Genomic DNA, 61,880 nt, shown 5'->3' with positions numbered 1-61,880 from the left:
ACCTGTAGTGTGATTTATGACCTCCAAGCATCACTTAGAGCTCACAAACCTCGGAGCAGTTGAGCTGCAAAAGCTTGTCCCTTTCCCAAATGACAGCAAAAATGGAAGAGCAGTTGTCCAGATCCCTCCTGCTTCTTCAGCTTCTCTGCAGCAACTGTCTCTTAGGTCTTGCTAATTTTCCAATGTTTCACTATTAAAAACACTTTTAGTTACAAATATACCAGCACCCTTTTCTACCAACACAAGTCGGAGCAACATTCATGTGTCTAGAACCACTCTCTCCTTGTAACTGTGCCGTTTGTTTCTTGAATTCACCTCTATTGGTGTTAGCAGATAGAAAGTTGGTTCCCAAAACCTTCTATAAAACAGTGCTGGTACTTTGAGCCCAAGACATGAGGAAATTGATAGGACATCAGCACTTGCTCAGCACTAGCCAAGAGGTGGGGTGGGGATTGTGGGAGGGTTTGCTGGTATCATCATCTCATGGTGACAAATGGCTATCAGGTGAATAGATCCTTTGGGAAAAGAATGAGAGTTTCCTCTGAAAAAAGAACAAAGCAATCCAGCCCAGCTGGATCGGACCAGTCTCCTCCCCTGGTTGAGTAGTTTGTTTCCAACAAGGGGAATAGTCAGGTGCTTCCAGGAAGACCCCATACAGAATGTGAGCCCAGGGGTCCTGTCCGGCTGTGTTTCTCCTAGCAACTGATCTTTACAGGTCCACTGACTCGGCACATAGAGGCTCTGTTTAGCCATTCATGGCTATTAGCTATTGACAGACCATCCTTCGTGAATTTGCGTCAGGCCTCTTAGAAGAGGCAATGCCATGACAGCGCTGTGTTTGGGCCTTAGCTTTATGGTAAAGGTGTCTGAGGCCGACAACATGGCCCTATAGGTACAGGTGGCTATTGTTCCACCTGCACTTCCATCAGCGCAAGCCCATCTGGCTGTGGTGGACCTTCAGGTCCTCTTGGGATGGTCCTCAAGAACTGTGTTCTCCTTACATGGTGCAGGGTCTGTGCATAGTATAAGTGTTGCCTTACAAAATAGGCAGTTGGAGTCTGGAGTGGCTTGCTTGGAGAGTAGGGATAGGGCCATCTAAGTCTCTGGGGTAGGAGTGGACTGAAAGAATATGATGAGGGTCTTGCTTGTTTTTTTAAAATGTAGGGAAACGTCAGCTGGGCTTTCCCCTGTGTGTTCAATTTAGGAGTGTTTGGGGTGATGTGGAAAGAGTAGGAGCTAAGACACTTAAAAGGGTGGTGTTGCCTTCAGAATTTATTTTTCTTTGTGTTTGTCTCCTGTGAATTTATATCAATCTGTGTTAGCCTTTGGAATTGGAAAATCGTATGTTTTCTATTAGTGGGACATGGCTGCCCATCTCAGGTCCCTGGGATACACAAGTAGAAGATAACTTGACTTTTTAGATAACCACCCTCTCCAGAAATGAGTATCCCTAACCCTAGATCTACAGAAGGTAGCTGAAGTTGTACTCTGCACCAGCACTCTGATGTTCAGATAATGACCACATACTCAGTTGCTGCTTATTAGCTCCTTTATTGTTTTATATATATATTTGTTGTCACTTGATTTCTGGGAGCCCCAGGCAACTGGAAGAAAAGTAATTTGGTACAATGTAAATAAATATATAAATAGCCACCTCCACAGGGATGTTTGCACTGAAGCACCACTCTAGATCAGGGGATAAAGAGTGCTCTGAAATTTAGACAGAATGTCCTTGAAGTGCTTTGTTTTTTAAACGATACTTATCATGGTGATCTTTATTGAGTCTTCTGGGTACTATCACTTTTCAGATAAATAATGAATCTTCTAATGCAAATTCCATGTTGCTGAGAACTTTTTAGAAATGCAGGATGTCCTGTGTTAAAATGCCCATATTATTTATCACACTTTATCACAATTATTGGGTGACAAGTGACTCTCTAACTCCCCCTAGTGGATAGAATTTGAAATCCCTGAAGAGAGATCACAGTATTTAATTTGGAGGTGGGAAATGAAGTTAAAGTAGGCAGCCTTTTCAAAATGGGATGCTTTTATAGCTGTCAGGGGCTGCTCTGCCTTTTCCTGCAATGCTGAGGGTGGAGCCTCCCATAGGAAACGGGGGCTTAAATGTTTCAAATGAATGAGTTAATATATCTATAATTGACAGGTGTGTGTCTGCTGTTGGTTCCTCCTGATGACCTTTCAGGACGGCATTTCGCAATATATGTCAGCTCCCTGCTCACACCAACTGGCTGGTTGAAGCTGCCAGGCACAGGGTGACAGTTTTGGGAGGCGAATGTTTTAAAATGGCACCCAAAAGCTTAATCTGGCCTGGTGCAGTGGGTGCATCTCACAACCAGTTTGTGCAGCTTTTCAAGTAGTCGCCCTGCGCCAAGTGGTGGTGTGGATCATCCTCTCTGGCAGCCTGGATTCTCCTTGACCTCCCCTTGCAGTGTGGCATCTGCCAGTCTATCATCCGATGAGCCTTGGGGTGTTCTGGTCAGCCAAGGGTGCCTTTCTGCTGCAACTTCTCTCTGCTCTGGGAAGAGGAGAAGCTCATCACAGTCTGAAGCAAAGCAAAAGCTGCAGAGAAAAATATTTGCCTGGGACTGGTATAACAGGCCCCCCATGTATGTTTTACATTTGATGTCATGTAGTGAATTCTCTTGTTTGTCCTTTGAAGAACACACACATTTGCATGGGTCCAAGAGCTCAAAAGGTCTACCCTTGGTGCTTTGATCAGATGCCATGCATAATTTGTTGAAACTGGACATTTTAATGCACAATGCTATGTTTTTGCATACACCTTGCTCACAATCTATGTAAGATTTTTTGTTAGCATTGGATTCTTCATGGTAGCATTCTTTATTGCCCTGGGATGGATCTAAACACAAGAACACAACACTGTAAATTGGTCAGAAATTATTCCAATGAGAAAAAATTCCAATGAGAAAGCCCGTTTTAAACAATTTCTGCTCTCTGGTGCCATCTAATGTTGCATGTTTAAAACGCATTCAAATTGTGTTACTGTGACAAGTGTAGCTGAGTCCCTAGTCATTTTTTTCTCTTTTCTTTTTGCCTCAATAGTACCCTCTGCTCACCAAAAGCAAATGGCAAAACAGAATTATATTCCTCATTGCCACTCCCAAATTTCCCAACAGTCATGCACTAGATGTTTGCAAAAACTCAAAGCACAAGCAAAGAGGATTTGGGGAGAGGTGGGGAAGGTGTTGTGCTTGCTGTTTTATATACCAAATTACATTTGTCTGTAAAAAGGTTGCAGTGCACCCTGACCCTTAAGAGAAAGGGTGGAGTGGAAATATAATTGAAATCCTCCTAACAGATGTATTACCACGCCTCCCAGGCCCAGCCATGCCTGTATAATCCTGACTCCCTCGCTACACACACTCCCTCTCTCTTCCACCACAGTGCCCCAAGGTCATCTCTGCTTGGAGTGCTTTCAATTCCTTGAATTCTGATCCTCCTCTTGTCAATGCTGGGCTGCTTCCAATATGAGGTCACTGTCCACCTCTTCTTATTAATTAGTGCACTGGGACTCAGAAGCAGAGCTTTGGTGTAGATCACTAAAATTAATCCAAGTATATTCTACACATTTCAAGGCAGGAAAAACTAACATCTGGACAATTTGAGCCCCTCTCTGCTGTTCTTTCCTCCCTAACCTGCACCCTGCCAGTCACACTCCAGTTTATAATGTGATATAAAGTCATCTCATCCCTTCCGTGGTCTCTTTGAAAGGGTGGTGGCTCTGTGTTTATGGCAAAGTTCGTTTATTCAAAAAGACAAAAATGCCCTGTGCCTGAAGACAGGCCTGCTGCCAAAATTTCATCTGAACTGAAATTCGTCGTCACCAACAACTTTTATTCTATGGTCACAGACCTGGTAATACTAAACTTTGAATTGAAGGGTTTCTCATGGGACCAAACATATGAGGAATTTTGAGGGAAGCCAAGATATTTCAATAAGAGTAATGCAGTTTCTCAGACAGGGTTTTGTGCCTCTTAAGGTTGTCATTGGATTTGGCCCAAGCAAATGTGGAGATCTTCTCAGGAACCAAAGGAAATGTATTAGGCATGATTATTTTGGGGGGGGGGTGGATGGGTTTGCACACCATCTAGAACCTTCTACATCCATTTGCCTTGAACCAGCAAGGGTGGCCATAGCACAGAGGTTGCATGCAGATGGCCTTGCTGGTTTGAGAGCTGCTTAGGCACACAGCATCTGGGCTGACCTTAATGATGCTAAGCCAGGATAACTAAATAATACACCAATAATTGACTTTTGTTTTGTGTATGTTGTAATGCTCTTTTGTTGCTATGGCCGATGGCCAACATAAATAAAGTTCATTCATTCCCCAAGGCAGTGCACCTTCTGAATCCTACCTTCAAGGGAGGGAGAGGAGGAGCTGGTGCCTCAGGACCTGTTCCTGGAGGCAACACACTCGTCGCCATGGGAAACAGGAGGCTAAAACAGAGATGGGAATACTATAACTCACCCCATTTTCAATTCTTTATTTATACGGCTATTACCCCATAAAGTATGTACGAACATAAAAGCACAGAAGCATAAAAACCAATATATCTAACAACAGAAGGTGAACACCACGATGCAAGGGTGGGTCATTGAGCGGTGACAAATAACAGCTTGGGGCCCGGAAAGATCCAAGGGGCGGTTCACAGAAAAGGAAAACTGGAGACGAGATCCGTCATGCACTCTCATCATAACTGTCCGATTAGTTTTGGTGGTGTTGTTGTTTTTTGGTGGTTTTTGTGTGTGAGATAACCGCATTCAGGAATCTCGCCACCTGCAGAGTTACAGAAGGATCTGTATCCTGCAGAAGCAGTGCGGCATGTGACTCAGCAGGCCTGCCAACCAAGCGCAGTAAAGCAGGACCCAGGAATTTAGTCCTGGCTATGCTATGTAGGGGACAGTTGAACATTATATGTGGAAGATATTCAACTGTTTTCCCGTCACACTCGCATAGCGGAGACACCAAACCCTTGGAAAATCTGTGGCCCAGCAGGTTCGATGGAAAAACATTGAACCTTGCACGAGTAAATGCAAGTCGGTGTGGTACAGATGAAAGAGATGACATGTATGATGGAAGGCCAAGAGGTGGGGTTATTCCGTGATACCTGGGAGAGCAGACACCCCCACCCCTGGAGAGGTTGTGTTCAGATAACTCACCCCAACCAGCATTGCTGGCAGGGGATTTGTAGCGCACTGGGTACCTCATTCATTGCACTTAAAATCAGAAGAAAATGATGAACATTTTTTCATTTCCTCACTATCTCTGCAGTAATGGCCAAAGTGAAATAAGCTCTATTTGTCATATCATGGGAGAAAACAATTTATACTGGGCATTTATACTGGGCTGCAGTTTGATGGGGCAGAGGACTGCTCTCCTTCCCTTTGCATGAAAGGAACAAAATATCCCCAACACTTGACCAATTCAGGAAGATAGGAAGTTGAGGCAAGCAGACCAGTTCTCTTCTGACTCCAGCACTAGATAATGTTCACAGCCTGGCCCTGAGCACCCAGCAGTGTGGGATAAATACTGCAGCATGTGCTGTAATAAATGGTTGTGATAGAGAATCCCTTTCTTCACATAACATCACTGTTCTTCCTGAAAAACTGAGATTATTGTTAGGTCTCCATGGAGGTATCAGTTCAAAGCCCCTCAAAATGACTACTTGGTTAGAATACTAAATGTGTTCCCATTGCAACTCCTTTTCTTCTTTTGATAGAAATACAATAAAAATGCAGAAGAAATTTGGAAATGGAAAGGCTTAGAATCAAACCCTCTTAATTTGAACAATTCCTGAGCAATTGGGAACCAAGTTTCCACCTTCATCCCTCTGAATTTCACTTCAACTCGCAATGGGTTTGTGCCGCCACCCCTCTGAGCTGCTGTTTCCCCTTTGCTCCTGCTCCTCCTCATCTCACACTTTCACAAACTTCCTTGGCCATGTTCAGGCCTTCAGAAAAACGTACACAGCGCTAACTGTGTAGTGCAAGATGGGGACTTCAGGCCTGGAGGCCAAATGTGGACCTCCTGTCGTCTCAACTTGGCTCTTTGGATTCTCCTAGGACCACACCCCTCCCCAGCCACGCTCTGTGTCCTCCTTGAGCGCTTAAGCCTGGCTAGAATAGGCCCTTGAACTAGGACAATGCCTCTTGCTTGCTTGCTTGGAGATACATTTTCTGTGGTCAGAATGTGGCCCAGTGTGCACAGAGAAGAGCTCCTTCAGGTTCATCCTGTCTACAACAATATTGAGAAACCTTCTTCCAGCTGAGGAAACCTGGTTGTGGGGAGGATTCTGTGCGTATTCTTCAGACGATTGTGCTCAGTGTATGGGAAGTGGGCGAAAGAAGGGATGTGAGCAGCCCACAGAGAGGTGGTAGGGAAGGGCCTGTATTCCTCATGTACACAGTGTCTGTCCTCCTCACATGTTTTTTTTGAAGGCCTGAATTGAGGCTGTTGTGGTTGTTAACCCCTGAAAAGTGAAGCTCCCAACCTCAGGGAAGGAACTCTACACATTCACAGTTGCACAAACCCCGACTCCATGCAGACATTAGGGATAGTGAAGCATTTCAATGAAGATCCCATTTAAAGCTGAAGCAATCAATTTTGCAGTTTCTGAAACAATATGAGAACTGAAACAATATGAGAACATATACAGACAAAACTGTATATGAAAATATGTTTCGTATGACACATTTGCACTAAAATGCTGGAGAATTTTCATAGGGATGTTTTTTTAAAAAACAACAAAACATAAATTGCTGCAGAAATGTGGAGAACTGAATTTAAGATTGGAAAAGTGAGAAAATAAGATAAGTGAAATCGACAGACCCTGCCATTCTTAGCAGACATTCAGTTGAACATCCCATGCCCAGCCATGGTGATTTTGAATACACAGTTTAACTCTCCTGATAGGGCTAATAAATCCCGCTTAACACAATTTGGTAAAGATTTAAATACAATTAATTTTGCTTCTTAAATGCCCAAAGTAGACAATTTGCATTCTGAGGGTTCATACTAAAACAAACTTCCCCTCTTTTGCTGTGAACTTGAGAACTGATGCTTAGTGTTCACGACACCATTTAATATGAGTCGGCTCTTTCCAGAAATTGCACTTGGGTGGCCCCTGAGTTACAAGCTTACAAACATCTCTGAGCAATTGCCAGCCCCCCCCCTCCAGCTCCCTTCTCTGTCAGCAGCATTCCCCAGCTGTTCCAAAGGGACTCAAGCTGGCTGGGAGACCGAAATATATTGCTTGAAAGAGAAAAGGCTTGGACTTGGACAGGAACTTTTCCTAGAACAGACTTTTGTTATATTCAAATTATATTGCAATTCTTCTTTCATTTAGCCTTGCAACAACCCTGGACCCTTTTAGGTGTGCATATTATGTTTGGGGATTGCCATCTGTCGCAGATGCTTTAGCTGAGATTCCTGCATTGCAGGGGGTTGGACTAGATGACCCTTGGGGGTCCCTTCCAGCTCCAAGATTCTTTGATTCTAACTGGGCCAGAGAGAATGGGTTGCTTGTCCAAAGCCACCCAAAAGGCCATGACTGGTACAGGAGACTTAGCAATGCCCAGTGTTCTTTATTACACTGCTTCTAAAAATAGTGCTGTGAGTTTGGTGGGTGATGCCTGAGTCCATTGTAATTATTGGGGTCCTGTATCTAATGGAGGATTCAATTGTTGAAGTATCCAGGCCAGCTTATTGGTGAGTTAATGGGCCTAAGCCTGCTCCTTAGTATAACATAACAAAGGAAGTGGCTTTGTGCCAGACACCAAATAAGTAGGCCTCCCTCACCTGGCTGGTAATAAATATTATTATTATTATTATTATTATTATTATTATTATTATTAGTCATGGAATCATAGAATTGTGGGGTTGGAAGGGATCCTGAGGGTCATCTAATCCAAGCCCCTGCAATGCAGGAATATGCAGCAGCCCCAAGCCTACAACTTTGGCGCTATCAACACCATGCTCTAACCAACTGAGCTATCCCTGAGACAGTTCAGGGCTGGGCAAGAAGCAGGCAGAAGCCAGAGAGCCACGCTTGATTTCTGCTTGAACCCAAGACTGTGACTATGGGAGAACTAATACCTTCTGGGCTGTAAATGCCTGAGCCTCCATGGTAGACTCAGGTTGTATATGTATACATAAAAAAATCCTAAAGACGCCACAGTCACCATTGTCCCTCATCCCAAGGAAACCAAACCCTGGTTTGCATCTGGAACCCCTGGTCTTGCCACACTAAAAGATTGGGGTGCTGTTGGCAAACTAGGAGTAATTGTGAGCAAGGAAATTCTTGCCACCTTAATCCTGATCTTTGCATCTGGAAGACATAGGATGAGACAGTGCCGAAGACTTCTTTCCTTTGGAGCCACCTAGTTTCACAATGCCAGACCCTCCAAGTGTCCCTCTTTTCCAGGGAAAGTCGCAGATTTACAGAAGCCGCCCCAGTGTCTGATTTCATCCTGGAATGTCTCTGTTTTCCTTAGGACATCCCTAAGGAATGAACAATTTCGTTGGAGAAATGTTGGAGGGTATGGAGTTATGCAACCCCCGAGCCAAGGAGGTAAGTAACTATACAACTTTAAGAAGACATCTGAAGGCAGCCGTGAATAGGGAAGTTTTTTTTAATGTTTAATGTTTTATTATGTTTTTATACATGTTGGAAGCTACCCAGAGTGGCCGGTGCAACACAGTGAGATGGGCGGAGTCTTCGTCGTCATCTTCTTCTTCTTCTAATAGGATGTCTCTATTTTCACTGGATAAATGTTGGGGGGCATAGAAGTCTGAGATCAGAACAGTATTAGCCCGTTTTCTGAAGCACTCCATGTAATAAGTAACCCAGTACCACAAACCCAGCTCCACATGTCAGAGATTGGCAGGCCTGTTGCTTCAACCTCAGTAAACTTTTAGCTTTCTTTTAACGTTTAGAATTTAAACTATTTGAGCTCATTCTCTTTCTCTCTGTACAGTGTGCCAGAATATAAGATGCAATCCTATTACCTGAGAGGAGGCCACATTGAACTAAATGGGACTTACTTTTGAGTAGACATTATTGTGCCATTAATTAAAATAGCACAACAACATTCCTTTGCTTGTATCAAATGCTACACACAAAGGAGTCCTCTCATACAATGGGACTTCCTCTCCGTCTCCTCTCCCCACAGTCAAAATCTGCTCCATCCCTTTGAAACAGATTTTGAGGTGACTATGAGAAGAGGTCAGGGAATCTCTGCTGTGCAAATAGAAGTCCGCTGCACTAGAAGGTGAGCTGCACTGGATATAACTCCCAATTTCTGAAAACCTACTCATTTAAGTAAAGTTGAGGCCATATTTAACAAGGAATAAGCCACAAGGGGGATTGCATGTTGCTAAAATATTGCATTCCCAACCTTTCTCCAAAACTATTTTTTCATGGATCATCACAAAAGTGTTTGTTTTGTTACTTCTGATTGGCTGGGGTGGCACAAATGACCTGGACAGGAAGCACAGCTTGAGGCTAAATGGTCTTTACCTTCCTTATCAGCATCCATAAGCAGCCAGTTCTGGATGGCTACATAACACAGTTGATGTCATTACATCCAAGATTCCCAATTGACTGGGATCACTTGCTGAGGATTAAAACACAGACAAAATGGCCACTGAAGCCGCAGGAGGGGCAGGCAGTGGCTGCAAACAGTAATGAGCAACACTGGAAAAGGTAGGTTTAAGGAAACAAACTACTTTCAAGTGGCTAACCTAACCTGGGACGTGGAATTGCTTAGTTTTGTCTGTTTTGTGCTCTTAGTATACCTGTTAAAAGTGTTATACAAAAAGTCCCAAATACCGTATTTTTTGCTCTATAGGACTCACTTTTTCCCTCCTAAAAAGTAAGGGGAAATGTGTGTGCGTCTTATGGAGCGAATGCAGGCTGCGCAGCTATCCCAGAAGCCAGAACAGCAAGAGGGATTGCTGCTTTCACTGCGCAGTGATCCCTCTTGCTGTTCTGGCTTCTGAGATTCAGAATATTTTTTTTTCTTGTTTTCCTCCTCCAAAAACTAGGTGCGTCTTGTGGTCTGGTGCGTCTTATAGAGTGAAAAATACGGTAAATAAAGAGTACACATAATTTGGTAAAGCATACTGATTCCTTTTAAAACTGGGTATGTTTTCTGTCTATCTTTTTGTTATGATTGTGAAACTCACAAATAAATCAAATGTCTTGCTATTAACTGCATCACTTTCTTTTAATTTTTTGAGCTGGAGAAGCATTATACACAAACCAGGTCCGTTGCAGTCTTTTGTTTAAAGATTTCTCAATAAATAAAACAAACAATAAACAATAAGGAAGAGGCCGGTTAAAGCAAAACAATAAGGAAGGTGGTGCTGGATGCAAAAAGGGAAAAAAGGTTAATTCCAGGCTTCCTTGATGAAAAAGAAATGTGCAGAATTTAGAAAGTTTGCTTTTCTAAAGGGCCTTGGTCCAGTTTTTGACATTACTTTATACAACATGATTTTAATTAAACTATTCACACAAAAATACAGAGATAATTTGAAATCCAAATCAATGGATTCCTCATTAATGTGTTCCTGATTTTTTTTTAAAAAAATGTAAAACACACATGGTCTCTCTCTCTCTCTCTCTCTCTCTCTCTCTCTCTCTCTCTCTCTCACACACACACACACACACACACACACACACAAGCTCCAGCAAGTAAACACAAAGTTGAATAGCCTCTTTGTGTTTTAGTTTTGTCTCTTGGGGAGAGACGTTGCCACATTTCAAACCCATTAGCTTTGGTGCTGCGTTTCGGGTCTCTCTAAATGCTCTGCAGGAGCTCAAGGGGAGGCGAAATCAAGTGGTTCCTTTAGACCAGTTCTCTTGAGGTTGTTAAGGTTTCACAAGCTACAAACGTGGATGCATTTCAGCTCCACTCCAGTCTCCAGAAGTGGACAGTCTAGGGAAAAAGAAAGAAAAATATATTACTGTTGGATGCATCCCAGTGTTGTGTTCTCTGGTTCCTCGTTTCTTTCCTAAGGTTCAACACTAGGACACGTTTGTGCCTAGAAAAGGAGGAAGGGAAATGCTGTTAGAGTTGTATTAACACACGTGTCACGGAGAAGACATGCGACTAGCAGCACCGCTTCCCTCCCAACAGCATCAGTCACACAAAAAAGAAATATGGAGACGAGCCAGAAAGGGACACCATTTAAGGGGAGCAGAGTATTTCAATGAAATGTTCACTTCTGAAAATTAGGAAGTATAAGAAAGTACAGTGGTACCTCGGATTACAGACGCTTCGGGTTACAGACTCCGCTAACCAGGAAGTGGTTGCTCCAGGTTAAGAACTTTGCCCTAGGATAAGAACGGAAATCGCACGGCAGCGGCAGCAGGAGCCCCATTAGCGAAAGCACCTCAGGTTAAGAACTGTTTCAGGTTAAGAACGGACCTCTGGAACGAATTAAGTTCCTAATCCTAGGTACCACTGTATCTACACCTACTGATCTTTTTTTAAAATAAAAAATAAAAATCAAAGTTAAGGAACTCTGGGAGGCTGAGCAAATTACCTGCTTAACCCTCTTCCCCCCACTGGGAGTCTGTACTGGACTTGACTCTTTTTATTCTACGTTTTTATATTATTATTATTTTAAACAAAGTAATAATAACACAGGTAGAGATAAAAATAAAAATGTGCACCCCGCCCTGAGACCACTATCCATCGTAACTATCCAATCTCTCAAAATTTCAACACCTCTTGCGATGGTTTAACCCTTCTCTGTTTTAACAGTACAAATTCTACAAATATCTTCCACATTTCCTCAAAACCATTCCTCCTCTCCAAATTCCCCATCTTACCTTAATTTATCATTAAATAACCAATGGTATTTGAACTCTTATTCTTTCCATAAACTAGAGGAGATTATATCCACAGACAAACCCCAATTAAGGGATTGGTGCCACTGGACAGAATCACTACGTGATCAGCAATTGATCAAACGCTTTAAATGCTCTCCTTGGTTCCCGCCTTCTAAAAACGGTCCATTTTAGAGCCAGTTACCTGTCAAATCTGCAGGCAGACCAAGATTTGCTTCTACTGAGCTGCGTTTTCAAGCTATTCCCTCCTCCGTCCTAGACAGATGATATAACAGGGCACCCCTTTTGCTTCTATTTATTTTGACTCAGATTTGTCATGGTAATTGGCTAGTACAATAAAATTATTTTGATTGATATAATAATATAAAATATATAATAATGATAATGATGATGAAGATCATCATCTTCTTTAATACTTTTTCTGTTTGCTTTTTTCTTACTCCCTCTCAGTCCCTATGTCCTTTTCTGCCCCTTTTTTAAAGATTGCAAATGTGCAGCCAGGGACTGCCTTGTTTCAATTGACTGTATATAAGCTGCTCTTGGAGCCTTTTTCACCCAAGAGCAGGTTCTAAATGCTTCTAAATAAAATAAATAATCCACATAGGCATTTGAGTTTGCAGGGATTCCGTGAGATTGCACAAGTTCTGCACAACTTGGTACTGGGTAATCCTGTAATCACTTGCATAATGCTTAACAGGATTTCTGTTTTCTGCTGTCTGCTGGCAGCTTGCAAATTCAGAACGCAAACCAGATTTGTGTCCTCATCAACAGGAAGCATCTCAGTGCACGGGTCTTATATTTGGGGGAGTTCATTAATCTGAGCCAGGCTATGGAGTTCCTCATCAGGCAAATCCTGAAGCAGGGCTAAGAAACCTGTGCTTGCTGTTGGACTCCAACTCCCATCAGTCCCAGCCAGCATGGCCAGTGGCCAACGAGGATGGGTTGAGCAGCTTCTAGAGGCCACCAGGCTGCCCCCCCCCGCTCTACAGCCTGTGTTGCTTTTTGCATGTATATCCCACCTTCTCCAACGAGCTCAAGGTGGTGTGCATGGTTCTTCCCTTCCTCGTTTAATCCCCACAATAACCCTGTGAGGTAGGTTAAGCTGAGAGGAAGTGACTGGTCCAAGGTCACCCAGTGAGCTTCACAGCTAAGCAGAGATTCCAACCTTGGTCTCCCAGCTCCTAGTCTGACACTCTAACCACTACACCATGCTGGCTCTCTATCCCAAGGAGATCTAAATTATTATTATTTGACCAGAAAAGCAGAATTATGCTCCCTGTAGTAGAGTTGCTATTTCCGGGCAGAAATCGCTTTAACATCTGGGAAATTCCAAAAATATGGCAGGCCATTTTGGAAGTGTAGATTTTGGCAAATTTCCTTAAAATTTCCTTCTTCTTTTTTGAGATATTGGGGGGGGGAAAATCTCAACAACTTTGGGCAAAACTGAAAAAAGCTGATGCAAATCACGACAACTATCATATTCCTGAATGGCACAATTTACGTGGGTTTCCATCCTAAATTGCTCCTCTTTCAAGTGGGAGGGGCACTTTTCCCAAGGAAAAGACTTGGAAGTGTCACAGGTGGGAAGGGGAGTCAGGTAAGCCTAGTGTGTGCATGTGCTTCATTCATAGAGGCAGCCCTTGTCTCCCTTGTCTCTGCTGTTCACATGACAAGTCAAGGAGGAGGAGCCGCGGCACCAAAGGACCCTGAATTCCTGCCCATCCTCACATACTGGAAATTCAGGTTGCCCACCCACAGACTTCTGATTTTTCTCCTGGCATTGCTGCCCATGCCGTCTGAGATTCTGAAGATGCTGGATTGGGTGCATGGTCCACATTCTGCACTCCTAGTTCTCCCTGTCCCTAGTTGCATGGAATCCTGGAATGCTCACACAGCTCTGCCCATCCTGGGAGGATAATTTATTAGTGCATAAGCCTTTCAGACATGACATGAGACCTCCTTTTAAGGGCAGGGCAAGACTGACTCAGCTCAATGGTAAATATGTACAATCACTTCCTCCCACAAAGGAAAGCTTCCATTTCGGCTCCTTCCCCACTGCTCCCCACTCAGATCCCCCCCACCCCCGCATCTCAGATATTATTTATCTAATTACAGTGACATTCTGCAGAAAAGCCAGGGCTTGGCATTCAGCCCTGGAGTACTTTGAAGATCTTCAAAGCTTGGCAGTGCCTATGCAGAGCAGTGAGCTCAAATACAGATGCAACTATTGCAAAAGGCATCAACAGAAAGAAAACACGCGCTCACACACACATCCCAAACTATAATCAGTTCTGCAATCTGTATCACATGTGCTCAGAAATGCTCTCCTTCTATTCTAAGCTTAAATGGATCAGTGTTGATGTCTGATGCTTGGGCTGGCTGCTTTAAAGAAGATTTAAGAAATTATAAAAAGTGATGTAAAATGTACATTTTTTGTGTAAAGACTCGGATGGGTATTTTAAAGCAAAATGTAAAATTCATCACACTGTTTCTCTTGTTCCTGCTTCCCACCAGCAACAAGTAGGCCTTGTTGGCCACACTCCAGGACTTGCAGGGTGGGTCCCAGGTTCAGCCCTCAGCACCTCTGGCTAAAGCCAAGAGACACTCATGTCTGAAACCTTGCAGAGCTGCTGCCAGGCGGTCTAAACAATTGCGAGCTAGATGGACCAATGGACTTAGATGGTATAAGGCTATACACTTCTCCTACCACACAGTGGTACCTCGGGTTACATACGCTTCAGGTTACATACTCCGCTAACCCAGAAATAGTGCTTCAGGTTAAGAACTTTGCTTCAGGATGAGAACAGAAATCGTGCTCAGGCAGCGCAGCAGCAGCAGGAGGCCCCATTAGTTAAAATGGTGCTACAGTTTCAGGTTAAGAACGGACCTCCGGAACAAATTAAGTTCTTAACCCAAGGTACCACTGTCTTTGCATATTATCTTTGAATACTTACAAAAAGCTTGGCCTATCACTCAACATACAAAAAACCAAAGTGCTGCACCAGCAAGTACAAAATCACCCCTCTGTAGCGCCACAAATCCAACTCAGTGGTGTAACATTGGAAAATGCTGATCACTTCTCCTACCTAGGCAGTTATCTTTCCACAAGGGACAACATTGATGCCAAAATCCAGCACTGCCTGAGCTCTGTGAGTGCGGCTTTCTCCCAATTGAAGTGCAGAGTGTTTGAGGACCGGGACATTTGCAGGGAAACCAAAATGCTTGTTTACAAATCTATTGTACTACCAACCTTACTATATGCTTGTGAAACATGGACCACTTATAAACGCCATCTCCAACTCCTCGAAAGATTCCATCAACAGTGTCTCTGAAAAAATTTACACATCACTTGGGAAGACAGGTGAACTAATATCAGTATACTGGAAGAAGCAAAGATCCCCAGTGCTGAAGCAATGATTCTTCAACATCAACTTTGTTGGACTGGTCATGTTGTGCAGATGCCTGATGATCATTTTCGAAAGCAGCTACTCTATTCTGAACTTAAAAATGGAAAGCGTAATGCTGATGGTCAACAAAAGAGGTTTAAATACTGTCTCAAGGCAATTTTTAAAAAATGTAGTATAAACACTGACAACTGGGAAACACTGGCCTGTGAGCGCTCCAATTGGAGAACAGCCTTTACCAAAGGTGTCCTGGGCTTCGAAGACTCTCAAACTCAGGACGCAAGGGAGAAACGTGGTAAGAGGAAGGAACGCTTGGCAAATCCACACCGTGATCAACTCCCATCCAGAAACCAATGTCCCCACTGTGGAAGGACATGTGGATCCAGAATTGGCCTCCACAGTCACTTACGAACTCACTGTTAAAACCGTGTTTATGGAAGACAATCTTACTCGGCTACGAGTGATCGCCAAAGAAGAAGAAGAAAAAGATTTCAAAAAGAAAAAAACAGGACACCCCAAAAGTTGCTGAGCTATATTTTTTCTGATTAACTTGCCTGAGATCCAGAACAAAGTAGTGCCTTTTGGAAATTCCTCCCGGGTGTCAATTCCGCCTTTGAAATCTCAGTAATGTCCAGGAAAATCCGGACATATGGCAGCCCTATACCATATCTTCGAATATTGTTCCAATGAAAACAGGGACTTCCTAAGAAAAAGTGGGACATTCTGGGATCAGATCAGAAACCAGGATGGCTTCAGTAAATCTGGACTGTCCCTGGAAAATAGGACACTGGGTAATCCTGTAATCTGAGAGGGTCTGTTCTAAAGTTCACCTGTCCATAGGCCTGCAGGTAGTTAAAACGAAATAAAAATGATTAAACACACCCACCCACACCACCACCTTAACTTGTTCCCCAGAACTTTTTTTTTTGTTTGACAAGCATATCCAGGCATTTAATGTTAACATGTAATATTGATGAGCAGATTTAGTAAGTTTAAGTCTTAAAATTACTGATTTTACTTTACCTTTTTGATTTTTTAATGTATTGTGTACATTAATTTTAATGTTGGCTTTTATTAGTATTTTAAATCAGGTTTTAAGACTTTATTTCAAAACACATAGAGATCTCCTAGTAGCAGTGTATAAATTTTGTTAAATAAAATCCGCCTGAAAATGTAGAAGATACTGAGGCTTTGGGCATATGTGCTTGTGGGAAGGAAGTCCACGCCTTTCTTAAGGCCTGCAGAGTTAAGATGCAGCCTGAGACCAAGTGAAATATCATGGCTCCCTTCTGTTTCCTCTCTCTGTTGCAGCTCCATGAAATATTTTACAAAAGGTACAAGACCAGGCAGTTTGTTAGTGCCCTAACATATTTGTGTTTTAACTGCTGAACTGAAGCTTGATTAAGCAAAATCTCTCTTCAGATTTTCCACACTTTTGATATTTTCCCACCAACAATATAGTGCAATTTGAATGTAGATAACTCCAAAATAAAGACATGCTTTCTTGAGAACGGGCACATGGCTGCCATACAGCAAAACAGCAATACAGAACTAACTCAACAGATTTTTCATCAGAAACAGCTGCTGTAAGAGGGTAAATCACTGCTGCTCCAACTTTGGACTGTCATTCACTTTAAATCCATGGTCCTTCTATGAATGCTTTCAAATCTATTTATATATTGGCAAAGAAATGAAATAGTGCTAATCCTGTGAAGTAGCTAAGGCTGCAATTCGATCCATACTTACGGGTGATTAAATGTTATTTATTCTTTGGTATATTTATCAAAACACACACACACCAATAAATTAATTTTAGAAAGAGGCAAGATTAGACGTGGAAACGCAAGCCATTGTTTTTTAAAATCAAGACTCCTTGCCCTCTTTCTTCCTGCCCCACATGGGGCTGGGCTTCCTCTTCCTCCACTCTCCAGCGGCAGCCATGGGGAGGCCATGGGGTCCCTCACAGCCATCACCGCCACTGCTGCCACTGCTCAGGACAAGCGCTGGCTCCTCCTCCCTGCAGAGCTTGGTGGTGGTGGCATTGCTGGCGGGGAAAATAGGGACATTCTGGAATCCAGTCGGAAGCCAGGATGGCTTTCATGGAACTGTCCCTGGAAAACAGGGACACTTGGAGGAGATGCTCTTTCTGACTCTGTCAGCAGCTGAGCCCACCCAGCCAATGAAGGCAAATAGCCAATAGTTAATTCTTTACTGACCAACACAACAGCTCCTAAGGTGTCCTGGATACACACACGCAAATGCTTCTAGTGCCCACTGAGCTGGCCTTCCCTTTTCCAGGTTTGTCCCTGTGGAGAAACTGAAGCAACCGTGGGACCACACAATTCTCCCCGGCTTATGTACCCTCGTCTGACGGAGTGCATGCACCCACCCGATACTTCTGCCTGGAAGTCATCACTACCCTTCCCTCTGCAAGCCCCTCCTGCTTCTAGGAGACAGCAGGGGATTTGGGCAGGCCGCCCCTCACCTGAACAGCCTCGTTCTCTGCTTCTGACCCATCCTGTGCCCCCTCTGCTGCCTCTGACTGCTCAGACCCTTCCTCTCCCCCTTGCCCTGGCACCAAACCCCATAAATTGCTGGCGCCCTTGCCTCTGCCACCCACACATCAGAGCCCTGCCAGTCCCTGTCAGACTCCGACCACATGGGTAACAAAGAGCTTGTTCCTGTTGGTTCTGCTGGACCTCTCAGTGGCCTTTCCTTCTGGACCACTTAGCAACTTAGTATCATAGAATTGTAGAGCCTGCATACAAAATATGAGAAAGTATAGAATGTAAAATTAATTGATATTAAAACAAGAGTATAACTTAAAGAGTGTGGGATGTAATCCATTGGTGCATTCCTTATTTCCCTATTGTGGGCACAGGCAGGGGGACATCCAGTCAGTGTAACGTCCCCTTCCACTGGTCTGGAGCATCCTCCCCCTGCATCTGACCTGGGAGATGGGCATGGCTCTGGCTGACTCCAGAAAAGAGCCAAGTCATGCAGCCATTTTCTCAGTCTCTTGTCCAGTTGACATTTGTCTTTCTATTGTCTTGTTACTGTTCTTTTGCTGCCATGCTGCTCTCCTGCAGCCATTTTGTTATCTAAATGTCATTTTGCTGTCTGCTGGCCCTCAGCCAGCAGCACATGAGCTCAATCTCCATATGAGATGAACTCACTGTTTCTTTGTGTAGCTATCAAGTAAAGTCTGCCTTTCAGGGATCAAATTGTGAACTGAAATGGGAGTAAACATTTTGTTACTTAACTCAGAAAGACTCTTGTATCTTTATTCTTTTAAGAGAATAAAGAAAGGGGACACCAGGAATAATCTTAACTAAGAGATTCAAATGAATCTGCAAACTAGCTTCCACCTGTGTTGAGGGCAATCTGCTCTGCTACGTCACTTACTAGCACGAGTGAAGGAAGGATAATACTTTTTCAATATATCCTTTCCTACTATCCTTAACATTCCCACAAAGAGACAATTAAAAACAACAAGAAATGAGCAGCACCAAGTAGCTTGAGGACCAATTTTTAATGTGATACCAGAAAACCTTAAACCTTATATCAGAGGCAGAAGCACTGACCATCCTGCTATCCATAATCAGGTTGTGAGGAATGAGGCTTTAGACTCTCAAGAGACAAGGAAGTTTGAAATTCCTTTCTTGCAAAATTGATGTCTGAAGAAACTTACATTAAGGTTTGCATCTGCCTGAAACCACTTTCACAAACTGATTTTAAGACCTGATGGATTACAACAAGTATGCAAGCTCTTCATATCTTAGATTATGAAACTCCTCTTCATCCAAATGGGCATCTTGAAATGCTGCTGAAAGTGTTTTGATTTTAGAATGGCCCAGACTGTGCCAACTGTGAAAACAGATGAGAGGCAGCACATGATGCTTGAGGGGTTGCTCTTGCATGTTTTTTTGTGTCACGTATGAACACCACTAATGAGAGAGAAGGGCTTCAGAAGAAGAAAATCAATTGACCCTTTGAGCCAGTGTAGGTTTACTCTGACATTTAAAGCTCTCGTTCAAAGGGTTGTTTTATTTTCTTCTGAAGCCCTTGCACAATATTGGGCAATTAGGCTCCTCCCATATCCTCCCATGTTCCTTCTTCTCTTCCACTATGAAACACTTTTAAGGGCCAAACTGGAGATTGCACATATACTGTATGCTATATTATCAGAGTGAATTGTTCAAAGCATTTCTTCCAAAGTCAGAAAGCCTCATTAGTTAAACGCTATTATTACCAATCATATAGTGTGTGACCCTACACTGAATAGCAATGAGCAAAAATTCAAATAGAATTGTATAATGAAAACCTTACATGCTCTGTTCCAATTTCCACTTTTCAGATTCCATTTTCTATCAGCTAATTTGTTGCTTTTGCACACACTCAGAAAGTGCATAGCCTGACGTCCTACACACACCAGCAGATCAAAGATGACTGCAGTCTTTCCAAGTACAGTGAAATTTCAGCTAACAGCACATGCAGGTCTTTAGAAACTCCTGCCCCAGGGTCACGCAGCTGACAAAATAGCAAATGAATTAGAATATTCTTTGGGATGTGAATTTTAAATGTTTGCTGGAATATTTTATTTGGTGAAAGGAAGTGATGGGGCACTGACATTGTGCTGCTCAGGACCCCTGCCAGACTCGAATGAAAGGAGAAAGCACATTCTTCTGTTCTAACCAGTATCTTTTGATACCTTTCTCAAAACAGTGGGGCAGGAAAGCCATGTGAGACCTGATCCCCTTGGTGGGTGGGCTCAGCTGCTGCCGCCCTCCAGCTCCTTCCAAGGTGGGACTAGCCTTGCTGCCTTCAGCTAAGCAGGACCAGGGCCCAACAGTGGCTGAGCAGTGCCAGGAAAAAGCCACCAGGTGTGAGCAGAGGTAAAATGGCAAGGCCTTTTGGATTGTGAGTCCAGCCACAGCATTTCTGAAACACTGTGAAAATAAAGTATGAATAGTGATGGCATAATCAATGATTATGAGAATCCCAGTGAAAGAAATGCTCTGCTTAATGAATTATCCCACTAGAACACCCTTGCCTATAAGAAAGCTTTTATCTGCAACCCATTGAAGTAGCTAGCATCCTTTGAAACCCTGTGAGTGTGTGTTTTGGAGCAGCTGAGATTGGGAATGAGAGTCCTGACAGGATCAATAGGGAGTGAGACTTCTGTGTTATTCGTCATTATCATAAACCTTATTGCACTAGCCAAAGGCTGTGGCATCATCCAAAACATCAATATTGTTGTTGTGGTTGTGGTTGTTTAGTCGTTTAGTCGTGTCCGCCTCTTCATGACCCCCTGGACCAGAGCACGCCAGGCACTTCTGTCTTCCACTGCCTCCCGCAGTTTGGTCAAACTCATGCTGGTAGCTTCGAGAACACTGTCCAGCCATCTCGTCCTCTGTCGTCCCCTTCTCCTTCTGCCCTCCATCTTTCCCAACATCAGGGTCTTTCCCAGGGAGACTTCTCTTCTCATGTGGTGGCCAAAGTCTTGGAGCCTCAGCTTCACGATCTGTCCTTCCAGTGAGCACTCAGGGCTAATTTCCTTCAGAATGGAGAGCTTGGATCTTCTTGCAGTCCATGGGACTCTCTTTTATCTCTTTGTGCTACACTTGTCATTACTTGAATCTCCAGGTCTGGGAACCAAAGCTGAGGGAGAATTAAGAACTATGGAACTCACTGCTGCAGGATATAATGGGCAGCCACTGGCTTACAAATGACAAATGAACGGAGGCTGAATCTGCCACTGGCTACTGGCTTGATGGCACATGGCACCTGCATGTTCAGAGGAGGAACCCTCTTGGGAGGATAGGCTTTTGGGGCTCACAGAGGCTTCTGTGAAAAGCAGGATGCCAGAATAAATGGGCCCTTCATCTGACCCATTATTACATTCTTCAGCCGAAACCCACCAGGGAAACAAAACAAAAAACATTTCTTGTGAGAAGTGGTGTTAGTGAATGTTAGAATAAAGTATCATTCGTCTTCAGATGGAGCTGGACTATATGATTTTTAAGTCTTTAAAATCCTAGCAATGGGGGAGGGGGGAGGGAGGGGTTTGTTTTGTTTTTGTTCTGATTAGGTATTTAGTGTTTTTATTTTATATTTGTATGCTGTGAACTGCCCTGAGATCTTCGGATGAAGGGTGGTATACAAATTTAAGAAATAATAATTTGAAAATTCTGTGATTTACCATATAACTCATGGGATGATCATAGAATCTTAGAGTCGGAAGGAACCCCAGGGGTCATCTAGTCCGACCCCCTACAATGCAGGAATCTCAGCTAAAGCATCCATGACAGATGGCCATCCAACCTCTGCTTTAAAACCTCCAAGGAAGGAGAGCCCACAACCTTCTGAGGGAGACTGTTCCACTGTCAAACAGCTCTTACTGTCGGAAAGTATTTTCGCATGTCTAGTCGGAATATCCTTTCTTGTAACTTGGAGCCATTGTTTCGAGTCCTACCATTCAGAGCAGGAGAAAACAAGCGGGCTCCACCTTCCATGTGAGAACCCTTCTTTTCCAGGCTAAATATACCCAGCTCCTTCAACCGATCCTCATAAGGCTTAGTTTCCAGACCTTGATCATCTTGGTTGCCCTCCTCTCCACATGTTCTGGCTTGTCAACATCCTTCTTAAATTGTGGTGCCCAGAATTGGACACAGTATTCCAGGTGTGGATGTGTGACCAAGGCAGAAGAGAGTGGGACTATTACTCCCCTTGATTTGGACACTAGACTTCTGTTCATGCAGCCTAGAATAGCATTAGCTCTTTTTGCTTCTGCATCACACTGTTGACTCATGATAAGCTTGTGGTCCACCAGGAGCCCTAGATCCTTTTCCCATGTACTGCCAGGAAGCCAGGTGTCATTGTTCCCCATCCTATATTTCTGCTTCTGTTTTACACAAAGTGTGTCTGGGATGGGGTGAGGGGTGTAATCATAAACTAGCAGAGAACTCTTGGCTTGGTGGGGGAGGTTTTCTTTTGTAAAAGGTAAAGGTACCCCTGCCTGTACGGGCCAGTCGTGTCCGACTCTAGGGTTGTGCGCCCATCTCACTTAAGAGGCCAGGGGCCAGCGCTGTCCGGAGACACTTTTGGATCACGTGGCCAGCGTGACGAAGCTGCTCTGGTGAGCCAGCACCAGCACAGCACACGGAAACGCCGTTTACCTTCCCGCTATAAAGTGGTACCTATTTATCTACTTGCACTTAGGGGTGCTTAGGGGTGCTTTCAAACTGCTAGGTGGGCAGGAGCTGGGACAGACAGACGGGAGCTCACCCCATCGCGGGGATTCAAACCGCCGACCATACGATCGGCAAGTCCTAGGCACTGAGGTTTTACCCATAGTGCCACCCGCATCCCTCTTTTGTCCGTCTTTTTTCTTTTGTAGACCTGGGTAAAAGATAGCGCAACTACTGTAAAAATAATAAGCTGGTATAATTAAATTCTGAAATAAATATGCATCTGGGAATAGTGGTATGTTAGATTGAGCTGCAAGCAAATAGTACAGCAAGTCCGAGCAGAGGTGCCTACAGGCCTCTCATAGTCCACTGAGGAAAGCTTGAGAGCCCTTTCCTGCGGTTGAACAATATGGGATAGAGGCATAGGCGATGCTGAGCGGGGGAGGAAGGGAAGGGAAATGGCAAGGCTATTTTTATTGAAGCTCTCTTATTTTAGGATCCAAGCCCAATTTTGGGTAGGTTGCTCCTCCATCAGCAGCCCCCCTCATATTGTTCAGAAAGGTCCTTTACTCCCCAGAAAAGCTTTTCAAGACTTAAAGGTTTTGTTGAAAGAGGAGGGTCTTCAGTAGGTGCCAACATGTCCCCAATGGCATGACAGATAAAATACTGGAAGAGTAAAATGTACTGACTTTTTCTCAGTCTCAGGAATACAAAGTGTTAAAGATATACAGAATCATTTAGAGTTGTGGTGGGGAACCTGGGGCCCTCTAGAAGTTGCTGGACTACAACTCCCATGGGTTAGGCTGTTGGGGATGATGGGAGTTGGAGTCTAGCAACATCTGAAAGGCCACTGGTTCCCTATCTCTGGTTATGAGGCAAAGGATACTATTTCAGGGTGGTGGGACGGAGACAATATTTACTTTCTGTATATGAAATGAACATGTTGACCAGAAATAGTGGTGGCCCTGCCGCTTGAAATGGAGGCAGTGCAACTGCCAATCTCTTCTCTAACTCAGCAGCTCTTCTGAGTACAATATAGTTAATTTCTGATGGCAATCACAGGCAATTATATTAACAGTAGTAGTTGCACGTAGCCCCTAGGATTTCACAAACAAAACTAGGGAGACCCCTCTAACATACCCAGTGCTTCTTTTCTGGCTGCTATGCAGGGGTACGCATACCCCTAAACATTTTGTGAATCTTTGTACTTCTGTCCATTTACTGTATTTATTTTTCCCGATTTGAACTATAAAATAGTGATTTTCTTGAGTCAAAATGAGACTACCCCTAAACATTTATTTTAGAAAAAAGCACTGAACATACCTATTATAATACCAATATTAGTACCTGAGACTTCCCTGCGTTCTTCGCTACCAATTTCAGAAGGCTCTGTTCTGTATTCTGTATGCTAAGTAATCACTTATCCAACACTGGCTTGAAAGGCAAGAAGGTTTTGCTAAAAGTGACACTAGAGCATCATACCATAGTTGTCTGTTGTCAAAAGGGCAAATGGAGCTACCTAAACTTTTTTTGGGGGGGGTTACCTGCATGTCAGAGGCAAAATGCATCTCCCTCACTCCAACATTTTCTAGAGACCCCAAGGAAGAAGTTGAGCTTTTATAACTTTTATAAACAAGGCAATCCCCAAAAGCAAAAATACTGTAGTGATAAAATATGGACAATTATTTACTGCTGGGACAGCTTCCAGGAATTGGGGTGTATCCCTGGCAAACAGGGAGAGTTGGATTGCGTGAGTAGAAGGAACAGTTAAATTATTCAAAATGAACTAAAAATCCAGCCAAAGTTATGGACATCATAGATGATAAATCAGACTATGCTAATTGTTTCTTCCCCCCTTTTTATTAAGAGCTTTCCTTGTTTCCTGTGGGTGGACAGGTCCCTCAGGACAAGGAAGGAAAGATGGAGTCTTAGCTGCTAAGTTTTTATCTTTCTTGGTGTGTGTATCTGGCATTTCATATATTGTATTTTTGCAAGTGATTTGATTGTTCAGAATTATTCATTTGTTGCAACTGAGGAGTGTGATTTTGTTTTATTGTCTGCTGAAATATTATTATCTTGTAATGTTATAAGCAAAAGGGATTGCTGAATTTTGTTAAACTTGTTTCTAGGTATATTGTGACTTGTTACAGAATGGCACTCTGATTTTGCTGTGCATGTTGTCACATTTCTGTATCAGTTTGCTAACTTTTTTAGGCAATGAAAATTATTTAGCATTTTAGTTTGCATTTCTCACAATACACACATTTTTTATGCAGTTTTCTCTAGCATAACACATTTTGAAAGCTATTTTGTGCATAATTTCCCATAATATACACATTTTATTCACATATTTGGTTGCAGAACTGCATTGCAAAATTTGAAGATGTGTGGATTTCAAAGATAGCTGTGTTTCTGTTGATGTATTGTACCTAATAAAAATCTTAAAATGAGAATTCCCCCCTCAAGTAATTCATATATTATTTGCAAGTAATTTATACATTTCAAAAGTATGATTTCTCTGTCCTGTTCCATAATTTTTCAACTGTCTAAGTTTCAGTCTTTTGCAACTTCTTTGACTCAAAATCCAGTCAAATGGCTTGTACTGTATTATCTGCAAATTACTGCTCATCTCAGCATAGCTTACAATTTTTTGCTTTTTGATGTTCCAATTCACAATAGAGCTGTTAATTTACATGGGCCAATTTACATGGGAAAAAATGCTGCTCAATTTTATGCAGATATTTTTGTTTTGCTGTTCATTAATTCATAATACTTCTTAATGTGTACTGTGGCCTCCTGTCTCCCATGTGGACCCAGAGGCATAAACTGGAGGCACATTCATGTACATCTGAATGTGAATAACACCCAGTCTCTCTGCATTACTGTTCAGTTTTGCATTCAAATGTGCATGCCCCTCCACATTTTGGTGCATGTAACTAAAGCCAGACTGGAGGCAACTGTCTCTGCAGTTGTTTCCTGCAATGGCAAGTTTTAAAAACAAGCTTTTGTGTGATTTCACCCTTAATAGCAATCCTAAACCCTTCCATTTCTCCAGTCAACCACCATTAAATTAACATTTCCCATTCCAATTTCTGTGCTAAAAGAGCCTGGGCAAGTGAAGAGAAAGGAGGTGGGGAATATATCCCCGTGCAAATCAATTGCCTAGAATAATATAGTAGGCTCTTGGAAGATGGTGAAAATCATTTTATTATCCAAAAGTTATTCCAGATTCTATTTGTGTAAAATACAATCAGGTTCTGTTGCAAGACCCTCAGAAGCAGAGCTCCTGGCTAGCCTGGTCAACCTATGCGAAATATGATCACCCGTTGTTGTTGTTGTTGTTGTTGTTGTTGTTGTTGTTGTTGTTGTTGTTGCATTGCCTTTCTCAAAGTGAATTACAAGCATATACCGGTACTACAAACAGCTAGGCAAAGGGGACCCCTGACCATTAGGTCCAGTCGTGACCAACTCTGGGGTCGCTTTATTGGCCGAGGGAGCCGGCGTACAGCTTCCAGATTATGTGGCCAGCATGACTAAGCCGCTTCTGGCGAACCAGAGCAGTGCACGGAAACGCCGTTTACTTTCCCGCCGGAGCGGTACCTATTTATCTACTTGCACTTTGGCGTGCTTTCGAACTGCCAGGTTGGCAAGAGCTGGGACTGAGCAACGGGAGCTCACCCCGTCGCGGGGATTCGAACCGCCGACCTTCTGATCGGCAAGTCCTAGGCTCTGTGGTTTGACCCACAGCGCCACACGTGTCCCTTTCGAACAGCTAGAGACAGGTTTAAAAGCAATTGTTTGGAACGATTAGCTGGCAGCTCAACATGGTTTGCTGCACAAACTCCTTGCAGCACAATCCTAAGTGCCTGTCAAGCTTCCCTTTGGGTTCCCTGGGACTCCTTCCCCTCTCGCTGGGTTTAGGCGGAGCAAGCAAAAGTCGTTTACAAATGACAAAACTCCTACTCATGCCAGCTGGAGGAGGATCAAATCCCGACCTACTATTATTGACTTGAGGGAATGCCTTCTACAAAACACTGAGATTTATCTGTTCAGATTTGCTGGCGTGGCTTTAGTGCAGTGGGAATTGAAGACACTTGGGGAAAATATTCCTTCATAAAGAAGACATCATAATCCCATAACATTTTAGGATATAAGGAACTGCTAGTTGAGAACTAGTGGAAATCACAGATGTTGATACCCATGGCTATGAATCTGGACTAGTGCTTTTACAAGGATATTTGTTTTTGTTTTAAAAAAAACATGTGGGATAACATTGAACGAAGTAAGCTTGATTGTAATATTCTTTCAAGATCAAATCAATATTACTTTGTCATGGGGTCCCTACAAGGTGTGGGGCCCATAGGCCCAGTACCCACTTCTGCCTATTTGGTAATGTTGTGCCTTCAAGTTCAGATTATCAAATGTTAAGACTTTCATATCCATTGAAGTTATTGTATGAGTTTCCAGAGTAAAACCCAACACACAAACTTTTTTCTTTCAGTGTGGATATGAAAAAAGCGACGGAAGAAAAATGACAAAATAACTATAATAGAGAGAAACTTTTTGTAATAGATAAAGGTATAACGCATCAGAAAAGGTTTGAATAAAAACACCAAGGAGGCGAGGGTGGGAAGTCAACTTATGAAACAATGTAATTATCTGATTAAAAAGTTATTGTGAAAGTGTTTGAAATAATAATAATAAAGTGTGTGTGTGTGTGTGTGTGTGTGTGTGTGTAAATTTCGTGAACAAATGACTAAAAATAGAATTCTAAACAAATCCAAAAGACCATTTATTGTTGTGTAAATTTTTTTCCATCTAATCAGACAATACTTGTTTGTATTGGCAGAAAATCATAAAGCATCTTCTTCTTTTATAACGTTCTGAGGTGAACATGCGTAGCTCTTCCCTTTCAACAGGGAAGGAAATGGTTCCATTTAGTATTTTACTTTAAGACGTGACTGAGAAAAGTAAGTGAGCCTAACATTTCTTGCTCAAGAGATTTCTAGGCACCCCTTTTCTTTGCACCCCAATTCAAAAATGCCTAGGTACAATCCAGACTGGAAATCAATAATACTTATTGATTTCAGTTGCAATAAGTTGAACATACTTAACTTTGTGGAGACGATGCCCTGAGTAATTAAAGCAAACGTCTGTTCATATCTGAAGAAATAGAACTTCACGTACACTATTTCAAGCCAAGAATAGCTAACTTAGTTTATAAATTGTTTAGAAACTTAAATAGATATTGAAGTAGGTAATGATGTAATGCATACTAATGTTTGTTAATACTTATTCAGAAAATTTCATTTTAGAAGTTTATAAATATATAATTATATGAACTAACCAGTCCATGAATATTTTTAAAATATAACTGCATGAACTAAATTAATGGATTTATGAAAGATTTTCTTAAAGATAAGCGGGGTGGGGGAGGAACAGAATATATTTTTAGATATCGGTTATAGACTCTGTCCTGCATTTCCCCAAACCCCCCTCGGCATACAAGACATGAAGACTATAGATCAACAATATTTTGTTAATTGTATATTAAAATTATTTATAAACTTAAAATATTAGTATATTGAACAAACATGGAGATTACCTTTTGCTCAGCACCAATATAACCCATGAAGAAACTAGTTGACTCCTCCATATTTATTAACTGAGATTTCAGATGGGAATGCCTGTGCTGAAGGATAGTCAAAATCCACATAGTGCTGTGTAGTTAACCTATCATGTAAATAACAGTACTGTTTTACCCTTGCTCCCTTTATTCTTCGACATGTCCTCATTTTAACAGCATCCACACTTAGGAAAACAACAAGATTGTGTTGATGTTAAACACGGCCCTATACATTTTTGGTTAAAAGTAAGTTTTACAGAGTTCAGTGTAACTTACTCGCAAGTAACTATGTACTGGGTTATGTGTCACTGATTTTAAATGAGTGCTGAACTCTTCTATTTAAATCCTCTGGAATTAAATGTATCTGTGCAATATACATAAATCCTCTTAAAATTGTGAAGTGTTATTGATTCTCTTACATAGCAGTAAAGACTAGGAAACAGAGGGGAAAACTGGGTGATGGGTTTGGGGTGATGGACTGGTGATTTGCAAAATTCAGATTTGCAAAAATGCAGTTCAGCTACTCAAGTACAGACTTGGTTATGTTATCCTAAAAGCTTCCTTCAATAGCATGGCAATGTGAGGAAATGTGTGATAATGGAATACTTTTGCAGTACTCAGCAGTTGGCAGTTTTGAAGCTAAGTGACACCCCCAATCCACTTATCACAGTTTGGTTTTTTAAAGACTTCTCTGGGTTTTGTGTTGACAGAAGCAAGTCTCCATTCATCTATAAGACAGAGAAACCCCGGCTGGATCAACCCTCAGATTTACTTTGGTGTATTTTTCTCAAGAGACTGATTGTTGGGACAAATAACTCTGTTTACTATTTTGAATCATGGTGGGGTGGGGTGTGAATGGGACCCATCGGCTAACCTATTGGATCTTACCAAGATTCTGCTTTGTACTAGTTTCCAAACTGCATGTTTTATTTTGGGACTGTCTCCTTTCATCTCAGCTTGGATGGGCAACTATTAGGTATCTATTAGGTGTGAAGGCCATGGTCTGCCTCCAGCGTGTGATGCAATGTGCCTCTGAATCCCAGTTGCCGGGAATCCTATCTGAGGAGAGGGCTGTTGCTTGCAGGCTTTCCCCATGGGAATCTGGTTGGGCACTGTGAGAGCAGGATGGGCCCCTGGCCTGATCCAAGAGACTTCTTCTTAAGAATTAATGCAGCAAAATGCACAACTTCAGAGTACCCACAAGGAGAGCTTTTAACAATGCCCAGTTATTGTTCTCACACTGTAAACCACATAACTCCTCATGCTTCAAATGGTGCATTCGCCCATCTTCCGTCATGTCAATTTTCACTCACATTTTACAGGACAAGGAGTAAGATGCACACTGAACTGTTAAACCTGTTCTACATTAAGTGAAGAGAAGATTCACAGTATGAGAATGTGCAAACTAAAGGAACAAGTCCGGTGGTATCAATTAACTTCAGATGTACAGTGAGCCAATCTGCACATATCAGACATTAATGTGCCATCTGAAAGAAATACGGTAAGAATGTATATCAGTTATAACAGAAATTCATTAGACACCAACATTTGGGAGTTTCCAAATGGGTGCTTCTTGTGGGATGGATGCTTCTCATATATGCAGGTGGGGTTTTTTGGGGGGGAAGGGGGGTAGCATTCACATGATGATGCCAACCTGTCCCTGCTCTGTCCCTGCAATTTAATCTGGATTCATCCCTTCTGGGGGAAAGCCAGAGTAGAACATCACCACCACAACTAACGTAAGTGACCAGTTTGCAATATCTTAATGACCCATTTGCAAATTAGGCCCCCTTCTAGAAGTACCTTTTGTGTTGATAACATGAAAATAGATAGGGTAATTACATAGTATAATTGGAGCATATATTCCTACAGAAGAATTCTAGTTTGGCCTTTCCATGCTCGATTTCTACAAATGTGTGGGGCTTCCATTGTCATTTGCTTTATTTCTTTTTTATACAAGTGCCCTGTTGTGTCATAATCTGGGTCTGGAGCAAAGAACAACCTATTATTAAAAGTAATATTTAAGAATAATAAGCTAAAATAACAGTTATTGTGTTGCTACATAATATCTAGAAACTGTTGTAAGCACTGCATCCCCTTACTTCCTTAGCATTGACCTGCACATTCTTGTTCCACCAAAAAGCTCTTACGTTGCTTCTGAAACATGGCAGGTCCTCTAGAAGGTAATTTGTATTAATATAAAAGCTACAATGGCTAAGAATCCCTCTCTCTGTGTGCCAAGTCCCAGATAGTATTGTGAGGTGGAATTCTAGCTTCTCACTCTCTGTCCTGATAAATTGTTCTCATTTTATTTGTTCAGACCATAAATTGGGTTTGAATAATACTCAAAATTTAAATTTCTCTACAAATGCCACAGGCTAGAAGTGAGTATATGTAAAAATGCTTCTGAAAAGAAAGTTTGGAAAAGAATAATTTTTATCTGACGCATGATGTGTTACTTACAGAAGTCCCATTCTGTTACTTCACTTTTGGTATTTTTATACTCAGGAAAACATGTTAATTTTATAAACTAAAAACAGTTTTTAAAATGTGAAGATGAAATACACATTCTGTCTCTTAACATGTTTTCAAATGTACATGTCTAAAGAATGGCATAGAGGAGATTAACAAATGAAGGCTTCTATCATTTACTTCCTCTGGACAAGTACAGTTAGATTTAATAGGACTTCTTCAGAGTAAAAAGCTGTGGATTGTAGCCAAAGAACTGCTAAGTAATTGCAGACATAGTGAATTTATTGTTCCTATGACTGAATAATTAAAGCACAATCTAAACTCTAGCAAACTATGTGTCTGAGACATTTTACATCTGCTTTGGGCAAAAGCAGCAGAATATTCCCACAAAGCGGGAAGACACCCCCACCCCACCCCACCCCGGCCCTCCTTACTTAGGCTTTACAAGTCATATTTATAAATGGGAAGCCAGTGGATTTGTTCCATTTTTTATATGTATCTTTGCAGCTGATACTAAAGCAAAGCCACACAAAACTAGTCCTAATTAATGTATATTTTTAATGATATAAAGTACCCAGAGCAACGAGGTGGAGACATAGTTTCACTTAATTATTACTTATGCATCCACTTGTATATTTAATGAACAAGTCAGTTTAAAGAAACGTATTCATTTTTTCTTCTAAATACAAATAAAGCATGAGCATTCATTTCCAAAAAGGTTTACATTAAATTTTCTCTGTAATGACTAATGCCTGTGCATCTGTATAACATGGCCTTAGTTGAGATCGTAGGCCGCCAGTTGCATTCTGGTCTTTACCTGTAAATCTTATAAGCAGGAAGCCTAAAAACATTGTTGTCTTCAAATAATGAATGTATCTTTCCCCACATTTTCTGCACTCTACAAATTATACGTGTCATTATAGGTTTACAGTCTGCATTTATATCTTTATAGTATTTTCTGCAAAATAGCTTTGCTATTGTTGTCCATTGGTGTTTCATTGGGTGCCCACAATGTACGAAGCATTTTAAAAGAGAATATCTCCCTAAAAGAGAACCTAATGAAGATGGTGTACAGATGGTATCTGACGCCAGTGAGATTAGCCAGAATGTACAAAATTAGTAATAAATGCTGGAGGTGTGGAGAGAAGGAGGGTACATTCATGCATATGTGGTGGGAGTGCAGTAAAATAAGGGAGTTTTGGGGGATAATATATAGCGAACTGAAGAAAATACTAAGATATAACTTCGATAAGAAACCCGAAACTTTCCTATTAGGAATAACAAGAAAAGTTATAACAAGGAAAGACTGTAAATTTTTCCAATACGCCACCACGGCGGCAAGGGTGCTGGTGGCCCAGAATTGGAAGGGAAAAGAGGTCCCGACCTTGGAAGAGTGGAGGGCAAAGCTTACGGATTATGTAGAACTAGACAAATTAACAGGCAAAATAAGATATCAAAAAGATCAGAAATTTTTGGAGGACTGGGGGAAATTTACCGATTATTTGGAAACAGTATGTGAGGAACATACAACGTTAGTGTGCCTAAAAGAAGCTTTGTAAAAGAGTGAGGAGCATTACGTGAGAACAAATAAAGATATTACTGTAAGACCTAATGGTAATGTTGAAATTAAGAAATGTGTAGATATGATAGAAATTGCGGAAGATTGTCGGGAAAGTTGAGGGAGGTCCAAATAGGGAAGAGCTACGATATGTACTTGGATGTAAAAAAAGCTTTTATCTTTCTGTGTTATCAAAAACTTAATAAAAACGAATAGAAAAAAAAAAAAAAATAATGTTGTGATTTACATAGCTGGGGGAAAGTGTTCACATTGTTCTGAAACAATGTAAAGTTATGAAGTGCTCAGATAATGTTCATCTCTCCCTCTCTCTCTCTCAAAATGCCTAAAATGAAATAAGAAAGGATTATTTTGTCTTGTAATAGATAAGGGGGGTGGGGTGGAATGAGCCTTGGGGGCTTCATTTAAGGCAGCTGGCTGGAATAGGACCCAGAGCTTCAAGTAAGTGACATTAAGTTGTGGTCAAGAGAAGCAATCTGGCAGAAAAGGCTGGTTCTGTGTTTACTGTGAATATGCAGTGCGGGGGGGGGGGAGGGGGGCACAGCCCAGCAAAACAAATACTGAACATCTGTTTAACCTACAAAATTGTGCTACGACCAGAATGGAGTTGGTTGCTTAAAGAAGCACCAGCTCCTCACACTAGCTGAGCGTCAGTACAATCTCTCCCCCCACTTTTAAAATCCTTTGTAACAAATGCAGACCTGCAAAGTTCAGAATGAGGACCACACAGTTTTGCCACTCCTTCTGGAACCAAACAGCTGCATTCCATCGCGCTGTGCACGGACGTTTTTATCTGGTATGGCGAATATCACAGTTCTCTCATATAAGATGCAAAACAAATGAAAAGCCACTTGGACATGACTCTGGAGGGCCATCCGAGGGATGTTATGATTGAAAATGAATTTTCTTTTACTTTGTTTTAAGATCCTATTAGGATCAGAAGCAAATCATTCCCATGTAGTAATTGGTTTTTGAAACGTTGAGCCTATCTTGGAACTAAGCTTTAACCACACACAAAAATAAGTAAGTAGCCTTCCTAGCCTGCAGGATAGTATCAGACAAGGAGATTTTGCCATGTGAAAGCCCTGTCATTCCCAGCTTACAGACTTACAGACAATAAATCTAGGCTAGGCAAATAGCAACATGCCTAAAGGCTATAAAATCATTCCAGCTGGGATCATGACTCCACATCTCCATTCAACACATTTGCTGCATTACTCATTTGCCATCCCCACCTCCCCAGATATTTCCAAGGTACGGCATGCCACCCAAGCCCACAAGCTTTGCCCAGAGTGAAAAAAATGAGCCACATACCACTTTGGCAGTCATCCTTGGTTTTACCCTGATGTTGGCTAGTGTGAGGCAGACATTGACCAGGCTCCTTCCATCCTCCAGACCGAAAAGGCATAGCTGAGCCGCTCGTGAGCCACATAGCTGCAGCTGGTCATCTTATTGTCCATCTCATCACTCTGCAGGACCTGGTAGAGGAAGTCTATGTACCTGGCAGCAAGCTTGAGAGTCTGGATTTTACTGAGTTTGTCGGAAGGCAGGGTGGGAATGATTTTCCTCAAGGCTGCAAAAGCTTCGTTGAGGGACTGAGTCCTCTGCCTCTCTCGGACATTGGCAAGGATCCGCTGGCTTTGGAGCTCCTCGTAGGACTGTGCGCTGGGGCTGGACTTCTTCCCCCGCTTGCCTGGGTTTGGACTTCCATCTTCGCTGGATTTCTTGCTGTATCTCCTCTTCCTTCCCAGCCTCTTTGGCTGCCTCTCCAGCTCCTCTTCACTGGTCCCCAGGCTGTCCACAGGAGAAGCAGGAGGGCTAGAACTTTCTTCCATTCTTTCTGTAAGGAGGGGAGGGAGAGAGGGAAAGGAATTCTCCCCCCTCCTCAAGTGGTGGGTGTCTCTGTGTTTTTTAAAAGTGTGCTTTAAATTCCTGAGACAGAGCCTTTGGAAAAACAGGAGGGTTTTGCTGAGCAAACGTTTTCCAGGTCTCCAGAAGGGATCTAATTTCAAGGACCAGGCTGTGCAAAAATTGAGGTCTTGGAGAGAGGAAGTTATTCTAACTTTTTTGGAAACTTTAGCTGAGCTCAGTTGCTAAATAGTTGTCAGAAATGAGGGAGATGCAGGGCTGGTTTCTGATTGGACAAGCAGGCCAGTGGGAGGAAGGCATTTCCCTCAGCTAAACTTTTACAGTTTTGTGTTACACTTAGCAAAATCCTGGACATGCACCTCCAGTAAGATACAACTACAACCTTCTCCCCACATCCCAAATTTTGTATGTATATATCTGTGGCTATGTCAAACCCTCCAAATTAAGCTAATCAGAAAGGAACTGTTTGTTTATTTGCTGACATGTGTCTGCAAGCCTTTAAAGAAGAATGTCAGCTGAAGCTCCAAACTGTGAAATAGAAGTTGAAGGTTTACCGCTCATCCACACTTCCGCTTGTCACACCGTTTTCCCTCCGGAAAACCCGCAATTTACCACTGAATCAGAACAAACGTAATTTGACTTTTCTGAGGATTGATGTTTGTTTTGATTCAGCGGTAAGCAGTGGGTTTCCCCAGGTAAAGCAGTGGGACAAATAAAAAACCACCCGGACCTGGGTCTCGAAAGCACAGGGCAAGTGGAAAACGTCCGGGAGACCTGCTTTCTAGGCACAGGACAATAGGAAGTGTAGACGGGCCCTAGCTTATTGGGACATGGAAAAAACAACACCCCAATTATTTTGAAGGTTATTGACAACCATCAGATTTCCTCATTACTATTTTACACATTCCTCTTTCACAGCCCCCTCCTCAGCTATTTTATCCCTAATAAATAGAAGGAATGCCCACTATTCATGTTTTCTTTTTAATGCAATTCGTACTCAGAGTTCTTCAACAATGAACCCCCAATCTTTATTTGATACAACACATTACAGGTGAGAACAGTTAATGAATGGCAAATTACTAATGTTTTGATCAGGACTTAAGAGCAGGAGCAAATAAGCCAACTTTCTGAAATAAAAGAAGAGAACGGAGGAAACTCTTAACTACAGCCTCTAAAACTGGCATTTTCCAATGGAGAATTATCACCAGCAACACAGCTAGAAGCAACCACAATCTGTTGTCTGCTAGATTGATTGGAGAGCTGGAATTCCCTGCTGCAACCAGCTGGCTATTATTCAAGAGAAAGCATCACTTTCAGAAGGAAATGTTTTCAGGCTCAGCAGTCAGCACAAAAGTTAAAAAGCATCGAAGATTTGCCAGATTCAAACCTGCTTTTGAGACCCATGGATCTGCTTCATTGTGTTGTGGTGGCCTGTTCAAGGAGCATGCAAAAAGGCTGCGCGCCTAATTCCACAGCCACGTCCATAAATTTGCTTAAACTGGTCATTTGTTGTCCTACAAAAGGTAGCTCTAAAGGAGTTATCCTTAAGCAATCTGAACCCAAAGCAGGATGCATGTGCAATGGCAGGTGCAGTGGCATCTCAAGTAGTTAAGCAACAAAGTGTATTTCTGACTTCACTGTTTTGAAGGTTATATGATGAGACCAAAATATTGGCTCAGAAGCAAGTTGACCACTTAACACATCATGGGACGCACTGGCCATGATGTCCCTACAGAGCAGCCTTTCCCAATGTTTGATTCTTAGATGTTGCTGGACTACAACTCCCATCATGCCTAGCTAGAATAGCCAGTGGTCAAGGATGGTGGGAGTTATAGTTCAAGAACATCTGGGAACCCAAGTTAGAGAAAGACTGCTATAAAGGAATGTTGAAATTGTGCTAAGTGTGGCAGAAACATGTCATTAGTGAGTGTGTGAAGCATTAAGCATAAGTATGTCACTCAGCTCAACATCAAAGGTTTCCTATTGATTGAAATTTCTATATCTTCCTCTGCAGCCTGTCTGGCTATTGTAGTTTGATTCCTTCTTCTCCCATTAGTTAATTATTTTCCTTCCTTACCCCAGAGAAAGAGAGAGAGAGAGAGAATTTGTTATCAATTGAATGGGATGATATTTATGGCATTTTGCCAATCCATCAGCTATAACATATCACCTCTGGGGATGACTAAGTTTCTCAAGTACTTTAAGCATCTTGCTCCTGGGAACTCACCTTGTGTGAGCCATAAGGCAGGAAGTCTGTGCTTCTTGCTGCACCTCAGCCACAGATCCACATTTGCCTCTTGTAATGAAAACTGCAAAACTAGCCTTTGCAATGGCGCAGGGGAGGCTCTTGTAGCAAAAGTCGTGAAGAGGGGCACCTGTGGGGCTGTTTATATGTTTCAATTTCCACCTGAAGCCAAAGCCAAAGGCAACTTTGAAGCTGCAACCTTCTTACTAAAGATGGGCTAATATGTCAATTTCACTTTCTCTGTTTCTCATTTTTCCAATCTGTACACCACATTTCCACATTAGTTTGCAATTATATTATTATTATTATTATTATTATTATTATTATTATTATTATTAAATGCCCTCATGAAAATTCACCAGAATTTTAGTGTGAATTTCTCCTACTTTATGTCAATTTTTGTATGTAATTTTGCGCAATATATGAATTTTCTCTCTGTGCAGAGAGAAGAAATACTACGGTTGATCTGCAGCAGCACAACCAGATGCCGTCATCTGCCCTGCCTGCAACAGAACATGCCTCTCCCGTATCGGTCTCTACAGCCACAGCAGACACTGTAAATCTCCAACAGTTTGACTTCACCCCACAAAGGCACACTCCTTCATTGCCAACAACAACAATATGCATTTTAAACTCTTTTTATTAAAGATTTTCTATAAATAATTAAGAGAATAAACAAGAAAAATGAGAAGCTACCACATCCCCTTCATTAGCGCAGTCCAATGTTGCATTGGAGTTTATCTACTAATATATGCATTTAAATGCACATTTTACACTGGTGTTTGCATTTTTATACACATTACAAACAGGGTGATTGTCTTTCGGTTACCATCTGGTTTTAAAACAGCACAAATTAGTTTTGTTTGCCTTTAAATATAGACTGAATCAAATGTCTCCCTCACCTCTACTTGTCACGTAAATGCAGCATTCAATGTTTTTGTAACAGTTCAATCTTTAAGCCACCCCCCTTTTTTTGTTTCCTTTTCCTTTTGAAGATTGTATCCATGCCATCACTGCTGACGGTGTGGACCGTTGCAAGGAGATCTAGAGCTTTTTCCGTCTCCTGGAAACTTCCTCCATTGAGAGGCCCGTTTGGCAGATTATCTCCCAGCTTTTCAGAAATCTGTGGCCCTTTCCCTTTCTTCATGGTGGGTGGGGCTTCACTCCAGCTTCTCATGGTTTTTTTTCTTATAGATTCTGTTATTATAAAGTTGTTCTCTTTTTTTTAGCTTCTGATAGCAGAGTCAGTTTGAGAGCCAAATAGGACAAGTTAAACAGGATATTAAATTTTAAACAAACAAATAAAGTGTTGCACCATTGAAATGGAGCTCCTTCCCACCATCAACCAAAGAAACTATTCAATAAGGTGCAAAACCTTGCTTGCATGTTTGCTTAGAATAAAAACTCCAGGAAATATATAGGGAAAACTGCTACATAGGGATTTTCTGGAATCTGCTGCAAACATGAGCACTTGCACTGCGTTTTCATTTTTACAGAAACAGACATATAATTTCAGGGCAGGTTTTCTGCAAAAGCAATAAAGGTAATAGGAGTTATTTTTGGCTTGGAAGAAACAGAGACAGAAAGGGAGAGAGAGACCAGTTTCCAAAATTCCACATGCCAGCATTCCCTTTCAAAAACCATTTGCCACAGAGACTGTCATTGGCTCAGGACCCCGATGTGAGCTGTGGGAATCTTTATTTTGCCTCCCCCAGTCCTCTGGTGCTTTCCTTTATTGAAAAGCCATTACCTTGTGATGAATTAAGACGTGGCTGTGCCTGTCTGATTTGACTGAAGAACAGGGAAGGTAAAGCTTCCTGCCTGCTTGTTGTCCCTGAAAAAGAAGACTCACGGCACTTTCCCAAACATCCAGTTAAAACTCCTGATAAGAAGTTTTGTGGTTATTTTTGCGCAAACGTATTGGGTGGTGCTGAGAAGCTAATGCAAATCTGGCTACTTGCTAATATATTTTAGAATTCATTTGAATGGTCTACAAAAAAAGGCAAGAACCAAGGTTTTATTGTGGTATCTATGCGCAAGATAATATGTTTTCACAAAAGAAAATTGTGGAGAAATTGTAGTAGTAACCTTATCACAAGGTGGGCTGATGTCTGCATCTGGGAGAGGGAGAAATTAGTGGGCAAAGAAGTGGGGCAACAGCAAAAGTACTGTTATGAGTTGGGGGGTGTATGCCGAGACCCTTCTAATTGCTGGATCCAGCAAGTGTTAAAATCTAATCAAGGGTTCTAATTCCTGGAATAACCAAGCTAGCCTCCTGGTGAGACCCTTTTGGAGTGCTGGGAGCCCCTCCATCGTTGGCTCAGGTTGTATTTATCAGGAATGAAACCATATATCATAAAGACACCACAGTCTCTGCTGTGCCTCCTTTCCGAAAGGAAAAATGAACCTGGGCCTGGAACCCCTGGAATCTTGCATTGCACAGAGATTGGGGTGGCAGGCAACTGTGCTGAGAAGAGAGTGGCCCTATAGAGGAGAGTGGCAGGCTGCTTTCTGAAATCCCTACGGTCTTCATTCTCGTGATCAGCTGGTGCACTGCTGGCGGAAGAATTAAATTAGAGCAGCTTGGTCATATTACAGTCCCGTTGCTTTCCTGTGCCAGAAAAGGAAAACGCACAGCTATAAGGGTCCAACCAAAATGCCTTGATCTTTCTGGAAAGGCGTCCAGTGGGTTCAAATAGGCACAAATTTAATCTAAAGAGTATGTTCCTGTTTAATAGTCCTTCCTAAATCCTTGATTTTTATTTTATATGGATTTATTTTTAATTGTGTGCTTTACCATAATAGTTTTGCTGGTGAAGTGTGTGTGTGTGTGTGTGTGTGTGTGTGTGTAGATTCACAATCTCTGCAGCCAATCTGAGTGCAGCATTCCTACAGTTCATATAAAATAGTTGTTTTGAACACTGTTGGTGGCACAATTAAGAGTTAATTAAATACAGAAATAGAAACTTGCTTTTTTCATTTGTACTTCAACATCTGCACACCAACCAGCATAGTGGTTTTCCGTACTGCAATCATGCATACTGTTAGCAAGTGTTTCACATTATCTTCCATTTTGCCAGCCACACTTGCACACTTGAAGTCAAAGAAGAAGAAACAGAGAGAGCCTGATGATTCTGCTCCTACAAGGAGGTTCTCTTTGTGTGTCCTATTCATCTAGTAATATTGGGGAGTGATGGCACAATGTAATAGACAGAGATACATTAGCCGGTGCTTAAATGCAAAGTGCACAGAGCCTATGGAGAAGGGGAGTTTAAGTTGGCAGTGTCTGTGGGCAAAGCAAGCCGCTCTGAGGCCAGCAACGCCCGAGCCAGGACCGGGCAAAATCAGTGACAGTGTGTGGCGCTCTGGCTGGCAGCTGGCAGGCCTGATGAATCACCCAACTGGACCCACTGTCACAGAACCAGCTGGGATGAAAAGATTGATTTTGCAGGTTTCCCTCCCTCCTTCCCTGGGATAAGTGCAAATCTGGAGCAATGAGAGGTAGGAGGAGAAAGACAAAGGAGGTGATGAAGCAAAGTGGCCAAATGCCTTACTTTTTAGGGGATAGGCCTCTGTTTGAAGGGCTCTCTAGTCCAAGTTTTGTTTTAAAATACAGAGCCATAAGAAGGAAGGGCAGCAGGGGCCTTGAAGTTGCCCCTCAACAGCCCTTGGGCAGAACAGACTGAGCAGAAACGGAGCCCACCAGGCTTCCTCACTATAGTGAGATAGATTGCATTGTCTGAATTATAGTAATTATATGTACACTTGCACACACATGCACATTCTATGTAAATCTGTGTTTTTTGTGTGTGATGTATTTCCTCTTCTTGCCATTGTGCAAGTGGGCACTGTGACGTGGCGACAGAACAGGCACTTTGCCCCATGCCCTTAAGGGGAGAACCCTCCCGTTCCCTCATTTCACCTCCCAGAAACATGGACACCACCAGGCATGTGCCCATTTTATCTGAGGCTTGCTTAGTTTGTCCTATAAAAACAGTGAAGACAAAAGGCAAACAAAAGACTTAAATACTGAAAACTGTGTAGGATTTTAGAGGCGAAATAGGACAAGCTCAGCAGCAACTTTGTTCATGTTCTGAAGGTCATAAAGAAAAGAGCCTGTCACTTCTCCCATGGTGGCACATGAGAAAGAGGTCCAGTCCTGCTCTGACAATGGAACCACTTTTCACACCAGAAATCAGCCTTCGCTCTGCCACTACAATGGTGTTCAAAAAGGATCCATACTAGGACTGTGGAAGAAGCCCATAGCCAAAGCTGTACAAATACTGGAAACTGCTCAGAGTGGCTGGAGAAACCCAGCCAGATGGGTGGGGTATAAATAATAAAATTAGAATTTTTTATTATTAAATTCCCTTTATTATTAAATTCTAGAAACAATAGATTCCATCTGAAGAACGACAGCATGTTTTTAGAACAAGAAGCAACATTTCTGGTTAAAAATAATAAGGGTCACACTGGTAACCCTCCCTTCTTGCAAAGTGGTAGTGTTTCAAACTGTGCCCACCCAAGAGCCCCACTAGTACAAGATCAGAGGTGCCAGAACTCACCATGAACACCTCCCTTGTTCCCTTATGATGGCAATGGTACCTGCCTGAGAGGGGGCAGAACTGAGTTCTGGTGAGTTCCAGCTGGGGGGGGGGAGCCCTGTCATTACTCATATCATACTTAAAACATCCAGGAAAAGAAATTCACAATTAGCAACTATGATTGTGAGCATGGCCGGCTGCATGAAGCGTACAGGGCAGGATAAGTTTCAAAAGGTCGCTGCTTGTGGAAAATAAACTGCTTGGGCATGTGGCGATAGGATTCTAGTTGGCTGGTTATGCGGAAACTGATTTTCTATTCATTTCTTTGAAGCCTGACAAGGAATTGGAGAAGCCTGTGCCTCTTTTCCTGGAAGTAAATCCCACCAAACTTAGTTTCCTAGGATTTATGCAGAAGGCTGGCTATAGTCCTTCTGTGGAAAGACAAATGTCAACAGTGTTTGCTATCTAGAAAGAAGAGACGCAATAGCTTGTGTCATCCTGAAGCTAGTTCCTGAGGGAGGAGAACATTACAAGTGTTCAGGGACACTTTCATTTATTTACACTTCCATTAGTGGAGGGGGGTTAAGTCTTAACACTAAATGCAAATGCTGGGAGTGAATGCTGACAAGCCTTGGAAATGAATATAAGGAATAATTAAAAATTAGCTCTATTAAGAGTGTTATTGCATGCATGCGTGCTTGTAAGTTTTTTTGATTCACAGGACAGTGCTGGGGATGGTTTGATATTTTACCACATTTCTGTGACAGTATTTATTAATAATAATAATACTGTAATAATAAGAAAAGAATAAGAATAAGAATAATAAAAACAATGTTTAGAGAACACATTGTGCCAGTTCAGGGGGCTCCCAGATGAACAGTCCCCCCAGGCTCTGCACCTGTACATTTGTGCACACTGACACCTCCCATTCTGGATCAGGGTGAGTTATGAGTAAGGTAAAGGTAAAGGGACCCCTGACTATTAGGTCCAGTCGTGACCGACTCTGGGGTTTTGGCACTCATCTCGCTTTATTGGCCGAGGGAGCCGGCGTACAGCTTCTGGGTCATGTGGCCAGCATGACTAAGCCGCTTCTGGCGAACCAGAGCAGCGCATGGAAATGCCGTTTACCTTCCCGCCGGAGTGGTACTTATTTATCTACTTGCACTTTGACGGGATTTCAAATTGCTAGGCTGGCAGGACGCAGGGACCGAGCAATGGGAGCGCACCACATTGCAGGGATTCGAACCGCCGACCTTCTGATCGACAAGTCCTAGGCTCTGTGGTTTAACCCACAGCGCCACTTTGCACAAAATTCAGAGGCATGGCTTCATCTAAAGTTTGTCTATGTTTCTTTTCTTTTAAAATAAAATCCCATATTTCATACTTTATAGTATACCCTATTATTTAAAGTTCCAAGTCCTGTTGTTCTGTACTTTTTAGCATTTGCCGTAAATTTCTGTAAACGCCAATGGATAAAACAATAAAAAAATTCATTGACTTGAAAAATAAACACACCTGTATTCTTTCAAAGGCAGGCATTTTCCTCCTAATGAATCCAAACAATTTTTCAAATGAAATTATATAGGTTTAAACTTACATCTCTGGTGATAATTTCATGAAGGACAAGTGGGGCCATATAACACTATAACCTATTGGTTTAATCAAAATATTAATAAATATGCTTTTTGGTTAACTGAAATGAATACTTGCTGAATTCAGATTAGCAGTGTAGTGCTATACATCTACTTGATTGCAATCTTATACCCACTTACTTGGGAGTAAGTCCCACTGAAATCATTGAGATTTACTTCTGAGTAAGCATACATAGGGTTTTGCTGCCAGCCATAGTCTTGCTCATGAATAAATTTATTACTTGTATATATTTACTACAGTTGGTGTTATTAATGTACATCTTATAGTGTATGTATTTAGAATTTTATGTGTTCTTTTAGTGTTATTGAGATGGATATGTTAAAAGTACATGGTTTAAAAATACTACTTTTAAAAATTAAAAAAGGGAGGAGCTCAGAACCACCAAGAGTCACAGAGCAGAAATAAAGTCCTCCCGCAAAAAGCTATAAACAAACAGGATCTCAGACAAAATCTTTGTTTTGTCTGTCATTGACTATATTTGGGTAGCTTTCCTTGGGGCAGTGCTTTCTTTTTTGTCTGTGAAGGAGAAAGTTTGTATGTGGTTATGGTGATCTGCAACGTTGGCATAACATGGTTATAATGCCAATATTGTATACGTCATGATATTACACTGGTGGGAAAATATCAGCGTGCTTCATTGTAACCACAAGACAATGGATCTGGAAAAGGATTTTCCTTCTATAATGGTGTTTCTCTTGTATGTCTGATCTCCAGTTATGGATCATGTTATAATTGAGATGAACATAAGCTACATATTATTTATCCTTCAATCAAACGTCTATATCTTTAAGGCAAACGTAAATATTTATAAAGCCCTCCTGAGATAATAGTACACCTTCTGATCATGGAGACTTGGCTTAATAAGTAAATGTGCATAAAACTAAATACTGGATCAACACATGCATTCACAGTCCCACAAGTCCCAAGGCTTCCCCTCATGTATAAATTGTTCCCACAGCTCTGAGGGCATGTGCAAAATCTGAGCCTGCCCAGCTGAAACAAACCAGGAAGTCTGCCTGGTTTGGAAGCACACCTGGCTTGTGACATTTGAATTGGGTTTATGTCCAGTTTCTGCCCCCCCCGAGCCAACAGTTTTATTAGAGAAGTTGATGCTGAAACTTAGTGCATTGTAGCAAGTTCACAGCCAGTTGCTGTGTGAGAACATCTTTGGTGAAGCGCCAATGTAGTTACAGCTGGGTCTGATCACAAGAACCCAGTCAATTAAGAGATTTTCAAAGAATTCTAGTGGAGGTGTGGTAATTGAAGGTCTTTTCAAAATACATTTGTTTTAGGAAGCACTGGATGAATCTAGGAATATTGGATCTACTGGGCCCTGGGGGAATGTGTGTTCCTTTAGCAGAGGAACTGGAAACCAGGAAAAGGAGGAATGTTTTGCTCTTCATTATCAGCTCTTTCTCTTTCCCTAAGACCAAACACTCAATTTTTGTATGCTGGGGTAGCTGGTTCAACGTCTTTTTACACAGGTAAATATATAGTTGGAATTGGTCACACACACAAGTTCCATAAAAACCAAACTCAGCTATGTTTGCCCATAAGAAAAAGCTCCCAATCCAAAATGCCGCATAATAAAGGTACAGCACATTGCAGCACTCAGATCTGACACTTGGCTGTGTACCCAAATGGAGGCACACATCAAAATATTGCTGTGTGTCTCTGGTGTGTGCCTGCAGCTGTTAAAGGCAGGAGTCCCTGCTCTTACTTCAAGTGCATTTTATATAATTAAAAAGTGCATTCAAGTCCGTGGAGTGCGTCTTCTGCATGCTGCTGAGTGCCAAATTTAGCCTGAGCAGAGGACTGCGGGGGCAATTTAAGTAGACTGACCTTTACTGCAATCTGAGCAGTTTAGAGAATCTTTGACTGAGAATCCAAATGAGCTCCAGCCGTAGCTCTGGCCTGATTATGTGCTCTCACCCAGCACTGCCCCCTCCCAAGAACCCGTAAGAGTGCAGAATAAACTACACTAGAAGGCTGTGCTAAGTTCCTCTTTCACTAAGTGTTTGCAAGAAGCAACGGCATGATCTTGGCTGCATTTATGGTTAAATGGGGGGTGAGGAGCAGTAGATTTTAAGAATACATTATGTGCTTGTTTTCCTCAAAGTAATTAAAATAATTAAAAGTGTTGTCAACAAAAGATGGGTACCGTGTGTGTGTGTGTGTGTGTGTGTGTGTAACAGAGATGAGTACTTTGGCTTTAGAGCGGTCAGGTGCAAAAGAGATCAGGCCTCCTGCATCTCTAATAGTTGTGCAGAAGAGTTGTTCAGCATTTCCAGCTTGCATGGCAGGCTGCATCTTCTGAAATCCCTTCTTTTACACAATTACTGGTGCAGAGGCCTTGACCAGCCAGCAGGGCAACTGTCCTGGGGCCCATTAAATTCAGTATAACAATTGTTGACCAGGTCCCAGAGCCAGTGAGCTGTCTAGCGATAAAGGTGCTCTTGAGAAAAATAAGACGGGGTCTGCTAACATGGAACTGCAACATCACCTCCCTCACCCGCACATTTTGGCATTTCTGACTTCAGCTCTAATGGTATCCTTCCTCCTCTGGTTAGTTGGGTGATGTTAGCCTAACAAGTCAGCCAGGCTGTTTGGTTGGCTATTTTCATAGCAAGAAGCTCTATGGAACACACGAACCTGTCCATGCCCTTACATGCACTAATGTCATCTTTGGAGATCCTTCTCTGGTGCCCCTGCTGTCCAAGGCAAGGTACAGATGAGGTCTCTATATGTGAGATAAGTTCTTTAGGGCTGCTTTCCAGTGTTATAGGTAAAATGTAAAAGGTAAAGTCCAGTTAAAGGCGTCTATGGGGCCTTTCAGGCTGAGGGAGCAGGTGTTTGTCCACAGGCAGTTTTTCCAGGTCATGTGGCCAGCAGGACTAAGCTGCTTCTGGTGCAACAGGACACCGTGATGAGTGCCAGAGCGCACGGAAATGAAGTGGTACTTATTTATCTACTTGCACTGGTGTGTTTTTGAACTGCTAGGTTGGCAGAAGTTGGACAGAGCAATGGGAGTTCACCCTGTCGTGGGGATTTGAACTGCTTATCGGCAAGCCCAAGTGGCTCAGTGGTTTACACCACAGAGCCACCACCGCCCCTGGTGTTATACTCTGCCCAGGGAGATACACAAGGCGGCTACGTCTATCTATTTTCATCTCCAGGCAAATCCCTTTTGTTTTCCTGGGTCCTTAAGCCACTGCTGATACTAGTTTTACCTCCCCATGTTATTCTTGCATTGCTTTTATTTCTTTTTAAATGTTAGCTTTCATTTTCTCCCAGGTAAGTGTGTACAGAATTGCAGCCTTAATTGTCTGCTTGTTTTGTTCCCAACCCAAAGGCAAAGGCTTGCACGATCTGCCACTAGAGGGCAGTGCTAAGCAGCTAAATTTGCATAGTTATTTCAGTTACTGTACATAATAAAGTCTTTCTGAATTTTATTAGTGTTACTATTTTATCATTTTGAACAAGACTGTTTCTCATAGAAGTAAGCTATAAATCCATAAGGAAAAAAGCTGCATGACAGTTTATCATGTAGTATCAAGTTTAGCTATGAAAATGAAATTGCCCAAATAAATATCAAATTATCCCAGGAATATGGAACCACCTCTGTGCTCTGAAGCAGTGTATTTGAATACCAGTTGTTGCTGGACAAACAACAGTGAGAGTTTTTGCCTTCACGTCCTGTGCTTGAGCTGCTCATAAGCATCTGGTTGGTCACCCTTGAGAACAGGGTTGCTGGAGTGGAGACCTTGATTGATCTGGCAGAGCTCTTTAAATGTGCTTAAATGCCCGAATTGGATGCTATCAACATTTTTCTTAATGAAGCTGCAACAGGTTTGAATCTAATCTCAGCACGTTTATCATGCTCTGAAAATACAGTCAGGTTCTTTACACAGCACGCCTGAAGGATCATGTAACTCATTTTACACCACGTAATCCATGATTTTTTAGTCTTGCTCTGATATATGGTTGATATGGCATACTGAACTAACATTACTATCCAGAATATTTGTACAATAAAAGATGGTGTGCTTTTTCAACGATCATGTGTTAATTAATTCCTACTTCATGTAATTTCATGGAAGAGCTCCCTCCTCCAAAACAAAGAGCCCACAAACTGAGCAACAGCCAACTGGCCTATGTTGCAAAACCTATTTCAGTTAACTATATACTTTAGAAGAGTTTGCTACAATCTTTTAAAATAGAATAAATGACTTGGATTAAGGAATTGAGGAGATGCTCATCAAATCTGCAGATGACATGAAACTGGGAGTGGTTGCTAATGCTGCAGAAGACAGAATAAAAATTCAAAATGGATTGGAGAATTGGGTGAAAGCTAACAAAATGAATTTCAATAGGATAAATGTCAGGTTCTGCACTTAGGCAGGAAGAAGCAGATGCACAAATATAAGATGGGGGACACCTGGCTTACTAGCAGTAACATAAGTCAACAGTGTGATGCAGCAACAAAAAAGTGAATGCTATTCTAGGCTGCATCAACAGAAGTCTAGTGTCCAGATCAGGGGAAGTAATAGTCCCACTCTATTCTGCCTTGGCTAGACCACACCTGGAATATGGTGTCCGATTCTGGACACCACAATTTAAAAAGGATGTTGACAATCTGGAACGTGTGCAGAGGAGGGCAACCTAGATGATCAAGGGACTAGAAACCAAGCCTGATGAGAAACAATTGAAGGAGCTGGGTACGTTTAGCCTGGAAAAGAGGAGACTGAGAGGAGATATGAGAGCCATCTTCAAATATCTCAAGGGTTGACACATGGAAGATGAAGCAAGCTTGTTTTCATCTGGTAGGTAGGACTCAAACCAATGGCTTCAAGTTACAAGAAAGGAGATACAGAAACACCTTTTGACAGCAAGAGCTGTTTGACAGTGGAACAATTTCCCTCAGGAGATGGTGGGTTCTCCTTCCTTGGAGGTTTTTAAGCAGAGGTTGGATGGCCATCTGCCATGGATGCTTTAGCCGATATTCCTGCATTGTAGGGGGTTGGACTAGATGACCCTTGGTCCCCTTCCAAGTCTAAGATTCTATATAAAAAAGAATGATTGGAGCTTTTGCAAGTGTTTCTTTTTAAAAAGAAAACTTGGTGTACATGTGTATTATCACTTACGAAAGCACTGGTTGTTGTCTAATAGGAAACTCTTGATGTCTAATTCCAGTGGATTTTAATAGAAACTGGGTCTTCAAATCAATCTTGAGTATGTGTTTATTGTTGTTATTTCATTTCAATGTAATAGCTTATGTTTGCGGTGGTGAGAACTTAACGGCTGGTGTCAAGCAGAAAAATCCTTTGAAGCAGCATCTCTTAATCCCATTTTATCCAGGACAAGCGGGCTGTCAAATCTGTAGAGAGAGGGGGGGGGGGAATAGTAAATCTAGTGAAGAAAATGCACAGTGACTCAAATGCGCACAAGAAGTTCGCAAGTCATACTTCCATCTCTTTGAAAAAAGTAATTCCATTATTTATGTCCCTCTTGAGCAAAACAGTTAGCTAAGAGTGCAATGAAAACACGTTCACTTCTGGACAAAGGATTTTAATTTATAAAGATAGGAATGTGTTAAATTGTTATCTCACAATTACTTTCCCCAATGCTACCATATGTTTGATGGAACTAATTGAATTAAAATACTTAATTAATGTGCAGTACGCTTTCCTTTTAATTAAGCAACTCTGTGTGTTAGTGACAGTTTGGTCAGGAGGAGCTATTTTGATTTGCACAGAGACGGAACATTTCAGATCTGCTTCCCTCTTTTCAGTGAGAGTCTGCTTTTTACATCCTGACTGACTGATATATAAAGAAAATTCCTTCCAGTAGCACCTTAAAGACCAACTAAGTTAGTTCTTGGTATGAGCTTTCGTGTGCATGCACACTTCTTCAGATAAGAAGAAGTGTGTATCTGAAGAAGTGTGCATGCACACGAAAGCTCATACCTAGAACTAACTTAGTTGGTCTTTAAGGTGCTACTGGAAGGATTTTTTTTTTGTTTTGACTATGGCAGACCAACACAGCTACCTATCTGTAACTGATATATAAAGGAACGGCTAGGAAAGCTGGTCTTGCACAATGGCTTACTGGCTGAGTCATTAACAAGGAAGATCCTCAATGAGAGAATTGGTCGAGTTTAGGAACACCTTTATCTCTCCTCACCCACCCCGGAACGGTGAGATAGCATATGTGAAGTTGACATTGAAAAATGTGACATAGAAACTAAGCATTGTTATTAATAAATGCAAACAGTGATGATAAGTGGTTAATATCAGGCATAAATTAAGCACAGTTAATGCACAATGCCTGTATTCCTGCACAGATTTGGGATTTAAACAGCCTGTGCTTGTGCAGGTTTGCTGCCTTTAAAGTCTGTTTTTGCTAGGAAGGATCTAAGCATATGCTAAACTCTTCAGTAAAAACCATTTGCACTTATAGTCACTTGGCTTTGCTTCGTCATATCCATAATTGTAATATTTGAGTAGTTTATAGTCATTCTCAGAACTTAGCATACTCCTTTCCAAAGCAAGCTCACACTGCCACCAACACTTTAATATATTTAATTTAATATTCATTTAGCATCAACAGTATGGATAGGTAAAGTTTTGTCTTGAATAGCAATCTCATAACACAGAAAGGACATCAGAGAAGAATTGTTGTTGATGAAGATGATTTTATATAGCACTTATTTAGTTTTCAAAATGTAACCATTACAAGAGCTCCTGTTGAGTAAATGTCTATTATTCTTCCCATAGTATCCATAGGGTCACCTACTAATTTTATAAAGCATAATTTGAACCTGCAATGTTAAAGTGTGTTACAGGCTAGACAAATGGCCAACCAACAACGCTCCCCACAGAAAAATAGAAAGGACAGATGGGGGGGGGGAGGAAAGGAAAACAAAAGTAAAAAACAGAAAGGAAGGAAGAGGTAATGAATTGGTGAGTAGAAGGTGACTCTAATATATTCTTCGTGTAAGCTTATGAAAATCTAAAGAAAACTTTATTCAGTTTTTTTCCTATTCATTTTTTATCTTTTCCACTTTCATCCATTTCTTTTAACGAAAAAACCTAGCTTCTTATTAAGCTGCATATGCTCAAGTGTTTGATTACTACTGTTTTCCCCCACTGCACAAAATTTGTCCAGCTACATATTTGAATAAACTATGTCAGACATCCTGATTCATTACACATAACATTTTATCCACCTGTCTAGCCAGCTAGCTACCATTTCATTTCCACATTTATTAAATAGATGTATAATAAATAATTATATAATTAAATTCAGGGTACTGGTTGAATTGTGGCCATTTGCTTTTGTTGATTTAAACTTCGGCACATTTCTATGACTTTCACTGTTTCTAGTGGTTTTCTTAAGTTATTGTTGTTGATCTGGGTTTGTTTGTTTTTCTTTTTTATAGGCTTATGTGGTTACAAAACAGATAACAGGTCTCCGTGCTTTAATGACCAGTGTAAGAGTAGGAAACGATTATTCAGTCAGGGAAGCCCATGATTGACAAGTTTTCTTTGCTATATTGCAAATTGAATAGTTACCAAATAAGCAAGATCTAGAAAATGTTAAAGCACAAGGACCTATTAAGCAATATAATATTTTTAAAGGGACCTGTCTAAAATGGCCCCAAAACTATTTACACTGAGCATGAATCACAAAAAAGATTGACTATCCCTTCAGACCTGACCAGTCTGTGAACAAGGGAGAATACTATTTTATTTCAGTTTGGTTTAGATGCTATTGTTTTACTGGTTTCATTTTTTTGCAATGAAAGCCAGATTTTAATATAGTATTAGAAAAAAGAAAAAAAGAAACAAATTTAAAAAATGAAACAAAGCAAATTCTGTACACTTACCACTTGTGTTCCAGATTGCATTCTGATGGCCTTTATATCCGTTTTTCATACATTTCTGCACATAGGATTTGGGGTCGGATCCTGAAGTCAGGATATCACTAAGCAATGCGATGTATGCTATGGCCAGTCTGAGAGTGTCAATTTTGGAGAGACGCTTTTCATAAGGGAAGGTTGGGACATGGCCTCTAAGTTCATCAAAAGCAGAGTTGATGCTGAGCATCCTTTTTCTCTCCCTAATGTTGGCAGCGTGTCTCTGTGTCTTGTAAGGGTGAGCAGGAATGAATCGGTGATATTTAAACTGCAGGTCACTATCATCAGATTGAACCAACAAGGAGCTGTCCAATTCAGCACCACCCTCAAACTGCCGAATCTGCCCACCTGGGTCTGGGAGTGGTATTTGCACATCAGGAAACAATGACTGACAAGAAAAAGGTGGCCAAGAAGAGTCTTCACCTGTTGGAGTAGAATGGTCAAGTAGAAAATGATCTGGCTGAGAGGAGAGTTGATCAGTAGAATCCACATTGACCCAAAATTGAAAATCTGATACTGAATCTTCTTCAAAATTAAAACAAGACAATTCCATTATGTTTGCCTTTGAATTGTACTTAATCCAGTTGAAAACTAGCAAACTGATTGCAGGTGAAAACTAGGAAAAATTATCTGGTGTCTTGACAAAATCTCAAAACTCAGAATAACATCAGCTTGTTATTGCTGCAAACACCTATAAAATTTTAATCCAGAGCTAGACGGAATTGAAGCTTTAAATACTTGAAACCTTCAAAAGAAACGGCTCTTGTTCTATTATCTCTTGGCTGTCCTGTGATAGCAAACAACTACTTTCTATTGACTTCCAGATTGAAAACCCATTGATGTCATTCCCAAGTTTCTCTGCAAGATCATTCACCTTACTCTTTGCCTACTATTTGTGGAACATACTCTAAAAACACTTGTTTTTGTAGAAAGAGAAAAGAGAATAAAGTGCTTCTTTTTATCCCTTTAAAGAGGTTAACAGAATGTTGTGCAGCTGATTGAAAAAGAACAGAATTTATCCCTTTATAATGGTGTCAGAAACATATGATGCTGCCCCTTTGATGCAACAAGACCACTTGGATCCTCCGATTTTTATTTTTAAATAAGGAACAAGTGAAGTGACTGGGAAGAAGGATCAATGCAAACCTGCTGTGTTGAACTGGAATACAAATATCTGATACTGTTGTGCTCTCATAATAGCTAGTTAAACCAATACGGTTTTATTTTAGTCTATGTTTTAAAAAATTACATTACATTTTCTAAAAGTCTGGAATTCTGAACTGAAGTAGCAGATTTCATCACAATATCCGCTGACCTAGTCTAGAAAGTATAAAGTACAGATATGTTAGCACAGAAATTGTTAATATCTAATTAAGTCAAAATAGGCCACTGTTTAAGGTTAAGTGGGTGGTGGATAAAAAGAACAAGCCAAGCACAGAGAACAAAACCTATATATAAAAAGAGCCATGTTGATCTGCATCCTAACCATGGTTCCTTCTATTGGCTTTAAAGCTTTTAAAGACTTAAGGTGAGTTGACTCGCCAGAGGTTGCTGATCTCCCATCATTCTTGGTCATTGGTTGTGCTTGCTAGAGCTGATGAGTATTGCAGTTTAGAAATACCTGAAGGACCAAAGCTTCCCTACTCCTGACTCCTCTAAAGGTTATCCGAAGAAGGCCTACCTTTGTTTCCAAACAAGTCTCTTTTCCTTGCCAGTCTACTGTTGTCAACTTCCCCTGCACTCGATTAACAGAGAGACTAGACTACTGCAATGCCCCTTGTATGGGACTGCCTTTAAAAACAGTTCAGAATACGGCCTCCGACAGAAGCAAGGGGTGCTGGAAGGGAGCTGGGCAACTGGAACACAAAGAGTCACCCAGTTTCTACCAGTTCTTCTATTATGTTAAAGGAAAACTGAAGTGCCCAGCAGTGAAGTCGGAGAAGTGCTAAAGGGAATAAGAGCTTCTAGAGGGAGAGGGAGTGAACAACAAGCCGAGGCGCCTACTGAAGTCATCCTTTATGTCTATATGTCACCCAAGGACTCTCTTTAATTTAAAGGCATGTCTGTATGAAAAAGACCAGCCTGCAGCAGGAACTGTTTTGTTTTTTAAAGCAATAATCTACCTCAAGTTAAACATAATACTTGATATTTAGAGGATACATTATTTTCTACATCTACATTTAAAAAAATATTTGTGAGTGGGTAATTTGATCTGTAACAGGAAAATTTCAGGAACATCTTCTTGCATAGACTCTACTAACTCACAGCTGGTTACTAGAGACCCTACTTCATGTACCTCCACCATCTGATATGCTGTGGGAATTTACAGGAGTCGGGGGCTTCTTGGAGATGATGCTAACGGAGCTGTTTTCTGGAGGAGGTTTGTGTGACTTTCATTTTATGATTAGATGGCATGTTAGGACAATTGTGCTTTATAGAGCCTTCAGGCTGAGTGCTTAGCTGTTACTGATGCTTCATATATCCAGGGGTGTTGCAAGGGGTGTGTGGTCTGCCCCAGGTGTCATGCCGAGGTGTGTGTGACAAAATCCCCCCGGGCGGATTGGCGTGGCGGCGCTCACATCCCCGGCGGGTGGATTTTCGCGATTGGAGCAATAGCTGCCACGAAAATCCACCTGCTGATTGTGCAAACATGCCCAGTGGGCGGCGCTGGCCGCTGGGATGCACCACCCGGTGGGTGGAATGTGCATCCCTGGCGGACAGCGCCGCACACCAGGCATATTTGTGCAATCAGCGGGCAGCACAGGTACCCCTCGGAGGATTGGGCGCCACCGATGGCACCCATAGGAGGATTGGCACACCCCCTGGGCAGATCACCCCGCCCCCCAGTGCATGTCCTATTTGCTGCTCTGGGTGCCTGAGCAGTTTCCTCCACCATGGCATATATCTACATCCTGTGCTTTTTTTCTTTTAAAAAATGTTTAGGGTTACTCTCATTTTGACTGAAGAAAATCACCCTTTTATAGTTCAAATCAGGAAAAATAGATACAGTAAATGGACAAAAGTACAAAGATTCACAAAATGTTTAGGGGTATTCGTACCCCTGTGTACCCCCCCTCCGAAAAAAAGCACTGGCTACAGAAAGGTACCATGCAATCGGTTGTAATATAATTATATATTTAATAAAATAATTTTTATACCAGTACTACACCTTGTTATTACAACTTGATGTATTAGAGAACAGATCAAAATAACTATGAAAAGTAATTTACGGTATTTGCCAGGAAACTATTTTTACTCAATTATTGCTTTTGCTCATTTACCAAATGTTGTTTTTTATAAAGAATAAAGAAGGCAAAACCAAATCTAACATGATCACTTGCAGAAAAAACGTAAGATTTAATACATATTCTTACATTTTTAATTGACTGGTGGATCCTATAGCTAAATCTACATATCAATAATTTTCTTCTTTTTATTACACATTACCTGTTGCTTGATTTTTCAATTTGAAATTGCAATGGACCAGATTCCAGATGGTTGTCAGGAAAATCATCCTGTGAACACAAAATTGGACAATGGAACAGTTTTCATGGATGTCCTCTCTGAAGGAACTGCAAAAAATCTCTTTGGGGTGGGTGATTTAGGTGCAGGGAATCTTGCTAGTTGCACTCAGTAGTTTTTGTGATTTAATGACAAAGACACTGAAAGCTCTTCTCAAGAAATATTAGCTAAATTTAACTCAGTTCTCCTGGGAGTGTTTTGCTCATACATGTGTGTCATTTCACTGAGCTCAGTAGAATGAGTTGCCTGAATCAGCAGTGCTAATTTAGGGAAACAATTTGCTTGTTTTTCTGGGCAAGGATCCATTCCTAAACCATGCTCTCACCAAGGGCTTGATTATTTAGCCGTTTGGGAAGGTTAATGTAAACCTACTATCTCATGGTATATAGTATGTATCTATGATCTACTCAGTAATACCATCCTTAGAAGATGTAGTAAGTTCACTCGCCTGCAGAAAGAAAATAGCATTGAAAACATCAAATGTTCCATTTCATTATATGCTTAAATCCACAGCTTGCCCTGGTTTGGTAGTCTGACCAGATAGCTACATTTCATCTTACTTGGTAACACCACAACCATATGAGGCAGGTCACTGTCGTTACTTAGGCAGTCTGAGAAGAGAGGTTTGCAAATAACAAACAGTTCAAAGCCAGTCAGCAGGTTCATGGCTGAACTAGTGTGAGAAGCAGAATCTCCTAGAATCACAGCATTCTAGACTATGGATGTGTCCACACTAGAGCATTAATACATATATGTGTCACTGTTTCCATGTGCGCCTTCATCCATGACAGTGCCAGATTTACGTATAAGCTAAACAAGCTACAGCTCTGGGCCCCACTCTCTTGAAGCCCCCCCCCCCCAAAAAAAAATTTAAAGGGGAAAAAGCTGGATCTACATTTCCAAAATATAAGATAAAAAAACAAATTAAATAAAACCTACATACAGCAACAGTGTTTGGTGTTGTGTAGGCTCCTGTGATGGGTCCCGCCTGCTAGCCTGCTCCCTAAAATATCACTGGTTTGCTCATTTCTATATATAGGGTGCCAACATTCTGCATGGATTGGTTGCAGGGCAACATGTAGCAGGCAACCGCAGACTGCAGTGCAGCACAGTTGAACGTAGGTCAAGCTGTTGTACCTGTTATCTTGTTAGAGTGCTTGTAGACTGGTGCTCAGGCAGCATAGACTAAGGGTATGAGTCTTATGCCCACTGACTGATTTCATGTAATACATAATTTATTTATTTTGATACCATTATAAAATTACTTTAGAAAAATATTCATATTTATTATTTAGTAGGCTTATATTATTATTTACTAGTACAGTTCCCTATTACCCCCCACTTGCTACTATAATACCATATATAAATATTATAATTATATTAAATATTTTACTTTCTAAAGTTTCTAAAATGTCAACCAGAAGTTACAAAAGTAGAGCTCAAAAAGGAAGGAGAACAGAAAGCTGAAGAAGAGCTTAGCAAATTATCAAAATTAGATAGCTTCTTTACAAAGACAAGACAGATACCTATTAGGTCCATAAATTACCATATAGCATATATTCAACACAAAAAACAGCAACAATTTGTTGTTGACGAAGGACATCTGGACATATAAAGGGCCCATTAGCTTATATATCTCCCTTTATCATAAGATCTCAGGGTGGTTACTGCTTTCTTTCCTCCCCATTTTCCTTCCCACCCTTGAACCTGCAAGGGCAGTATTTTGCTTTTGTTTTTAATACAGTCATTTTTTTTTGCAGGAGCAGTTCTACACAAAAGAGCTGCTTAAAAAATGAGTACACAAATGCCCTCGGCAACAACTGGTAGAAAGAGACGTGTTGCAGCTCTTCACTTTGGCTGAAGACAACAAAATGGAGGTAGAGCTTTGGTGATAGACAGCACCAAGCAAAAATGTCACCTCACATGTTAAAAATAAAAAGCCCACCCACACAATGTACATCCACAGTCTGCTAACATGCAATTTCACTGAATTATCCATGGAGGGGAGGGGAGGGGAGAGTGAGGTCTGCCTGCTTCGATTATGGACGCCTAAAAGGGAAAGGAGGAAGAGATAAAAGTCCCTTCGAATGCTCATTACACTCATATTTCTTTTTGGAAGAGCTCAGCTGTTCTAAAATATGATCACACTATAATTATGTGTAAAACAGGTTATGTTATAATTGTACTGGAGAACTTGATTATCAGCAAATGCCAGTACCAAGCCAGAAACGTAAGTCGAAAGAATGCAAAATGTTGGCTCTGTCAGCTCCTACTCAGGCTGACAACCACATTTCTCTTACAATAAGTGTTCAGAACAGAGTGGAAACCCCGAGTGGCAAAAGAAGGACAGAAACTGATTTAGGAATAATCCTTCACAAGTAAGGTAACATTTATCAGTGATTTGTGTTCCAGCCAGCAGCGGAGCAATCATTTGACACAGCAGTCATATCCTTTGCACCTGGAGGTCTTGAACAGAGACGAGAAATACCTAGACATCTGAATATTGCCCAGAGTGCTTCGCTGTATTCCATAAGTTCAAATGCATGGCATTGCGTCATGGGATACTGGGGTTTCCCAAGGCCACACACCATGAATCGATTTAGACTCAGAGGTGCATTCATTATGCTACAAATACATGTCCAATTGAAAAAGCTAAGTGACACAGGTAGGTCCCTCAGTCTTGCAAATTCAATCATAACAGCATTAAATACTGGAAAAGACCATCATATAAAATTATAAAATTAAACTTCCTTGAAGAAATGAGTCTGGAACACTGGAATTCTTCCCAAGACAAATTTTACTCATCATAAAGGTAAAGGTATCCCTGACGGTTCGGTTAGGTCCAGTCGCGGACGACATTTGGGTTGCGGCGCTCATCTTGTTTTACTGGCCGAGGGAGCCACCATTTGTCCACAGACAGCATGACTAAGCTGCTTCTGGTGAACCAGAGCAGTGCACAGAAACGCCATTTACCTTCCTGCCAGAGTGGTACCTATTTATCTACTTGCACTTGGCGTGCTTTTGAACTTACACACACACACACACACACTCACACAGACTCATCATAACCTGGAGTATATAGATTAAAATTAATTGCCTTTTGCTCTACGCACCCTGCAACCTCACCTGAATGTTACTAAAGAGCCTATAGTACACGTCCAATGTGTCAATCGCGATCGACGAGTAGATCCTGCGATGAATTCTGGTCGATCGCCACCCACCAACCACTGGAGACATTGGGAGGGGCTGTTTTGACGTTGTGCGTGCGCCCAGCCCTGCCCCATCAACTCCTGCCCGCCCTGCACCCCCCACCCCTGCCATGTTGGGGGAAGCAAGCAGTGCACACCCACCCACCCTGCCCCCATCTCTGCCCCCTCAGGGGAAGCAGCCAGCACCCGCCCTCCCTGGACCCATCCCTGGGTGGTAGATCACTGCCTACTTCAACTTGGACATGCCTGCAGTAGACTAATACCTATGCTAGAAAACTGCATTGCTCCTTTTTAACCTAAATAATATGAACTTATGAAAGCCACAAACTGAAAGTCAAAAGCACTTCATTTTATGGCTTGTGCTCTCGACCCTGTTCCTTGCTCCCTTCTTTATCCTGCACCTGCAGAGTATCTCATAAACCTGCCCTGGGGCCCTAGATTTCAAAACCAAGTTCTTAAAGCAGATTTACAGGGTGATATCTATGTGATTGACACTTGTTTGCAGCTTTATGGAAAAAACACAGCACATGTTCACACTATAAAACAAGAACAATTGTTTTGAAAATATCACAGGCAGGAAAAGATAGTTGGGGAAAGGGAATGAATATGGCCTGGTATTACTCTTTCACCAGCTGCTCCTTTGTCTCTGCCATGCGGCTTTCCCAGTTGCTCGGTCTATTCTTATCTTATTTTCCTTGGACAGCTTCTTTTAGACCTAGTTCTCATTGCAGCAGAAAACCTATACCAGAACACTTCAGACGCCCATTATTGATAAACTCCTGCCATAGGGGTGGGTGGATGTGAACTAGACATTGAGAAGGAGTGTTTACCAGGCATGCGCACTTTCTGTTGTGTAGGGACTTTGGGGCTGTATGGAGGAACAGTCAGTGATCTGACTTGTTACATTCAGCCCTAAAGTATAGGACCTTAGTGAGAACTAGGCCACAGTCCAGGCTCAGGATGCATGACCTACTGCACAAGCTTCCTCTGGAAACAATGGAAATCGCTCCCTGCCCCCCAGAGTTCTACATCAGCACATAGTACTTAGGAGCTTGCAATTTTTGCAATTCTGTTCAGCTATGGATGAGTTGGTTTAAGGGTGAGAGTGCCAGCTGTTGATAAAAAGAATATGAAAAATCACGTTGCAAGCCTTTTATCTACAAACTTCGTCAGTATTTCTAGTCCAGGGCCACCTAAGCCCCACTGCACTCTTGAGAGAAGGGAATTGGAGCCATTCATGCAGGCCAGACCGTTCATGCAACCTTACAACTACCACCATTCCTGCCCGCTGCCCATGCTGGCTGGGCTCCAGTAACTTCTAGAGGACCAGGGGTTCTCCATCCTTGATGCCACCCAGCTGTGTACACCATGAGTTCATTCTCTGTGTGGTGGTCTTTCTCTTGTCTGCATACAAGGTATGGCTGATAGTTAACCATATTGTTCTCCAAGCAACCCAGAACACTGACATTGATGTGTTTCTCTTTCTTCTATACTCCTTCCTTCCTTCCTTCCTTCCTTCCTTCCTTCCTTCCTTCCTTCCTTCCTTCCTTCCTTCCTTCCTTCCTTCCTTCCTCCCTCCCTCCCTCCCTCCCTCCCTCCTTCCCTCCCTCCCTCTCTCTCTCTCTCTCTCTCTCTCTCTCTCTCTCTCTCTCTCTCTCTCTCTCTCTCTTTCTTTCTTTCTTTTCTATATAGTACTTGCTTTTCCCCAGGGCTTCCATATTTCACTTTTCCTTCATGCTAAAGCACTGAACCAAGAGTAAGAGAAACTGCCATACAGTGGTACCTCGGGTTACATACGCTTCAGGTTACAGACTCCGTTAACCCAGAAATAGTACCTCGGGTTAAGAACTTTGCTTCAGGATGAGAACAGAAATCACACAGCGGTGGCAGCGGGAGGCCCCATTAGCTAAAGTGGTACCTCAGGTTAAGAACAGTTTCAGGTTAAGAACAGACCTGCAGAACGAATTAAGTTCTTAACCCGAGGTACCATTGTATAGGCAATTCTTGGCTTCAATTCTTGGCATATTTGGGAATAAGCTGTACTGAACAATGAGTGTGTGTGGCATATCCAATAACTGTTTGGCAATGGCCAAACTCTGACTATTATGCCCTTCAATTATGCCCTTATGCCATTACTATATTAGAAGAAGAAGAAGAGTTTGGATTTGATATCCCGCCTTTCACTCCCCTTCAGGAGTCTCAAAGCGGCTAACATTCTCCTTTCCCTTCCTCCCCCACAACAAACACTCTGTGAGGTGAGTGGGGCTGAGAGACTTCAGAGAAGTGTGACTGGCCCAAGGTCACCCAGCAGCTACATGTGGAGGAGCGGAGACTCGAACCCAGTTCCCCAGATTACAAGACTACCGCTCTTAACCACTACACCACACTGGCTCTCTAATATTATTATTATTATTATTATTATTATTATTATTATTATTATTATTATTATTATTATTATTATTGTTATTATTATTATTATTATTCCTCCTCCCTTGTGAACTAATAGTAACAGATTTCCTCCTCTTAAACATTTGGAATTTGTCCCTCCAGAGTTCCTGCAGTCAGACACTCATAATTAGAGTTTCCCGGATGGAAGATGGGAAAATCAAGGGAATAATCAAAACACTCCTCACAATAGGTGTAAACTGAACTTGGGCTGAATAGGTTATGTACTAGCTGTTACAGAGATTTTCAGATCTGTTTGCCTCTCTAATGTCTACTCCATTAAATGCACCCCTCTCACACACTTTCAATGTTCCTGTGACAAAACCAAGCAACGAGGGTGTTCCTAATCTTTCCAGAAAGCACATTCAGGTTTCTATTCCCTTTCACCAGTGTTTGCTTACTTACACTCTGTTATTCTTGTTGGTGCAAGCACCATCTGGTGCTCTGATATGCTGAGCAGAGCATCCATAAAGTTATTTTCCAACCACTACACTTTATTAAAAATGAGAAGTACAAGGTTTGGCAGATGTCCATGACATGAGCACTGCTGTGAACAAACTTCAGCCCCCATCAACTTCCCGGGAAAGTGAGTGCCAATGCTCACAATTACCTCAGCATTGGACAAAAGAACAGAGCAATTCTGTGGACAAGGGACTCAGCATTCGCTTGGTCTTAACTGATGTATATTCAGAGTAATAAAGTAGTAGATCACACTCTGCGCTGATTGCAATCTTTGCCCTGCAGCTCTTTGTGCATGTATCAAATGCAGAAAACAAAGAATTGGAAAGCTGGAAAACAGTGAAAACACACACACTTGGCAGCTCTGTCTTCCAGATGTTTGTTTCTTTGCCTTCTCCCCTTTTTCTGCCCCCAGCTGAAGAACAGCAGATTTGGGGTCTCATGAACCTCTTCAGAATCAAGCAACATCATGCCTGAAACTAAGCGAGAGGCGTCAGCGTAAGGACGAAGAACATCTGGAGAAATCATGATTTTTACCAGGATCTTTAAAAATCTTCTTTAAAAATTCTTGCACTTCTCAGAGGTGTTCTTTCCCTCCCAGTTTCTTCTTTATCCTGAAGTCATGGAATGCTGGTCAGCTGAAGCCTTGTGTATTACATTTACAGCATTCCTCCTGTTTATGATTTCTAAGAACAGAGTAGCAAAACATTTTCAAAATGACTTTTCAAGAAGAGAACAGGACAATATGAATATGATTTGCTCACTCTAAATGTTCAAGGTGTAAGGATTACAAGACCAGATCTTTTCCCCAGCATGTATCTGTTTCAATTTCTGACATAAGAGATGGCTATTGGAAATCCTTCCAAAATACACTTTGCAATGAATGTTCAAAGCCGTAACATTTCCTGGCAACGTAAAAGCAAGACATTCTGCATTAGTCAGCACTAGTAACTGCCTGTTTGTATAGGCTAATCAATGCTTTCCTGAAAAACTCTGGAGAAATGTGAAAGCCATGCCAATAGGTTCTTCTGACATCCTCCATGCCATTTTCACTCCCAGATTAGCTTCTCCTAGGGTGAGATCTAGAGAAAGATAAGGACATCATTCTGTATGCATAAGGGTGGCATGACACGTGCAGAAGCACATCCCTTTTCTGCATTGTTATTGTTGGCCTCCATCTGTCTTGAGAGACAACGGAGTGTGCCTCTGGAACTGAAGCCAAACTGCTGTGTTAGCAGTAGTGACCTCCTTGGGTCGCAAGCCTGGGCAGTGTGTGTCCTGGGCTGCCTCACTAATGGGGTCAAAAAGAAAAGCAGAGCAATAGGTTTGGCACCAGCTCGGCTTCAGGAGTTGCCGGAAAGAGGAGTACAAGGGGCCATGCAACTGTCTTAGGGACTCTGCTCCAGATTTGTGTAGTTTACTCCTTAACCTTCTCTTCTCCCAAAGATATCCTGCAAGGCAGCAGAGATACAAGATCAGAGTTTTCCTTCCCCTAGGTGGGTTACCTTCCCAGGTTGACAAGCCCCATCTGCCCCTTATTTCCATCCACAGCATGAAACCACCTTCTTGACCATTGGACACACTGTTGGTTTCGTCCACTTAATCTGCCAGAGGCTGTCTTCACATGCAGGGGAAGTCTCTAACTCACCAAGGCTTTGAGACCCATCAGCTACCCTCACCGGGTTTAGCCAGAGAGTTGAAGCCGTTCCCAGGGTGTGGCCACTGGCACATACTGATAGGTTCTAGGAGCCACAGGTGAGAGCTGAGTACATAGTGGGGACTAAAGGTGGACAAACTACCCCAGAAGGAGCATGATGTGGCCTCCACCAGAGCTACTCCCCCCCTCAAACA

At 41.9% G+C, this 61,880-nt stretch overlaps 1 protein-coding gene and 1 long non-coding RNA gene across 2 annotated transcripts; both read right to left on the bottom strand.

Moving 5' to 3' along the window:
• Nucleotides 1-8,655: 8,655 nt before the first annotated feature.
• Nucleotides 8,656-9,865, bottom strand: LOC309363766. The gene is made up of 2 exons (XR_014165582.1): nucleotides 9,241-9,865; nucleotides 8,656-9,198 (listed from the first exon to the last, which is right to left on the bottom strand). It is a non-coding gene; the product is annotated as an uncharacterized lncRNA (long non-coding RNA).
• Nucleotides 9,866-10,250: 385 nt separating this feature from the next.
• Nucleotides 10,251-34,219, bottom strand: TWIST2 (twist family bHLH transcription factor 2). The gene is made up of 2 exons (XM_081899301.1): nucleotides 33,480-34,219; nucleotides 10,251-10,980 (listed from the first exon to the last, which is right to left on the bottom strand). The coding sequence occupies exon 1, from the start codon at nucleotides 33,998-34,000 to the stop codon at nucleotides 33,518-33,520; it is 483 nt and encodes a 160-aa protein (XP_081755427.1). The 5' UTR covers nucleotides 34,001-34,219; the 3' UTR covers nucleotides 10,251-10,980; nucleotides 33,480-33,517.
• Nucleotides 34,220-61,880: the final 27,661 nt, after the last annotated feature.

The sequence above is a fragment of the Podarcis melisellensis genome, assembly GCF_964234715.1.
Source record: "Podarcis melisellensis genome assembly, chromosome: 1".
In the NCBI taxonomy this organism is placed as follows: domain Eukaryota; kingdom Metazoa; phylum Chordata; class Lepidosauria; order Squamata; family Lacertidae; genus Podarcis; species Podarcis melisellensis.
Note: the sequence above shows the minus strand (reverse complement) of the source record. Positions and strands in the feature narration are given on the sequence as shown.

Coding starts and splice junctions, on each gene's coding strand:
- TWIST2 (XM_081899301.1), bottom strand. CDS start 34,000: ATGGAAGAAAGTTCTAGCCCTCCTGCTTCTCCTGTGGACAGCCTGGGG.